General features: G+C 47.8%; 1 protein-coding gene across 1 annotated transcript; it reads left to right on the top strand.

Annotated features, from left to right (window-relative positions):
- The first annotated feature begins 40,941 nt into the window (after nt 1-40,941).
- On the top strand, nt 40,942-44,830 carry LOC147660958 (uncharacterized). Its single transcript, XM_086951409.1, has one exon. The coding sequence runs from the start codon at nt 41,654-41,656 to the stop codon at nt 42,317-42,319; it is 666 nt and encodes a 221-aa protein (XP_086807535.1). The 5' UTR covers nt 40,942-41,653; the 3' UTR covers nt 42,320-44,830.
- Nucleotides 44,831-72,089: the final 27,259 nt, after the last annotated feature.

Here is a 72,089-nt window from a genome sequence, read left to right on the forward strand (position 1 = left end):
GCAGCCCCCGGACCCAGCCAGAATCAAGCACCCAGATCCCAGAGTGCCTTCCCAATCTCCTAGTAAGTCGTGTTTTTAATTAAAAGAGGCTCTAACAGCTTCAGCGCAAAAGTGGCAAAATTTAGCAGCATTCAAAAACGGACCTCAAGAAATCACATAAAAGCTTAAAAACTCGAACACACAGGGTAATGCTGACACAATAATATGAAATCTAGAATAGTAGCAGCAGCGTTGATCTCCCGGCTCACGCCTAAGGAGCATATAGAGTGACACACCCACGCTAAACCTTCCAAATATAACGTCAGGGGCGAAAAAGACTAGCCCGCTGACCTTACTCCCCCCCCCCCAAAAATGGCGGCCCGCTTTGCCAAGTGCAGCCCCCGGTCCCAGCCAGAATCAAGCACCCAGATCCCAGAGTGCCTTCCCAATCTCCTAGTAAGTCGTGTTTTTAATTAAAAGAGGCTCTCTAATAGCTTCAGTGCAAAAGTGGCAAAATTTAGCAGCATTCAAAAACGGACCTCAAGAGATCACATAAAAGCTTAAAAACTCGAACACACAGGGTAATGCTGACACAATAATACGAAATCAGGAATAGTAGCAGCAGCGTATATCTCCCGGCTCACGCCTCAGGAGCATATAGAGTCTGTCTGTCCCTGTAGTCCTGTTCAGGCTTCCTGTCAGTCCTAGTGACAGCAAATAGAGTCAATCTGTTTACCTTAAACCAGGGCCGGGCACAGGCACAAAAATACTCTAATCTGTTCGTGTGACTACTGTAGGAGAGTAGGGTCTGCAATCCTATGATCACCCAGATTTTTTGCTTTTGTTTCACTGGTTTACGACTTTCTCTGGCTGTGGGCCTGCCAATCAGATCCACAGCCTGGCTGTTCTCTTTCTAAATTACAATATGTACCCTAGGTGCATTTACCAATTGGTACTGGGCCACCTTATCAGACCCCGTAACGCAGGGCATAGGTGTACCCAGGGCCGCCAGGGGCTGCAGCATGTATTATGCCACCCCTGGCTGGCCTCCTAAATTTGACACAACTGGCTGCATGACAGCTGGGGCAAAGTCGTGTAATCACCCTTTGCTTTAGGTATAGTAGCTCTATATCTAACCATACAATGGACACCCGAGTTCCTATCAGTCACTCCTATGGCAGGCCTTGACAATCCTGAAGGCAGAGTGCGTGGGCTCGTGTGAACTAGGTTCTGGCCCGAGCCGAGCCCGGTTGCAGCTTGCGGAATCAAGACCCAATGGCTGTTCCATGATAACGCGTACCACATCGGTAACTTCGGTGTCGCGTTATCAAGGCATGTCGAGTAAGGTGTCATACAAATCGGGATGCTGCCCCCTCACCAATTCTGGCGACGAGGTTAGCATTCCGCCCTTCTAGAGGGACACGACATGTACGTAACTGTGAACCCCGGTTAAAGTTAACTAAAGCCTCAGCTCCACAAAATGGATGCTGCCACCACAGACACGAGTCTGACCTCCTGCTGCTGGGAGTCCTTCCAGCGAGGAGAGCTTGGACAAAGGGTTTCCTGTCGAGGGCGGTGTTCGCACCGTCCCAGACAGGGTTTGTGTATTCTGGGTAGGTAGGGCTTTTGCGAGAAGGTGACTGCGGAGTGGCACCCCGGTGCTCACTACGCATCTGCCGGTCAGAACCAGTTCCAGGGGCGCCAGCCCTGGCCTGGGGAAAGTCCGGCAGGGGAGAGGGGTGTAACTACCCCCCTTCCTGGTCCCACCCTTAGGGCAGGACCTAGTCATGTACCCACCCCTTTCTTTAGGATAAAGACCGGAGCGGGGACCCTTCCAAATTAGATCATCTTTGAATCAAGAACTACTTTCTACGAAAGGACATTCGAGACTCTTCTCAAGATTTCTCCCTTGTGACTAAGGAGTAGTCACCCTGCATCAGCGGGCACCATCTAAGAACTCTGCGGTTTGCTGTAAGTCCTTCCTCAAGGAATCCGACGGCCCAGCTCGACGAGAACCGGCTTCCCTGGCACCTCTGACTTCTACCCACGTCATCAGCTCAGCTGTGATCTGTGGGTGCGACGAGACCTCGAGGGACCGGCCATCATCAAAACCTGCACGCTTTCTTAACCAGCACGACCATCGAAGTAATTCTCTGGTGAGTGCTCTGGGGTCCGAGAAGCCCCGACCCTGGGCCGCTCCAGCACCGAAGTGCAGTCTCCCAGCATCTCCACGATCTGCGTGGGGCCCTTCTGCTCGCTGCTCAGCACGTTGTCTGGTCACTAGCCGCTGGCTTGTGCCCTTCTGTGACGACATCCGACAATCAACACTGCTGGTCTGGTTGCTCCAGACTGGCCCTTGCTTCCATCTTTGCGAGAAGCACCCCGGGCCCTCCTGGTCCACTCAAGACGCCATCTTAGGCCCACCACGTGGCCCTGAGATCTGCCAAGGCTTGTTGCCCCATCCTGGGCCCAGCGACGCCGACAGCATCATCCTTCGTGGGACAGCTCGCACCTCCACCGTGGTCGCCGACAACGCCTCCTGGTCCGTGAGACTGCAGAGCCTAGCGTCGCCCACTCACCTGGTCGAGGTGAAGGCCAACCGGTGCCTTCCTGGTACCCTCTGACTACTCGCTAGTAGTACGAACTTGGTCCCCTCTGCTTTCAGGTATCATCAATCTCTGATCCAGGCTTGGATCTCTACGAACTATTCATCACTGGTCGCCGGCCAGCAACTCCTTTTCTTCCGGCTCCTGGCTCGTCAGCGAAGACCCCGACGCCTGTAAGACTTGTGCAGCCGCAGCCCTCGTGGCTAGGTAACTCGGCATTTCGGTGCCTGCATAGCCTCTTTACTCTAGGGTCCCGAGTCCCTCGCTTCCGACTTGCCTTATCGGGTCCGCCCGAGACCTTAAACTTTCCGTGTCCTCGGACACTTGTTTTAATTGTGCACTTGAAGTATTTTCCTAAGAGATTTGGTTTGTGCTTAGTACCCTGTCCTCATAAAGAGTGCAGGGCTGTTGTGATTCTTAATAAATATACTGTTTATTTTCATAACACTTGTGTGGTGTCCTTTCACTTGGTGTTCAAGGGGTATGTGATGGTATAACAGCTGGCTTAACACGCCCTCTCGAGTCTTTAGCCTTAGACTGCTCGTATCCACGCTACTAGGATAGCTGGTCTATAGGTTGACTTACAACCAAACACCATAAGGGTCGTTGGAACGATACATAGCGGTCGCTAGAATAGCGAACGTTGCATATCGGGCCAACTTCTCACATTGGTGAGCAGCGGGTGGGATTTGAGCTTGCTGTTGTTTTACCACACGTATCCTAAGAATATCTTGTTGAAAGATCACATAAGTACTGTTAGTACATATAACTAAAGCTTAGAATACTCTGAGTTCTACTGAACCAGCTGTTGCAGCTCCTCAAGGCTTAGCACACCTTGGCTGCAACTCTTAGCAAGGGAATAGTAGGTAAACACATAGTGTAGGTAGGTGCATCACTTACACCACACTAGAAACAGTATGTCGGACAAAGGAGGAAACTCTGAGTCTCCCCTTGTGTCAGTTGACCCTCCACAGGTCATCCCTTCAAGATATACTGTGCTGAGCTTCAAGGAGTTAAGACAGGTGTGTCACTCCAGGAAGATCAAGCAGGGGTCTAACCCCACAACGTCCTTTCTGATTGGTCTCTTGGAGACTTATGATGCCAGAAAAGCTGAGACCCGTCTTAGCTCTTCTAATCCAGAAGGAGACATGCCTCCCCTCGAGGGAACCAGAGACGATCCTGACCTCATCCACCTCGCAACTGAGAACGAAGATGTGGAGGATGATGAGGATGAGGATCCCTCTGGGGATGAGGCAGATAAGGGACAGGTAGAAGTCGTTAGACTAAGCAGGTCCAACTTAAGCAAACATGACAGTGGTACTGGGGGACCCCTGGGGCCGCTATCAGGTCAGCTTAACATTGGGAATGGACGAGCCCGATCTCTGTCGAGAGACTCTGGCAGATCCCTTCAAACCAATGGCTCTCACAACTCTTCTCAAAAAGGGATGACGTCCCCTCAGAGGAGAGTGTACGAAGCTAAGGAAAGGGCAGCTAATCTGAGGATTGAAAGGGAAGAACTTGCCCTGGCCAAAGAAAGGCTTGCCTTTGCTAGAGAGCAACAGTTAAGTGGGGTAGTCCCCACTGGTGGCAGCGATGTACCTAGCAATAGGGAAAGGAGTTTTGATACGAAACACCTTGGTAAGATAGTGCCCCCCTTTAAACAAGGGGACGACATCCACAAATGGATAACTGCTTTGGAGAGGGCCTGCACTGTGCAGGGTGTTCCCCAGAGTCAGTGGGCAGCTATCTTGTGGCTCTCCTTTGAAGGAAAAGGAAGAGACAAGCTCCTCACCACAAGGGTGGAGGATGCTAACAATTACCAAATCTTGAAAAATACACTCGTTGAAGGGTTCGGCCTAACCACTGAGCAGTACCGGGTGCTGTTCAGGGATACCCAGAAAACGCAGTCTCAAGATTGGTCTGACTTTGTCGATTGTGCCACTAAGGCTGGTTGCTGGGCAGTAAGGTTACTGATTACAAAGGATTGTATAATTTGATGATGAGAGAACAAATTTTAAACAATTGTCAGAACCAGTTGTTGCATCAGCATCTTGTCGACTCGGATCTGACCTCTCCCCAAGAATTGGGAAAGAAGGCAGACAGATGGGTTCGTACAAGAGTTAAACAGAACCAGGGCCAGAATCAAGGTGGTCAGAAGAAAGCAGACCAGAAGGGTAAAGATTCTAAGGGGGAACAAAATGACCAGAAGTCTTCGACAGGTCCCCAACAACCCAAAGAGGGTGGGGGTCAGGCTCCCCAAAAGAAGAAAGAAGGCCAATCCAAAAGATGGTGCCAGTACTGCAAAAGTAAATCTCACTGGTTTAGTGAGTGCACCAAGAAAGGAGGCGGGCAGGCTCCTGCCACTGCAGCCCCTAAGGCACCTGTGCCCCCTAGTACAGCCAGCAGTGGTAGTGCACCTCCCAAGGGTTTAGTAGGGTTAACCCTGGGTTCTGAGGGGCGTGACAACTTAGTTGGTACACTCACTCAGGCTGTCCTTGTCAGTACAGGGGACGCGGACGTGTCCCCCGACGTAAGTCCCAATACTTTGGGCAAATACCGACAGACACCTTTCATAAATGGAAAGATGGCTCAGGCCTATAGGGACACTTGTGCCAGCGTCACCATGGTGACGCCTAACTTTGTGGACCCTGGACAGATCATGCCAGGTACGGAATTCCTGGTGACCAATGCAAGCAATGTCACTACCAATCACAGTATGGCAATTGTAGCTTTCTCCTGGGGAGGGGTAACTGGCCAAAAGAAGGTTGTAGTTAGTTCAGACCTCCCAGTGGATTGTTTGTTGGGCAATGATTTGGAGTCATCACAATGGTCAGAAGTGGAGCACCGGACTCACGTGGAAATGTTAGGCTTGCCAGCACATGTGTTCGCCGTGACCAGGTCACAGGTCAGGAAATGCCCCACTGAACAGGTGCTGGATCCTGGAACAACGGACCAGACACCTCCCAAGAAAAAGAGCGGTAGGGTTAAGGCTGCGCCTTCCCCCTTGCCCCAGGTCGTGGATCAAGTCTCAGAGGAGGCTGACCTACAGGAATTGAGGGAAACTGAGCCTAGGGAGTTCGAACTTGATCAAGTTGAATTCTTGGGTTCAGGGGGACCCTCAAGGGAAGACCTGGGGAAGGACCAGTTAGACTGCCCTTCTCTTGAACCCCTCAGACAGCAGGCTGCTGCTGAGGCTGCTGGGAACGCCACAGGTACCCACAAGGTATACTGGGAAGATGGACTCCTGTACACTGAGTCAAGAGACCCCAAGCCTGGCATGACCAGGAGGCTGGTTGTACCCTTGTCTCAGCGTGGTTTCCTACTTACCTTGGCCCACGAGATTCCCTTAGCAGGTCACTTAGGCCAGACGAAGACGTGGGACAGGCTTGTCTCACACTTTCACTGGCCTCATATGAACGAAGATACCAAGGAGTTTTGCCGCTCCTGTGTCACTTGCCAAGCCAGTGGTAAGTCAGGTGGCACGACAAAGGCCCCCCTTATACCAATGCCTGTGGTGGGGGTGCCCTTTGAACGGGTGGGGATTGACATCGTCGGTCCCATGGAACCACCAACAGCATCAGGGCACAAGTTTATACTGGTGGTAGGGGATCATGCCACCAGGTATCCTGAAGCTATTCCCCTTAGGACCACTACAGCACCTGTTGTGGCAAGAGCCCTAGTTGGAGTATTCTCCAGAGTGGGCTTCCCTAAGGAGGTCGTCTCCGACAGAGGTGCAAACTTTATGTCGAGCTACTTAACTGCTATGTGGAAGGAATGTGGTGTCAACTACAAGTTCACTACACCCTATCATCCACAATGCAATGGGCTTGTTGAGAGATTCAACAGGACCCTGAAAGGGATGATTCATGGACTACCTGAAAAGCTTCGGCGTAGATGGGACGTCCTGATTCCCTGCCTTTTGTTCGCCTACAGAGAAGTCCCACAGAAGGGGGTTGGCTACAGCCCTTTTGAACTTTTGTACGGACATCCTGTAAGAGGACCCCTGTGTTTGGTGAAGGAAGGATGGGAGAGACCTCTCAAAAAGCCTGCAGCCAACATAGTGGACTATGTGCTTGGCCTCCGCTCGCGGATGGCTGAATACATGGAGAAGGCATCTGAAAACCTTAAGGCCAGCCAAGAACTCCAAAAAGCTTGGCATGACCAAAAGGCTGTCTTGACTGTTTACCAGCCCGGACAGAAGGTGTGGGTGTTGGAGCCAGTGGCCCCAGCAGCACTCAAGGACAAATGGTCCGGGCCCTACACCATCCTGGAGAAAAAGGGAGAGGTCACCTACCTGGTCGACCTGGGAACTCCCCGGAGCCCCCACAGGGTGCTTCATGTCAACAGGCTCAAGGCATATGTCGACAGGAAGGACATGAGTTTGCTCATGGCCCTAGATGAGGGACAGGAAGAGGAGAGTGACCCTCTCCCCGACCTTCTCACTCAGAATCCTGACGATGGATCGGTAGATGGTGTTGTCTTTTGTGGCAGCCTCTCCGAACATCAACAGAGCGACTGTAAACAAGTTCTTCAGTCGTTCAGACATATGTTCTCTCTAACACCCAGTCAGACCAATTGGTGTACCCATGAGGTTGACACTGGTGACAGCTTGCCCGTTAAGAGTAAAATCTACCGGCAGCCTGATCACGTTAGAGACTGCATCAAGAGTGAAGTGCAGAAAATGTTGGAGCTGGGAGTCATTGAACCCTCGGACAGCCCTTGGGCTAGTCCCGTAGTTCTAGTGCCGAAACCTCACACCCCGGGCGGTAAGAAAGAGATGAGGTTCTGCGTAGACTACAGGGGTCTCAATGCAGTCACTAAGACTGACGCCCACCCAATACCAAGGGCAGACGAGCTTATCGATAGATTGGCTTCGGCCAACTACTTAAGTACGTTTGACCTGACAGCTGGGTATTGGCAAATCAGGTTAGCTGAGGACGCCAAGCCTAAAACCGCATTTTCAACCCCTGGTGGGCATTATCAGTTCGTGGTGATGCCCTTTGGTCTGAAAAATGCACCTGCCACCTTCCAAAGGTTGGTGAATCAAGTCCTTACTGGGCTGGATGACTTCTGTGCGGCGTATCTTGACGATATTGCTGTCTTTAGCTCCACCTGGGAGGATCACCTGGTCCACCTGCGGAAAGCGTTAGAGGCTCTGCAAGCAGCAGGCCTCACTATCAAGGCCACCAAGTGCCAGATAGGGCAGACACAGGTTGTATACCTGGGCCACCTTGTAGGTGGAGGCCAGGTTCAGCCACTGGAGAGCAAGATACAGTCAATCAGGGACTGGGCTCCTCCAACCACCCAGACTCAGGTTCGAGCTTTCTTGGGCCTGACTGGTTACTATAGGAAGTTTGTCAGGAACTATGGTTCAATTGTGACACCATTAAATGAACTGACAAGTAAGAAAATGCCAAAAAAGGTTCAGTGGACAGCGAGCTGTCAAAAAGCATTCGATGACCTAAAGCAGGCCATGTGCACGGCGCCTATCCTCAAGAGTCCGGACTACTCCAAACCATTCATTGTCCAAACAGATGCTTCTGAGTTGGGTGTGGGAGCTGTTCTTTCTCAACTGAATTTTGATGGCCAAGACCAGCCCATTGCTTTTATAAGCAGAAGGCTGACCCCTAGAGAGAAGAATTGGTCAGCTATTGAGAGGGAGGCCTTTGCTGTGGTTTGGGCCCTGAAGAAGCTGAGGCCATACTTGTTTGGCACTCACTTCAAGATTCAGACCGACCATAAGCCCCTCTTATGGCTAAATCAGATGAAGGGTGAAAACCCCAAACTGCTTAGGTGGTCCATTTCCCTATAGGGGATGGACTTTACAGTGGAACATAGACCTGGTACTGATCATGGCAATGCCGATGGGCTCTCCAGATATTTCCACTTAGAACAAGAAGACTCACCTGGTCAAGGTTAGCTTATTGTTCCGACGTTTGGGGGGGGGTCATGTAGGAGAGTAGGGTCTGCAATCCTATGATCACCCAGATTTTTTGCTTTTGTTTCACTGGTTTACGACTTTCTCTGGCTGTGGGCCTGCCAATCAGACCCACAGCCTGGCTGTTCTCTTTCTAAATTACGATATGTACCCTAGGTGCATTTACCAATTGGTACTGGGCCACCTTATCAGACCCCGTAACGCAGGGCATAGGTGTACCCAGGGCCGCCAGGGGCTGCAGCATGTATTATGCCACCCCTGGCTGGCCTCCTAAATTTGACACAACTGGCTGCATGACAGCTGGGGCAAAGTCGTGTAATCACCCTTTGCTTTAGGTATAGTAGCTCTATATCTAACCATACAATGGACACCCGAGTTCCTATCAGTCACTCCTATGGCAGGCCTTGACAATCCTGAAGGCAGAGTGCGTGGGCTCGTGTGAACTAGGTTCTGGCCCGAGCCGAGCCCGGTTGCAGCTTGCGGAATCAAGACCCAATGGCTGTTCCATGATAACGCGTACCACATCGGTAACTTCGGTGTCGCGTTATCAAGGCATGTCGAGTAAGGTGTCATACGAATCGGGATGCTGCCCCCTCACCAATTCTGGCGACGAGGTTAGCATTCCGCCCTTCTAGAGGGACACGACATGTACGTAACTGTGAACCCCGGTTAAAGTTAACTAAAGCCTCAGCTCCACAAAATGGATGCTGCCACCACAGACACGAGTCTGACCTCCTGCTGCTGGGAGTCCTTCCAGCGAGGAGAGCTTGGACAAAGGGTTTCCTGTCGAGGGCGGTGTTCGCACCGTCCCAGACAGGGTTTGTGTATTCTGGGTAGGTAGGGCTTTTGCGAGAAGGTGACTGCGGAGTGGCACCCCGGTGCTCACTACGCATCTGCCGGTCAGAACCAGTTCCAGGGGCGCCAGCCCTGGCCTGGGGAAAGTCCGGCAGGGGAGAGGGGTGTAACTACCCCCCTTCCTGGTCCCACCCTTAGGGCAGGACCTAGTCATGTACCCACCCCTTTCTTTAGGATAAAGACCGGAGCGGGGACCCTTCCAAATTAGATCATCTTTGAATCAAGAACTACTTTCTACGAAAGGACATTCGAGACTCTTCTCAAGATTTCTCCCTTGTGACTAAGGAGTAGTCACCCTGCATCAGCGGGCACCATCTAAGAACTCTGCGGTTTGCTGTAAGTCCTTCCTCAAGGAATCCGACGGCCCAGCTCGACGAGAACCGGCTTCCCTGGCACCTCTGACCTCTACCCACGTCATCAGCTCAGCTGTGATCTGTGGGTGCGACGAGACCTCGAGGGACCGGCCATCATCAAAACCTGCACGCTTTCTTAACCAGCACGACCATCGAAGTAATTCTCTGGTGAGTGCTCTGGGGTCCGAGAAGCCCCGACCCTGGGCCGCTCCAGCACCGAAGTGCAGTCTCCCAGCATCTCCACGATCTGCGTGGGGCCCTTCTGCTCGCTGCTCAGCACGTTGTCTGGTCACTAGCCGCTGGCTTGTGCCCTTCTGTGACGACATCCGACAATCAACACTGCTGGTCTGGTTGCTCCAGACTGGCCCTTGCTTCCATCTTTGCGAGAAGCACCCCGGGCCCTCCTGGTCCACTCAAGACGCCATCTTAGGCCCACCACGTGGCCCTGAGATCTGCCAAGGCTTGTTGCCCCATCCTGGGCCCAGCGACGCCGACAGCATCATCCTTCGTGGGACAGCTCGCACCTCCACCGTGGTCACCGACAACGCCTCCTGGTCCGTGAGACTGCAGAGCCTAGCGTCGCCCACTCACCTGGTCGAGGTGAAGGCCAACCGGTGCCTTCCTGGTACCCTCTGACTACTCGCTAGTAGTACGAACTTGGTCCCCTCTGCTTTCAGGTATCATCAATCTCTGATCCAGGCTTGGATCTCTACGAACTATTCATCACTGGTCGCGGGCCAGCAACTCCTTTTCTTCCCGCTCCTGGCTCGTCAGCGAAGACCCCGACGCCTGTAAGACTTGTGCAGCCGCAGCCCTCGTGGCTAGGTAACTCGGCATTTCGGTGCCTGCATAGCCTCTTTACTCTAGGGTCCCGAGTCCCTCGCTTCCGACTTGCCTTATCGGGTCCGCCCGAGACCTTAAACTTTCCGTGTCCTCGGACACTTGTTTTAATTGTGCACTTGAAGTATTTTCCTAAGAGATTTGGTTTGTGCTTAGTACCCTGTCCTCATAAAGAGTGCAGGGCTGTTGTGATTCTTAATAAATATACTGTTTATTTTCATAACACTTGTGTGGTGTCCTTTCACTTGGTGTTCAAGGGGTATGTGATGGTATAACAGCTGGCTTAACACGCCTTCTCAAGTCTTTAGCCTTAGACTGCTCGTATCCACGCTACTAGGATAGCTGGTCTATAGGTTGACTTACAACCAAACACCATAAGGGTCGTTGGAACGATACATAGCGGTCGCTAGAATAGCGAACGTTGCATATCGGGCCAACTTCTCACAACTACCACACTATAAATTCAACCCCAGAGCTAGAATACCAATGCAGATGTACAATAGTCGAGGCAGCCTCAGTTCCCGACTGGTTGCCAACTGGTTGGCGCAGGGTGGCTTACGGGAGTGAAGATAGAATAATGTACCTGCAATCTGCTGTTTACTTCGCCAGGTGACTGCTTTATTTAGCTGCTTTGGAGTCCACCTCTTCAGAGCCCTCACTTACAACCAGTAACGACCTATTTCTATGATGTTTCTCTGGGCCCCTTTGTGAACAACCAAAGGGGGTGGCCCTGCCCTGCCTCCTTCAGTCGCTGACGGGCACAGATGGGCCTGCCCTTGGCTCGGGCACGCCAGACCACATCCGGCTCTGCGAGTGAACCGCCGTGCTTAAGTGCACCTCCTGGCGCGGTGATGTCGTCACCCAGGCTGCATTGCCTAGCGGGAGATGCAGTCCCCTGAGCTGCTCTCCTCCTCCAAAGTGCAAGAGGTGTGTCACACCAGCAGCCACAGTGCCTGACTCCGGACCACAGGGTTCTCGGTTCGTTTCCCGGCTCTGGCGACAGGTTCGCCCAGCACCATGTGACTCTGGGTAATAGCTTGCTTAATCTTCCAGACGGCCCCCAGCGCTGGGACACCACCCCGGAGGTAGCTGTGCGCTTTACAAATGCTGGCATTTTATTTCATTTCTCCTGGCGCGGTGATGTCATCACCCAGGCTGCGCTGCCTAGCGGGAGATGCACTCCCCCCAAGCTGCTCTGCTCCTCCAAAGTGCTGTGCAAATAGTTTTTGGGATCCACTCGAATGTATGACGTTACAACGAATTCCGTTGCAACGCATGCCTTTACCACGCATGCGTTACAACGGAATTCGTTTTCCACGCTTAACCTTTACTTCGAATATACCTTTACCACGCATACATTTACAACGTTTTTCGTTGTAAATGTATGCATGGTGAGGGCATACTCTTGATAAAGGTTATAACTCTCCCCTTAAATGCTCCCTGCCTCCACTCCTTATATTTACCCCTGCCCTTAACCCTTAATATATATATATTTATTTTACTAAAATGCCCCTTACCTTTTAACTCGCCTTCTCTCCTTCTTCTTTGGTTACGTCGGTCGTACGTCGTTGAGAGGAAGCGGAAGTTACTTTCCGTTTCCTCTCTAAGGACGTCGATTGCCTCAGCTTCGTCTTCACTTCGGCTTTTCAGGTAAGTTTTGTTTTTTTGGGGGGGTGACCCCCCCAGCCCCCCTTTTTATCCCAACGCTTTATTTTTTTATGGGGGAGACCCCCCAAACCCCCCTTTTTTTTCATTTACCACACATGCCTTTACTACGTATTTTGTAGTAAAGGTATGCGTGGTAAAGCCTCTCGTTGTAACCACGCATGCGTTGTAAAGCATGCGTGGTAAAGGATTTCGTGGAAACGGCTTCGTTGTAGAGGCCGTTTCCCATCCACTCACCAGGATCACCCACTGGACCTCCCTCCCACTGGGAAGGACACAAGTTATTTAAATAAGTACTTGTAAGTTTTACATGTCCTGATAGCGAAAAAATCTCTTAAATTAGTTTTTTACTATAGCAAGGCCAAACCCTCTCATAGGACAACACTGGAGTTAATTTTATTACATTAATTTGATATGGATATCTTCCAAATGGGAACAAGTAAACAGGTCCTGTTTGGTGTCTTTGGAATTGTAAGTTAAATTATCTTTGATGGTAAAGTCAGATTTTTTCATTACAATTTTGAAAATGCCACTTGTAGTTAGTCTGGGACCAGGGGAGGCAAGAAACCTGAGCACTTGAAGGGGAATCCTCTATTAGTGTATCCCACTTTAAAGAGGTCATCAGGTATAAATAGTGGACCTCAGACACCACCTCTTCTGTGCTGCTGAAAGCACTGCGTCTCTGCAGGACTGCTGTTGTGCTATGCTGACCTGCTGCCCTCTTGCCTGGGTGAGAAAGACTGGAGCTGGAAACTGTACCCAGGACCACCACCCCAGAGTGACTGCAAGGACTAGTCTCTTGTAACCAGCACATTGACTCTGCAACTGTTAGTCCTACTTTGCAAAGTGGTGTCACCCCAGTCTTGGACCTTCACAGTGAGCCTGAAGGTAACCTGCCAGCCCATCTGTGGATCTCTTGTGGAGTCCGATAAATGAACCACGGACTTGGAAACGCGTCGGCTTTGTGAAATTCACAAAAAACGAATGCTTTTTTCACAAAAGGCTTGGTTAAACACTTCCATGAGTCTAATGGCATAAAAATGGATATTAAGTTTAAAGCTTTTCTGTCACCAGGTTTATACTAAATACAAAAAGTTCTTCTTTTCAAACCTGGTAGAATTATTTAGTAGGGTACAACCTTGAAGTCAGAAATACTTGTTTGTGATAAATGTTTTGTATAAATTGTAAAAAAAAGTATTTATTTAAAAAAAATTCTTTGTGTCATTGTGAATAATGTTATAGTACATGCAAATATATGTTCTGTGCACGGCAACGAACAAACCTCAGACTTTGTTTCAACATTTTCTTAAACAAATGTGCTGAAATTTGTAATAAATTTGAAAAAATAAAGTTAAAACATCCAAGGATTAATTACCTTTGGGTGGGATTCTGCGTAAAATAAAGTACGGCAGAACAAAACAGTGACCGGGTCCTTCTTATCTTAAAGCATTATATTTTGTCCTACCCGGCCACATTATAGGACACAACACCAATTTTTGATACTCCCCGGAGACCAAATGCAGCAGCAAGCCAAAAGGCACAATCACATCTCCCCCTCCCTGAAAGATCTCAAGTGGCTCCCAATTGAAGCTCGCTGCCACTTCAAAACGGCCTGTTGCTCTCACAAAGTCATTCACACTAAACCAGTGTACCTGGCAGCCAAACTCACCAAAGCAGTCCAGGCAAGAAACCTGAGAAGCACCAACAACCTACTTCTCATACCCCAAAGAGACATTAACAAAAAGCCCTGTCTCACTCCTTCTCAAGCAACGCCGCCCAAATCTGGAACTCCCTACCAGCAGATCTCAGAACCAACCCCTCCTTCATGACTTTAATAAAAAACTAAAGTATCTCCTCCTCGCCCGACACCTTTAACCCTCTGGACAATATAGCTCTTTTTAGTAGCCTACAATCAAGTAACTTTCGACTCTATTATCAGCCTTAAGTACAGGTGTCAGTCTATTTTTGTCGTTTTTTTTTTTATTGACTGTCTACATGTTTTAAAGCGCTCTGATACCCATGGGTCCTGCCAGCACTATATAAAGCTCTCTAAATAAAATGGATGCATTTGGGACTTCTTAAAGAGCTACTTATTCCAAATGCATCAAGTGCTAAGAAGAGTGGGTAGGAGGTCCTTACTGAAATTGATGGAGCAATGGGGAGACCAAGGGCCACCAGAAGATTGGTGGGAACCGCTTTGATTGAATTATATATAGTGTTTTCCTTTAATTTATTTCCAATGTGGGTTATGTGTGCGAGTCTATTACATACATTTTGCTGAGAAATGTAGTGTTTATGTTTTATACAACATCCATAGAAAGGTTTCTTTTAGAGCATAACAGGACCTTAGATAAGAGAAATGGGAGGGGTCACAGATATTATTTACAAAATGTTAGTGAGCTGCTGGTATTTTACAATTTTGAAAACACACCTCACTGTCCCTGAATATTAGATGTCAACACATTCAGAATTTAGGCCAGGACGCCTGTGCGCTGTCAGTGACCTGGGAAAGAAGGCATGACAGAGCTGGAACCGGATCATACATGCAAGCTGTGCCAAACAGGGCCCCCGAAAATATGTTTGCTGCAGGGCTTCCAAAACGGTGAAGATGCCCCTGCAGCCTTGCCATAGTGGGTGCGAGGGATGCACACCTGTGCCCCAGCTGAAGAGGCGGTCTGCACGGGCATGGGATGTCTACCGAAACACTCAAATATGGGGGCTTGGACGCACTACTGCAGTGGACCGCATTACACGTCTGAGAGGAGTGTGGTGGGTGACGGATGATGGTTGTTTAAGAAATATGGTGGGAAGTATATCTGTATTGACCAGCACAGATCTTGTGAGGGGCCATGGGGTACAGAGATGCTCTGGCTGGAAGTAGACGGGGGTCTTTCTGAGATGGTTCCTGAGGCAGGAGGCCCCTGGGGTTGTGTGACCTCCTGTGTTGTTGCAGGGATGAGGCCAGCATCACTGGCATGGTTAGTCTACCCCAGAGGTGTGACCCTGGGCACCTGCCTTGTCCCTGAGCTCAGCTGCAGCCCATGGTGCTTGCATTCTTCAAGGAGCCGTGCAGGTTAGTCTACCCCAGAGGTGTGGCCCTGGGCAGCCGGCCTCGCCCCTGAGCCCAGCAGCGGCCCATGGTGCTTGCATTCTTCAAGTAGCCGCGCCAGGGGGGGTCTGGGGTGGATCTAGTTTTGTTATTATTATACTAATGGGGGCTTTAAAGCCCCTCTTTGCTGCAGGAAGGGATCCACAGACTGGGCAGTGACATTAGAGAGCTGGGCTCAGGCTTCAGGTGACAGGACAGGATGAGCCGATGCTGGGAGGAGGACCCTGACCCCCCCCCCCCCCCCCCCCGCAGCCCTGCCCCCGGGGGCCCTGGAGGGTGGGGGGGGGGGGGACTGGGGTGTCCGAGGTGTAGGAATGTACAGCTCTCCCCCCCCCTTCCCCCCGGGCCCTGGGGTCACAGGGGGGGGGGGCTGGTCTCGAGGCCTTCGGTTGAACGTGGACCCTTTTACCTCTTGCGTCACTTCCGGCCGCGGTTCATTCAAATGAAGCGCCTCCGTCTCGCGCCGGGGCTCCGGGGGCTCGCGGCGCTCCTGAAGCAAGGGCTAGAGTCCAAGGAAGGTGGTCACTTCCGGTTTAGTGGCGGCAGCGACAGCACCAGCGGCGTCTGCTAACCTGGCTCGGCCTCCGTCTTCCTGATGGTTTCCTTTTCCGGTTCAGCGGCGGCAGCGACAGCACCAGCAACGAATGTGCGCAGCCCTCGCGCCTACAGCAGCGGAAGCGGGGCCCTGCTCTGTCTGTCCAGAGGAGGGGGAGCGCCTGTCTGTCCGTCCAGAGGAGGAGGAGCGTCTGTCTGTGCAGTGTGACACTCACAGACCCGCCCCCACCCTCAGGCTCCACATCTGCCCCCAGCCCCAGGAGGAGAGGGAGGCTGGACACGCCCACACAGGTCCCTGCTCAGGTAGGGAGGATCAGCACCTTCGGGGTGTTTGTGAAGTCATGTGTGTTAAAGGCAGATCTGTGCACTGCATCATACTGCACTGTGAGGAGTCTATGCACACGTGTGGAGACGCCTCCCGCCCGTAAAGGATACTGCAGGAGAAAAGGAAAGGGGTAATGGTATATCCTCAGTATTACATTTATACATAAGCAGCCTAGGTCCTTGTGATGCATACCTATCTGTATTATCTGTACTAGTACATACTTACCCTGGTTAGAGTCTCCCACACCTCTCACCTTGTTGAGGTTTCCGTGCCCTTCGTGTTCTCAATGCTCGTGCCTAGAATGTAAGGTAGACGGCACTCCGCAGCTGACAGTTGCAGCTGGATTGTGGAGGTAGTCAGATGCTAGGTTGTGCTGCGAGTAAACTTTTCTTCACTTAACATATCCTTCTCATTATTTGGGGAATCAATCTCAACATATTTGGGGTCGATCCTGGTTTACTTTGGTTCCCTTCAGCACAACCTAGTACCATTTTGGCGTAATTCCTTCTCCTCCGTTCGTCTTGGCTTCTACTTTCGTGAGGATTTGGAAGCGGTGTCTTACTCACACTGTATCTCCTTCGTGGTCTTGCTACATTTTAAGGTACTTTTGCCCATTTTTAGGTTTTGCCTCGCGAAAAGATGCGCTCTGCGCATCTTTTTTGCGCAGGCAAAAACCTCTTGAGATCTATACGGGAGACAGGAACGGCCCTCGTCATTCATTGGCTGGCTCCATAAATGGAGCCTAGCCATTGGACGAGGGGCCTGTCCGTCAATGCCGGAGTAGACACGGGGGCGTTCCCGAGAATCTTTGGCTTTTGCCGACGTCATGCGACGTCAGCCGAAAGCCGGGAACGCCCCCGAATCTGGTCCGGCATTGCCTGTGTTCCTGCCTTCCTGCTTCTTCTCCGTGGTGACTTGCCGGGTCTCCTTCTCCGTGGGTCTCCTTCTCCGTGGCTAAAGACTTTCAGGTAAGCGGTTCCGTGTGTGTCTGTTCCCGCCCCCCTCCCGCTCTCCGTGCCTTTCCGCCCCCCCTTTGGTCCTTGGGGCAGCAGGAGTGCATGAACTCAGCGAGGTCTTCCAGTCAGCCCATCACCAGCTGACATCTCTCGCTGTCTCTTTTCCTGACACACAGATGAGGGCTGCACATAGATCCTCTTAAAGAGGTCGGCTCGCCCGGGGGAGAGCTCCACATTTTCCTTGTAAACAACTCAAGCCGCTCCAAGGAGCAGAGAGAGGTCTGGCTGGCCGCCGCCAGTAAAACGCGAATTATTCCGACGTGCTGCTTCACTTTAGTGTTATGTAGTCATCCAAAAACAATGTTCCTAAAATACCCCGCACTTTTCCCACGTTAGGTTCGGCATCCTTCCCCCTGCGAGCCAAGTTCTATCCGTATCAGATAGCGATCTGTCCGCAGGTCTGGCTCTGACCGAGGGGGACCCCTCTATGACCCAGAGACCACTGGCTGCGCCTCTCTGCCGTATTGTGCAATCCACGACCAGCCGGGCCTGGCGCCAAGGGTAGCTTCAAGCAACGATTGTCCCAGCTCCAAGGGTGTGGTTTAAGTGCGAGGTCAGGGCTATCAGAGCCTCAACGGTGTAGCTTCAGTGCAAGGATTTTCAGAGGTCCAAGCAAAATAGTATTTTGTCCTTTGAGTGCTCCCCGCCCCTGCAACAAGGCTGTCTTTGAGAGCTTTTTTTTACGATCTGGGGAACTCTTTGAATCTCTTGTGCTGGTGCAATGGGCCATCTCCCTACAGACGCCTTATTAAAGTGCCAGCCCTGATGATGTATTTATAGTTCAGCTTTCCCCGAAAGGTAGGGGTGTAGCTGTCATGTGCACATGCAGGACGTGCTGCACGCGCTGCTCGGCTCTGAGACACCAAAGCAATGAACCCAAACTTGGTCAGGCAGTTGCATGCGCCCTAAAGCGTTGCAATAACCAGGCGAGGGGTGCGTGAGTCTCCGTCAAAATACAGACCACCGCAAGGTCACGTGGTGTGAGTTGCGCGTGTGTGTGTGTGGGGGGGGGGGGGGCTACACTTCCTCCTTTAGGTGAGCTCGTCACATGTAAAATTAATCTAGCCAGGTCTGTCAAAACCCATGACAATGCAAGAACCCCCTCTTTCAATGCAACGGGGGGGGGGGGGGGGGGGGGGGGGCTCCTGTCAGCGTCTCATCGCCTCGACCAGTAGTCTGTCTGAAGCAGCAGTGCGCCACAAATAGGACATTATGATTTTGACAGCTTTACATCACCTGGTTCTCCCGCACAGATGTTTAATAACACCCCACCTCTCTAATATACCAGTTTAAATGTGCAGCGGGGCATTACAGTGTTTGTACAAATGTGAAACGCGATAACAGCGCGGCCTGATTTCCACTTTACCTACTTCACGAAAGAGTCACTCGCCAGTCCACAGCATGTTGTACCTTTGCACTCACTGAGGTGCGCTTGTAAGAGGGTCTTCGCCTCACTGCTGTTCTTATATGACACACATTCCTGCAGTCCTGCCAGCATTGCTATCTCTTCGGTATAATCTGGTCACGGGGAGAGAGGGGAAGCCCTGCTAGGGTGCCAGACAATGGGCTGCTTGTGAAACTGGAAGGGCCGGGGCAGCCTCCGCCCTCCCAGCCCCAATAGCTGCCATGACGGATCAGCGTAACATTTTCTAATAGGCACGCGCGTGATTTGTGCTGCTGCGGAGAAAAGGATGCCCGCTGGCGCGCGGCCGGGCCCTGAAGCGCCGGGCATTATTATCACCACTTCCCCCCTGTGGCCGCGAGGACGGGGCGGTCTGAGGAACCTGCGATGCCGGAGTTATTGCACCTTCGCCTGAGCCTGGGGGATTTGTTTTCAATTTTCCACCCCTGTCCCTTTTCAGCATCTCTCTGGTCATAATATGATTGAGAATCTTCTTGGAAGAAGGGGCAAGACGGAAAAATGTCACAAAGTGGAAGGCAGAAGTACAGAACGACGCACACACAACTTCAAAAAAATAATAGGGGTAATGTCAACCTGCACCCCCAGATTATACAAGATACAAGAAGCCCGTGGGTCTTAGATAGTTTAATACAAAGTGTGTAGTAAACGGCAGCTCCCCCCCCCCCCCACCCCCCCCCCTCAAAATAATCCCAGCGGTGGAGAGAGGGACCTCCACTGAAGCTCCTTGAAGGAAGTCAGACTTTCGCTCGCGCGCTCAGCACTATTTAGAGCAGCAGTGAAGGCCTTACTGCTTCTAAATCGCAGCCCCCCCCATCTCATGCCAACCAGGTAACACATGATAATTTGCCCCCCCCCCCATACACCTCGTGTTTTTTATTCCATTTAAAACCCTGTGAAGTAGAAGGGATAGCGAGAGAGGGAAAACAAGCGAGATTGGGGACAGGTAGAGTGGTGGATGGAAAATATGGAATGCAATGAGTGAAAGAATGGGTGGTGAAGGAAAGAGACTGGAAGAAAGCGAGAACGAGAGCGGATTAAGTGGCGGCATTAAAGAAGAGCCGCGTGGAAAGTGACAAGGCATGTTTACCGGGAATTTGTAAACTACAATTTGCGCTTTAAAAGGCAGTATTTAATATTGAGATACAAAAAATGGCTTGGGGAAGGACTCGAGTGGTTTTCATTAGTTTCTGAAAAAATATTGCTGGTCAAATGTATCTCCTAGAAACCTAGATCTACTGGGACAATTTGTTTTTCTACATCTTCGAAACACTCACTTTACATGAGCCCCAGGCACATTGCACAAGGTCACATTCATCGTTTTCGGCACGGGAGATTAAGTGTTATTCGCTCAGAATGACCATTTTTGGCATTTTTTTAATATTAGAAAAAACGCGTTCTCATTTCCGAAAAAGTGGAAAGATAAAAGATTAGGTTCTCAGATGTAAGAAGATTTGGTTTCTCTTTGTGCATTTTTTGGGGGGGGGAGTTAGGGAACTGAAGAAGGATGCCTTAATTCTTTGTAACTGTTTCATTCTGAGGTAACTGGAAGTGAATTGAATTTCCTCCTTCGCTTTTCAGTCGGCTCCTTTGTTGTCTTTTCCTGCTTGAACATGCCCCCATTTAAATAATTTCCTTTTCACGAGGAACTTAATAAAGTAAGGAAATGTTTGGGCCTAGTCAACCATGTTTTGACGCAACATTTATGAGAAGTTGATTCACTGCTATTGCTGCTATTTAATAGACATCCGTGAGGCTCGGAATTGCTGGAAATACATCATGGGGCTTATTTACTAACCCCTTGCGCCGCCGGTGCGTTACTTTTTCCCATTTTAAAAGTGACGCAGCGACGGCGCAAGAGGCTTGTAAATAAGCCCTTGTGTATTTATCAAACTGTTCTTAGCTAAGTCAATAGTGCAAACTCTTTGCTGGTGTTTGTGACGCGCCCAAAGCAAGCAGGCCTATGTCTATCAGACAAACAGACACACAGGAGAAGCTATGATGCCCGTATTTCCCATGCGTCCATCTTCATCGCCCCAGACCTTACAAACTGAGAGAAACCTAAGTGAAGTACAGACGAAGTACGAGTCTGAGCATTCGAGCCCTTCCAGCTCCACTTTCCATATACCCGAAGTACAGACGAAGTACGAGTCTGATCATTCGAGCCCTTCCAGCTCCACTTTCCATATACCCGAAGTACAGACGAAGTACGAGTCTGAGCATTAGAGCCCTTTCAGCTCCACTTTCCATATACCCGAAGTACAGACGAAGTACGAGTCTGAGCATTCGAGCCCTTCCAGCTCCACTTTCCATATACCCGAAGTACAGACGAAGTACGAGTCTGAGCATTCGAGCCCTTCCAGCTCCACTTTCCATATACCCGAAGTACAGACGAAGTACGAGTCTGAGCATTAGAGCCCTTTCAGCTCCACTTTCCATATACCCGAAGTACAGACGAAGTACGAGTCTGAGCATTAGAGCCCTTCCAGCTCCACTTTCCATATACCCGATTTTGCGACTGAAAGGCGTGATAGAGGCCCAGGTTGCAGCCCCGCATGCACAGTAGAGGACGCCCGAACCTCTGTCCAAACAGCAGTCAATCCCATGGTGCATTGCGCCTGCTCTGCAGGTTGGAGTTGCATTCCAACCCACACTGGTGTGGCGGGCTGTTGTCTCAGGACCTCAACCCCCACCCGCAGGATGGAGTGGGAAATGGGATCCTGCCATCAGCACAGGTGTAGCTACTAAGTGCAGGTACTCTGTTGCGGTCAACTACCGTGACCTTTTATTGTTGTGAAACGACGGTCAAGAAACCGTGACCTTTCATTGTGGTGAGACGAAGGTCAACCACCGTGACCTTTTCTTGTTGTGAAACGACAGTCACCTACCGTGACCTTCGATTGTTGTGAAACAGGACAGCTTGCTGTGGACGTTCAGTCCTCAAACGTACTAGCCCCATTTGATGTATTGTTTTTAATAATTCAATAGCAGGTAATTAAATATAAGATTTAGCAGTTATGGATAGTTCTTAAAAGAACAGGTGCTGTAAACATTTGACACAGCAGGAATACTGTCCATACTGCTGTTCTCCCGGTCACCAAGTTACTGTTCACAGTAAACCCTTCCTTTTCGTGGTTAAGCGAATGATGATAATGGACACTTTGTGTGCATCTCATATTTCAAATATGAAGAGGTAGCGCTGAGGTCCCGTCCAGATTCTGCCAGATACGACTCAGGGTATTCGTTTCAGGTGCTATTGTAAAACCAAACAGAAATGGAAGTGCGTGGGGTGACCAGGTACTCCGTGTTATATCAATTGAGCAAATTGGGGAAAACGTATTGATAACAATGATATGTAAAAGCAAAGACAGGAACAGAGTGGTGGTGTCCCGGTGACATGGAGCCATCCAGTCACCCACACTGTCCCTCCATTGATTTGTGACGTTCTTTGTGTGTGGAGATTTGAGGGTGACCAGATTTTGGAAACTCCAAACCGGGACATGTCACAAAAATAAAAGAAACGACTAAAAGGTTACACCAGTCGAGGGACAGAGACCGATTGCGCTCATAGAAGAAACAAACAGAGCACCAAGGGAATACACGAATTGCAAGTTTTAACCCTAGAACCATATCTGGTAATTACATTGCTTTGGGATACGCTGCTAGCTAGTCCTTCTTGGCACACATAATAAACCTTCTTACTGTTTTCAGTCAACCCTTGCCAAAAACCCGGGATATTAGTGCAATTTGCCTAACTTTGCCGGGACAGCTGCTGGATAACTGGAACTGCCCCTAAAGAGTGGGTGTGTGCAAGAAAGAGTAAATAGGTCCCTAAACAGAGGCCTCACAGTACACTCGAAGGGCAGAGGGCACGCCCGATAAATGGCCGAGCGTCTACACTCGCCAGTTAATGAAGAGGCGCTTTTAGTTATGGACCAGATCTATTTGTTTTGTGAATGCTTGTTCAATGAGCTAATTCGATTCAGCTTTGTGGGAAAATACGTCAAAGCTGACCTATGTTGTTGTTGGCTTTTACTGTCAGATGCTTTATGATTCACGTTTGTTGGGAAGGCCCTGGGTTGGGTCATCGTGTTAGCTGGCGTCACTAGCTGCTGCACGTAGGCGAAGGCCGCACCGGTGAGTCACGTGACCTCCTCGGCTGGTCGAGTCCATCAGGGACAGTCCGTCAGCCCCGTCTAAATTACAATTCATGCTTGTGCCCCTGTTGCCTGCTTGTACCTCCGTGTGCCCCTGTTGCCTGCTTGTGCCTCCGTGTGCCCCTGTTGCCTGCTTGTGCCTCCGTGTGCCCCTGTTGCCTGCTTGTGCCTCCGTTTTCGTGCCCCTGTTGCCTGCTTGTGCCTCCGTGTGCCCCTGTTGCCTACTTGTGCCCCTGTTGCCTGCTTGTGCTGTGTGGGTGTGTGTGGAGGGCTCTGTGTAGCTGTGTGTGGGAAGCTTTGTGTGGCTGTGTGTGTGGGGGCTGTGTGGGTGTGTGTGTGGGGGGGGCTCTGTGTGGGTGTGTGTGTGGGGGGGCTCTGTGTGTGTTTGTGTGTGTCATTTGCGAGAGATAAAGCTAGTGGCATTGTAAATGGCAATGCCATTTATTTATGTTAAAAAAACATAAATAAAAATAATGTCAAGAGCAATGCCAATAGCTCTAACTTTAACAAAGGCAAAACCATTGCATTGTAAATGCTTGTTAGATTTTGTCCTGTGCAGCCGTTTAGAGCGCGCGCCTTGCTCTGATCATCTGACGTCGCTCTCTACATCACTGGAACGCACGCCTCACTTCCAGACGCTACTGCGTGTCTCCCTCAACGCAAGTAACGTAGCGCCATCTTGTCTGTTTCTGTTTACGGAATATCGTTTGCTTCTCACGGAGTCCATCATCGGCCTCCTGTCATTTTTTTTGCTGCATGACATACATCGTCAGGTGAGAAGTTTACAGTTATCTATATTATTATTATTATTATTATTATTATTATTATTATTATTATTATGTTTCTTATATAGCGCCTGAATCGACCCCCGAAGGGGTATCTCCGCGCTTGCCTTGGGAACCCGTCCTGGCTTTTCCCTGTGAGATAACCCCTACAGGGCATCCCCAAGGTGAAAGCCAGGCATCCCGCCGCGGGGGGCCGTTGTGGAGATTAAGCAAGCTTAATGCCCAGAGTTGCAGAGTGTGAACCCATGATTAGGTCAGGCACCGAAGCGAGAATTATCGAGTCCATGGACATTTGAGCTCAAGACCCTGCCGCGTCGGGAATTGAACCCTGGTCCCGGGTCTGACCTCTGCTTCAGGGTCTGCCTGCTCTAACCAGTGAGCCACACTTCTCCACATATACTATACTCAATCAATCAATCAATCAGTCCATTTATAGAGCACGCTACTCACCCGTGAGGTTCTCAAGGCGCTGAAGGGAGAGGGGGGGTGGCCCGCTACTGCTCGAATAGCCAGATCTTGAGGTGTTTCCTGAAGGTGAGATGGTCCTGGGTTAGTCGTAGGTGTGCGGGGAGGGAGTTCCATGTCTTAGCAGACAGGTAGGAGAACGATCTTCCTCTGGTGGTGGCTCGGCGGATCCGTGGGACGGTTGCGAGGGCGAGGCTGGCGGAGTGGAGCTGGCGGGTAGGAGAACGAGAGGCGGTTGTTGAGGTATTCGGGGCCCATGTCGTGGAGCGCTTTGTGTGCGTGGGTGAGGAGCCTGAACGTGATCCTCTTCATGACGGGGAGCCAGTGCAGGTTTCTCAGGTGGGCCGATATGTGGCTGTGGCGAGGGATGTCGAGGATGAGTCGTGCGGAGGCGTTCTGTATGCGCTGAAGTTGTTTCTCAAGTTTGGCTGTGGTTCCTGCGTAGACGGCGTTCCCGTAGTCCAGTCGGCTGGTGACGAGGGCCTGCGTGACCGTCTTTCTGGTTTCTGTGGGGATCCACCAGAAGATCTTTCGGAGTATGCGCAGGGTGTTTAAGCAGGAGGATGAGATGGCATTGACTTGTTTGGTCATCGTGAGCGAGGAGTCCAGGATGAATCCCAGGTTGCGTGCGTGGTCCGTGGGTGACGATGCGGTGCCCAGCGCTGTGGGCCACCAGGAGTCGTCCCAGGCGAATGGGGATTGTCCGAGGATGAGGACCTCCGTTTTGTCTGAGTTCAGTTTCAGCCGACTGAGCTTCATCCATTCCGCTACGTCTTTCGTTCCTTCCTGGAGGTTGGTTTTGGCGGTGGTTGGGTCTTTGGTGAGGGGGAGTATTGTTGTAATCAATGGGAAGATGGATACTTCAAGTAGGATTGATCAAGTTACTTTATTAAGTTAATTAGTTAAGATAGAAAGGAAACCCCATCAGGAGCAGCTGTCCTGCTGCTCAGCCCTCACTCAACTGACATTCATAAGCTACTCACATTCCAATCATCCAACATTCCATATGACATGCATACCAGCTGAGCAGCAGGGAAACTCAAGATATACCATATCTCCCTTCGTTATGGGTACAATTGCATAGAGCAATAAAATAGTTGTCAATAAAATGCACTCTAGTACACAAAGTCAAAGATATTAAAACAATGCACCAAAGTACAAATGGACAACGCAGACATAAATATTTTAACACATCCCGCACACTACAGTCCAAAAAGGATTCGATATAACAAGTATCAGCTGGGTGTCGGCGGCGTAGGAGATGATGTTGAGGTTGTATTTGCGTGCGATGGCGGCGAGGGGGCTCATGTAGATATTGAAGAGGGTTGGGCTGAGCGAGGAGCCTTGGGGTACGCCGCAGATGATCTTGGTGGCCTCGGAGCCAAAGGGAGGGAGACGGACACTCGGGGTTCTGTTGGAGAGGAACGAGGTGATCCAGTCCTGCGCTTTTCCTTGGATCCCAGTGTTGTAGAGGCAGGTTATTAGGGTGCGGTGGCAGACGGTATCAAAGGCGGCTGAGAGGTCTAGGAGGATGAGGGCGGTTGTCTCCCCGTTGTCCATCAGGGTCCTGATGTCATCGGTGGCTGCGATGAGGGCTGTCTTGGTGCTGTGGTTGGCTCTAAATCCATATTGGGATGGGTCGAGGGAGTTGTTTGCCTCGAGGAATGCATTCAGCTGTTTATTGACGGTCTTCTCTATGACTTTGGCCGGGAAGGGAAGAAGAGAGATGGGGCGGAAGTTCTTGAGGTCTCAGCTGTGGGTTTTTTCAGAAGGGCGTTGATCTCTGCGTGCTTCCAGCTCTCTGGGAAGTTGGCTGATGCGAAGGAGTTGTTTATGACGTTCCGGAGGTAGGGTGCGATGATGGCGTCTGCTTTGTTGAGCCAATTTCCCCAACGAACAGAGCACACAGCTCTGAGAGTCACCTGTATCTTTAAGAAAACTCTCGGCACAGTGTGTGCAAATTGTTTAAAGTTATCGGCAGCATTTCAGTGACATTTACGCCAGCGCAAGAGATATTTGTGTAGCAACATTCATTATTAATAGAACTTTGATGACATCTAGTGGACTATTTTAGTACAGCCATACCAGATTTTACAGCATTTATTAGGGTTTATATTTAGCACTTTCACCACTTGATCCTTTATTGCTGTTATTTTCTGTTTGTACTACTCTATTTAAATATGGCTACTAATTCAAACGTGATTGTTCCACCAATGTTTCTCTCTAATCCAGGTCCTCCACCTATCATATGAGAAGACTGGATTGAAATGTTGCATAATTATATTGTAGCGCTGGTTGGGGTTAATTTTTCCCCTGACAGGAAAAAAGCATTGTTATTGAGCACATTAGGTACTGAAGGTCAACGAGTATTTAAGTACTTACCAGTAGCCATGGGACCTAATGGACAACCCATGGATGATCCTTTTAAAGAAGCTATTAAGAGACTTGAAATAAGATTTTCAAATGAAATTAACTGGTTTTAGTTAGATATAAGTTCTTTACTCCGCTGCAACTGGAGAGTGAAAGCATCGACGATTTTGTTTCTAGGTTACGAGAACTTTCAGTCAAGTGTCGTTTTAGAACTATGGCTGATGCACTGATTCGTGATCAGTTGATTGTTCAATGTTGTGACAGGAAAATTCAAGAGAGGCTTTGGGCTGCTAAAGACCGTTCTTTGAAAGAGGCAATTGATTTAGCTAAAGTTATTGAAGAATCTCGGAGATGCATCAAAGAATAAAGCAAAAAAGATAAGCCACCGCAAGAAATAGGAAATGTTGAACCTAGTGACGAGTATGTTGATGTTAATGCTGTAACAAGGAAATGTGTTAAACCTACTAATGTATATGGGGCCACTTCTAAATCCAAGCCGAGAGAGTGTTTATGTTACGGTAGTCAGTATCATTTGCTGACTTAAAAAAATGTTTTGCTATTGATCAGATTTGTCGACAGTGTGGGCGGAAAGGGCGCTATGCTAGAATGTGCGGTTAGTCCAATTCTGTCGATAGGTCTAAACCCAAAGTAAATGTAGTACATGAGAGTAATGATTATAACACTTTTCCTAAAAAGGTCTTAGTAGTGGTAGAGGAGCATGATCCAAGCATGGTTGGTGCAACTGAAGATTCTCCTAGGTTAAACAGACCTACAGTTGTATTTCATGTTTGTGATAAAGATGTCACTTTAATGGTTGATTCTGGTTCCATGTACACGATTATTCCTGAATCTCTTTTTTGAACCACATTGAAAGGAGTGTCTCTATTTGAAAAGGGTATCAACCCAGTAGGTTATCAGGGGCAACCCATAGATGTGTTGGGGTACATGTCTGGTCAGATTACTTTCAAATCACGTACCACTCATGGCAAGATTTATGTTGCCAGGGATGATCCGCCCAATTCTGGGGTGTATGCACCAATATGACTTACATATTGTCATCAATCCTAGAGCTACTAATCAAATTATGGTAGTGGAAGATGACATACAAGTGGAAGATATTCTTCGAGATGCTCATAAGGTGTTCGAGGACAGGCTTGGTTGTGTCAAAGGGTATCAGCATGAGATCATCCTCAAGTCCAATGCATGACCAATACGACACAAGCTTAGAAGAGTTCCCCTTTCTGTCAGACAGGGCCTTAAAGATTTGCTGGATGACTTATTGAAGTCTGGGGTTATTGAACCAGTGGAGGTTTCCCCTTGGATTTCTCCTGGAGTTTTGACGCTTAAGTCAGACAGTCGACTTTGTTTTTGCATTGACCTCAGGCCCCTAAATAGAGATATCATTACTGATACCTTTCCACTTCCTAATATCAATGAGTTGTTGCAGTCTGTGGAAGGTGGTAGGTATTTTTCTAAAATTGATTTGAGAAGTGCCTACCCCCAGATTAGATTACATCCTGATTCAAAGTCTCTCACAGCATTTATCAGAGTGGAAGGTATTTGTTTCAATTTACTCGCATGCCCTTTGGGCTAGCTTCCACTGCGAGCGTTTTTTAAAGAATGATGTCTGATATGCTCAAAGGTTTATCTGGAGTAGTGTACTTCCAGGACGACATATTGGTTTCAGGAAAGACTATTCAGGAACATAATGCTACTTTGAGGCAAGTTTTGTGGAAGCAGGAACAACAGGGTCTTACAGTCAACAAACATAAATGCAGCTTTCTTACGGAGCAGGTTGACTATTTGGGGTATTCAATTTCAAGTGGCGGCATTTCTCCAAAGAAAAATCTTTTGGATGCCATCAAAAATGCTCCTGCCCGCAGGACAAGGACCAACTCGGGTCTTTTCTGGGTCTAGTCGAGTACTATTCCAAATTTGTCTGTGGTTTTGCGGATATTGCTGAATCTCTCAGGAAACTTCTTCGCAAGGGTTGCAAATTTGTGTGGGCTAGTGAGCAGTCGGATGGTTTTGCCAAGATTAAGGTGCAGATCTGTAATGCAGGAATTCTTTCACCTTTCAATACCTCATGTAAATCGTTTCTGACTGTTGACGCCAGTCTTCCTGATATTGGTGTGGTACTTTCTCAGTTTCAGAGAGGTAGTGAGAGGACCATTGCATTCGCCTCAAGAACACTCACCCAAGCTGAAAGAAATTATTCGGTGATAGAGCGTGAAGCTCTTGCTGCAGCTTGGGGAGTAGAATACTTCAGAGTATATTTGTGGGGATCACAGTTTGTGTTAAGAACCAATCACAAACCCTTAATTAAAATGTTGTCTGCAGGAGGTGCTGGAAAGGGATCAGCATGTCTAGCTGGGTTTGCAGCTAGATTACAGGAATATTTGTATGATGTTGAGTTTATTCAAGGCTGAAGAAATTTACAAGCTGACTGCTTATCACGTTTGTCTCTGGATTGGGAAACAGTAGACAAAGAGATTGTTAAAAAGCTGGAAAGTGAAGAGGCAATTGCTTTTGTTTTTGATGTTTGTGAATGCAATTTAGGATCTTTTTCGAAAGTACAGTGGCCTCGAGCAATGATTGAAGATTCTGTTTTGCAGGAGGTTTTAATTCTCATGAAGAAAGGTTTACCTTGTGAGAGTATGGTTTCAGCACCACTTAGGCCCTATTGGAAGTTGTTAGATGAACTTTCTCTCAGTGGGATTGATGTTATCATGAGAGGCGAGAGATTTTTTCCCCCAAAAGCCATTAGACTACACATTTTCAAGCTTGCCCACGAGGGTCACCTAAGCCAAGGCATGACCATTAGACACATCAAACAAGAATTTTGGTGGCCTGCTAGGGATGATCAGATCAGAGAATGGGTGGTTAATTGTACTCTTTGTAAAGAAAGTGAGAAGAGATTCAAAGTTGATCCTCAGAGTTGTATGGGTCACATCGACGATCCTGGTAAACCTTGGCATACTATTTGTCTTGATTTTGTTGGTCCTCTTTCAGAATTGTCCTTGGAAATGCGTTTTGCTGTTGTAGTTGTAGATGTACACTCATGTTGGTTGCATCTTGAGTTTTTGAAGGATGTCACAACTAAATCTACCATTACTGTCTTGGAGTCTTTATTTTTACGGGAAGGTATTCTGTGAGAAGTTGGCTTGATATATGATGTTCACTAGTTCTAGTGACCACCTTGTATCAGTCCAAACAACCCTTATGGTGATTGGTTGTAAGTTAACCTTATAGACCAGCTATCCTATTGGTAGCATGGACAAAGCAGTCTTAGGCTAAACTCTTTTGGCATGTGAAGCCAGCTGTTTTACCATATGTAACCCCTTGAACACCAAGTGAAAGGACACCACACAGGATATATATTCAAAATATATATATATATTTATTACTACAAATAGTCCCCTGAACTCTTTATGAGCACAGAAGCAAACACGTTCAATTGATAAGTATACAAAAGTTGGGGGCGTGGCTAGCGCCCGCAGGAGATGGCGGCGTCTTTGTAACTCTCCCGGGAAGCGGCGGTGAAGGAGGGCATGGCGTGACTCTTTACTGCTATCTGAGATGCCATAATACGAGAACAGTTGTGGAAAGGAATGTAGCGTTGGAGCAGCCCCTTTGTTGTATCCTAGGAGGTCAGGAAGGTCTGCTTTCACACTTCGTCATTCAGCGGAGCCTGATGAGGTTGCATCCATTTCCCGGACCCCGCTGACGAAGCCTCGCTCCTAGCGGTAATCCGGTTCGCATACGCTTGCTGCGAGAAGCCTCTCAGGTGATACCTTCCTCCTGCCAAAGTGCTTTATAAACTTCATTTTTGTGAAAAGATTAATGTATGCACAGCGTTTATTCTGTCACACCACGCATTCAGTTTGCTTCTGAGGTGACGAAGCCGCCATTTTACGAGCCCAGCTGACGGAGCTTAGCTCCTAGCTGTCGCTCGGTTTCCTTGTTGGGAACTGCGCGCTCTACTAAATTCACCTCATTTTTATTGCTGCTTCCTAAACGTAATGGTCCCTTCTGCCATCTGCTGCCATACGATAAATACCTATCACTGTGCATCGTTGAAATGAACAAATGAGGTAATTCCTTATCTCTTCACTACGATAGCCTGCTCTACAGCACAGCTTCTGATTTATGCATGAGGAGAATGTTTCTTTATTATCTATAAGTTCCTTGGCACTGCTTCAGGCCTCAGCTGGTTCTATGCTAACGTTCAACATTCCTGCTACAGCCTTGATGATTAACTGTACATTAGCCTACGTTTACTTCTTCACCTTATTCCTCATATTCATTCAAGATGGCGCTATGTTATCTCTACATGTTTCATTGACTTTTATTACATTGAACTTTTTGTAATGTTCCTCACAGGCTCTTTATGCATTATTTACTACACTGAGGCTTTTGTACAATGTTTCTATGACCATATGCGTACATGTTTTTCCTCGCATCCTTTTCTATTTTGACATGCTTGGTTTCTGCAGTAAATGTTTGCAATGTGCCTTATTATTATATTTTGCTGTGTTTTAGCATATTAGTACCATGTGTATAGTAGGATTTTGAATTCACTATCCCTGTACTAGTGGCATTTGCACCCTTACTCTAACTTACAGTTTTATTATTACATTCCCCACATCTCTCTTTAACCATAAATTCTGATGTTACATCTATGTTTCTTCCATTTTTTTTATTTATATACAGTGTCATATTAGGAGTATCATTCTGCTTTCCTTCGCTTTCAACTTGTGCTTTTATTGAACTCGTTCTTTCCTTGATGGGTAGGTTATCTAAGGATTTGCATAAACCCTCATCTTCCTCACGCAAATTTCTAATTCATACGAGCTCCAGATATCAGTGCCTTTCAAAGGAGGATTCGCTGGAGTCATCTTCTAAACATACATCACCATCATCGAATCCGAACTGTTGATGGACGTGTTACTCAATTGGAGCAGGATGTTACTTCCTTGAATTCGTCTGTCTCTAAGGTTGACCCGCTGTGCGCACAGGTTTCAGCCATGCATAAACAACTCGAAAATTTAGAAAATCAAAATAGAAGGAACAACCTGCGAATTTATGGTCTCCCGAAGGGGATAGAGGGGTCAGACCCCCTGGTGTTTTTTAAGACTTTCCTACCAAAAGTTCTTTCATTACCTGATAGCACCACTCTCAATATACAGAGGGCACACCGTCTGGGCCCCCCCGTCCTAGTGCAATATCCCCCTCGGCTGCCAGAAAACCAAGGGGCGTTATCATCTACTTCCTTGAATATACTGATTTGCTCAAAATTATATCAGCTGCAAGAGCCATGAAACGAATTATATGGTCGGGCAATCCTCTTTTCTTCTCTCAGGATAATGCCAAAGCTACTGCTGACAGACGCAAGGAATTCTTATCCCTACGTCCTCAACTGCGTTCGCTTGGAGCTCGTTTTGGCTTATTTCATCCCTGTCTCTTCAGGGTGACTCTCAACAACAAAACCTCCACTTATGAGGACCCATTTAAGTTGAAGAGTTTTCTCTATTCCCATAGTTCTACTGCGATGGATGTTGCATCTCCGTTTCATTTTACTTGATGTTTAGTATTGTTGACTTAAGGTGATGTCCACATGCATTTATTGCTTTTTATTGTTAGCTTATAGGCAATGCTTCATCTTGGTTATCATTTCTATTCTCCAGTTGTTAATGTTTTTCATATGTTCCTTTGTCTCCATTCTTATAGGTGTTTTTTCTCATTCCATTCCTGGAGTCTGCAGAGTCGTCTCTCCTTCCCGCCTTCCCTTATGAGTCACGAACCCGTCATTGTCCTATGTGGCCTCCATCCTCCCTACCCTTACATGTCCTGGATATTCTGTAAGTCATATTTCTTCCTTCATATTTTTCTTATATGTCTTCTTCTTTTATTACTCTTTTCTTTTTCTCGTCCCTTGCATCCTAGTCTTTTTTCAACTTTTTCCTCTTCTCTTATTTCCTCATGGATGATTTCCTGTTCTCTTTCTTTCTATCAATCAATCAGTGACATTTGTAAAGCGCGCTACATACCCGTAGGGTCTCAAGGCTTGTTTTCTTCAATCTCTTGTATCTTCCACCACTCGTTCTTTTATTTGTTCTAATTGTTATTGAATACAGGTTTTTTTCCACAGATTACTATATTGAATGCTATTTTTTGTTTATTCCTACTTTTATCTGCATACAAGAATGTTGTATTCTGTATTTTTCATATATTCTCACTTTAAGAGTTTTTTGCCGTTTATTCTCAATGCCTTGTATTGATTGTTATGCATTCATTTTTGATTCTCTTATATTGTTGCTTTGCCTTAACCAGCCTAGTATGTACTATTTGTGTCTTGTTAAATGCCTTTAAAAGTTGTTTCCTGGAACGTTAGAGGTTTGCACTCCCCCATAAAGAGGCAGAGAGTCTTAACACACCTAGCCAAGCTTAAAACAGACATTGCCTGTCTACAAGAATCTCACCTATCACCCGAAGAATCTGTCAAACTCAAAAGAGGTTGGGTTGGGGAGGTCTTCTTTTCCCCAGGTGATGGAAAGCGTAATGGAGTTCTTATTTTATTTCATAAATCCCTCGCAGTCAAGATAGTTGCTGACTCAGCAGATCAGCTTGGTAGATGGGTTTTAGTCAAATTCGTTGTGGATAACACTACAGTTTCCCTTCTAAACATCTATGCTCCAACTACAGGGGACGCTTCTTTCTGGTCTTCTTTATCTCCTCACATTACCCAACATTATGAGGACAATTTCATTCTAGCAGGAGATTGTAATGAAGTGTTTGACCCCTTTCTAGACAGGCACTCTACCAGCATATACTCTCCCCATAAGTCACATAAATCTTTCAAACAACTCATTCACCAGTTTAAACTTATTGATGTTTGGAGATTATGCAACCCCACACTACAAGAGTACTCTTTTTTTCTCCGCCTCACCAGACTCAATCTCGATTAGATTACTTTTTTATCTCACATCATCTTTCTCAATCCTTGTATGCCTCTGACATTGGTTCTATTTTGATCTCGGATCACACATCAGTTTCCATTTAACTTGATATTTTGCAGAAATCACCCCTCACTAGGAAATGGCGCTTCAACAACTCCCTGCTTCTTGATTCTGAATTTGTTTCATTCTTCACTGCCTTTTTTCATGACTTTTTCTTACGCAATGAATCCACCGAGGTACCCTTTCCTGTTGTATGGGATGCTTTTGAGGCATCCGCTAGAGATTTTATTATTCAGTATGTCTCCCGTAAACGTAAGAAAGCAGAGCATATTACTAATGACCTTCTGTCCAAGATTAAGAAATTGGAACATTCTTATTTTGCTTCTAAATCTATAGAATGTTTACACAAGCTCAAAGCTATTAAATTACAATTTAACAAAGATACCACAAATAATGCTTCCAATTATTTATTGCGCTCCAGTGCTAAATTTTACAGGGGTCAAAACAAGGCCGGCAAACTTTTGGCAAACTATTTGAAAGTCAAGAAGAATAGGACTAATATAGATAATATATACGGTCAAGATTCTGTTTTGAGACATAAGGATGAAGACATCCTAACGGAATTTCTTCAATTTTACAAAACATTATATTCTTCTGAAGCTACTTCTACGACCCAGGATATATGTAAGTACTTTTCTGATATTGAGTCTCCTTTCGCTACCCCCCTGATCTCTCTCCATTAGAATCAGATATAACTCAGAAAGAACTTCTTGTTGCTTTGGAATCTCTCAAAAAAGATAAGGCCCCGGGTCCAGATGGTTTTACAGTGGAATTTTTTCTTCATTTCTCGGCATTACTTATTCCAAATTTACGTAGTCTTATCTCCACTTTTCTTGATTCTGGTTCTTCCTCAGGTTCCTTTTCCGACGCTCTCATTGCATCCTTCCCAAACCAGGTAAAGACCCACAGCACTGTAAAAATTATAGACCTATTTCCCTAGTAAATATTGACTACAAGATTTTTTCTAAAACTTTGGCTCTCCGTTTAGAATCCTTTTTACCAGATTTATTGGGGAAAGAACAGTCTGGTTTCGTCAATGGTAGACTGCTTTCAGATAACACTAGATTATTTTTCGATATTCTCTCTAATTTGTATTTATTTATTTATTTTTCTCATTTTTAGAACGCACTGTTACCCGGAGGTGTCCTGGCGCTAGCGTGATTGATCCAGTGTGTGTGGGCAGGGAGCTTAGTGAGTAAAGAGCCAGGTCTTAAGCGCTCTTCTGAAAGATGGCAGGTCCGACGACTGTCTGAGATTGAGTGGTAATCTGTTCCAAGCTACTGCCGCGCCCAGGGAGAAGCTCCTGCCCCCCCATCGCGCTTTCTTGACTCTAGGGACTGATACCAGCGCCTGCTCTCCGGATCTTAAGGTTCTTGCCGGGTTATGCCAGTGGAAAAGCAGCTTCATACACCGGAGGCCAAGGTCATACAGTGCCTTGAAAACCACACAGAGTGCTTTGAAGATTATTCTTTTTCGGACTGGCAACCAGTGAAGCTTTACCAGATCCTGAGCTACCGAGGCAAACTTAGGGGTGTCGGTGATCAGGCGAGCGGCTGCATTCTGCGGGATCTGGAGCTTGTTTAGTAGGGCCTGTTGGGCGTTCAGCATAAGGCTGTTACAACAAGACTTCACGCTCTTCTCATTCTCTTGCTGCAATTGCCTTAGACGCGGAAAAGGCTTTCGATAGAGTCGAGTGGTCGTATCTATTCCAAGCGTTGAAGTGGTTTGGTTTTGGGCCAAAAATTTCTACTCTCATTTCTCTCTTATACTCACACCCCAGAGCTGCTATTGCGGCGAATGGAGGTGTTTCTTCCTATTTCTCCCTTGGTAGAGGGGTCCGTCAGGGTTGTCCTCTTTCACCTTTCTTATTTAGTCCTACTGCGCATTCGCCAAAATATTGTCATAAAGGGTTTCACGTTCCAGAAGTCCACAATTAAAATGGCGGCGTACGCTGATGACGTTTTATTATTTTTGTCTGAGCCCACGACTTCGTTGCCTGCCTTTTTGACTGAAGTTAATTCATTTGCCTCTGTCTCTGGCTACAAATTAAACAAAGATAAGTGCGAGATTTTACCCTTGACTAAATTCACTTATAAATCGGATTTCACTACTTCGGGTTTCACATGGAATCCTAATTGTATCAAATATTTGGGTCTTCACTTTACTCCTACTCTCTCAGGTACGGTTTCGCGTTGCATGGAGGAATGCTTTAAAAAATTGACGGACCTTACTACAAAATGGCATCCTTTATATTTATCTTGGTGGGGTAGATTGGACACTATCAAAATGATGCTTTCCCCCTGATTTTGTTCATAATTTCCAATATTCTATTCTCTATCCCTTTATTTAATTTCAAGAAAATTAATTCCATCTTATCTTCGTTCCTTTGGGGGCACAAAAAGGCTCACATGTCTATATCTAAATTAACTCGCCCGAAAGCAGAGGGAGGGGTAAACTTTCCGAATTTTTCTCTGTATCACAAATCCTTTCTATTACACCAAGCTTCTAGATGGATTGAAGATCATCCCACTTTTTCTCCCTTGCGGACATCGCTAGAACTGGCATATATTTCTCCCTACTCTTTTCTGGAATACCTCTCTTTTTCTCGTCAACCGCAGTCTATTTCTACTCCGATTCTCAAATATACTTCTAAAATCCTACCATCCCCTTTAATATCCTCCTTTTTTTAACAATCTATTTGGCATAACTCATCGATTTTAATAAATAATAAACCATTTTTTTGGAAGGCTTGGAGAAGTTGTGGTATTATATGGGTACATCAATTATTCCAGCATTCTCGTATTATTCCTTTTTCAGTAGCTGCAGCATCTTTTCATCTCCCTTCCTCTGGAGGCTGGGTCATTTCTGTTGGCTTACTGGAGGGACAGGTCAGGTTTGGGGCCCTTAGGTCCCAGGTTTGGCTGTGCCCAACAGTGTCCATCTGGGGGAGGTTCCTAACTGTGTGTAAGGGAGATCCCTCAGGAGTCTGTGGAATAATCACCTTTCTAGGGCTGCTAGCTTTGGTGCCCCTAATCTGCTGATGGGGTGGGGGGAGGGTTCCTGTGGACAGGGGGCCCTTTGGGGCCCACTGGCCTCCCTGACCTCTACAGCCCTGGGCTGACTGAGGCGGGGTAGAGAGGGGCAGGTTACCTGCTCCAGACTGGGTCCCACTTTGGAAGGGTCCACTGACATCAAAGTCTCTGCCAGGCTAGGCCTGACTACCTCTGGGGCAGTTCCTTCACAAGGGGTCAGATCAGTTCCCTGAGGAGGCTGACTCCCACCTAATGTCTGATGGGAGGGAGACTTTTCTTCCTCCCCAATGCTTTCTGTCTGAGTGGAGTGATCCATAGTTTCAGGCTTCACAACACAAAAATCAGTCTGAGTTTGAACTGTGACCATCACAGCCCTACCAACCTTTTCAGGAAGGAACTCAGTTTGAGTGTGGGCTGTGACCATCACAGCCCTGCCAACCTTGTCAGGAAGGAATTCTGCTTGGGCTGGGGCTGTGGCTACCACTGCCCCAATAACCTCTTTGGGAAGGCTTATCATTTTAGAATGGGTTTATTGTTCTACCTCAGCCCAGGCTGAGATCTCTAGATCATTCCCCAGTAGGCACTCTACAGGCAAGTTTGTCGACACTGCCACTCTCTTGGGGCCAGTGACACCTCCCCAGCTGAGATTGACCACTGCCATGGGATGATCTACCTTCACTCCTTCAATGTTGATCACCTGATAGGTGAACCCAGGTTAAAGTTGTTCTGAGGGGACTAGACTGTTAGTCACCATAGTGATGCTAGCCCCTGTGTCTCTCTAGGGTTCAACTTTCTGGCCATTGATAAAGGGCTCCTGTCTGTACTTTCCCAAAGTGTTGGGACAAGTGCTGAAGTTGGAAAACCCCATGCCATTTTCACAGACAAGAGTAGCTAAGTTAGGGGACCTGGTTAGGCCAAAGTCCCCGCGAACTCCCAAAGTAAACCTAGCCAAATTCTTGGGGGCACTCCCACCACCTGGTGATTACTACTAATAGTAACAGGAGGTTTGGGAGTATTACTTGGGGGTATGTTCTCCTTATTGCTGGCCTTTGGGCAACTGCTGTTAGTTTTCCAATGGCCTACCTGTTTGCAGGCATGGCAATAAGGTTTCTTTTGGTTAGAGGAAGTGTTTTGGGACTACCCCCCTCATTGGAGTTTTGGGGCCCTGGGGAAGTCTTCTCTTTAGATTTATCTCCATCTTTCTCTTGAGGCTTGGTAGAATCTTTCTTCTGGTCACCACCCTGATTTTTAGGTCTAATCCTGGTCCTGACCCATTTGTCTGCCCTCTTACCCAATTCTTGTGGAGAGGTCAGATCTGAGTCCACCAGGTGCTGGTGTAGAAGCTGGTTTTGACAGTTATTAAGGATTTGCTCTCTCATCATCAAATTATACAATCCTGTATAGTCCTTAACTTTACTGCCCAACAACCAGCCCCCCAGAGCCTTAGTAGCACAATTTACAAAATCAGTCCAGTCCTGAGTATGTGTCTTCTGGGTATCCCTGAACATCAACCTGTACTGTTCAGTGGTTAGGCTAAACCCATCAATCAGAGCACTCTTCAAGACTGTGTAGTTGTTAGCATCCTCATCACTGACTGTGAGGAGCTTATCTCTGCCTTTTTCTGAAAAGGAGAGCCATAAGATTGCTGCCCACTGACTTTGGGGTACCTGCTGTACTTTGCAGGCCCTCTCCAAAGCAAGCAGGTATCCACTTGTGGATGTCATCCCCTATCTTGTAGGGGGGCACAATCTTACTCAGGTGTCTAGTATCATAGGCCCTGTCTATATCCTTGGGGATATTGCTGCCACCAGTGGAATCTAATCCACTCTCTCTATGCTCTCTAGCACGAGCAAGCTTCTCCTTAGCCAAGGCAACTTCTAGTTCTTGCCTCTCAATCCTAAGTTGAGCCTCTCTCATCTTGGCCTCATGCACTTTCCTCTGAGGGGAAGTCATCCTCCTCTAAGTAGGCACATGAGGGTCATTAGAGGTATTGGATTGATGGGATTCACCTGAATGATTCCTATTCCTCCTGTACCCCTGTTTAAGTCCACTTGGGGGCCTGAATGGGGTTGTCCCATTCTCAGCTCCAAGGTGACTTAGGTTAGCCTGGCTAAGCCTCCTGACTTGGACCTGGCTATGCCCTTCTCCTTCAGAATCATCCTTCCCCTCATCTGAATCTTCATCATCATCATCATCATCAATAATAACTGGGGGATCCCTGGCATCATCTGTAGGACATTCTGACTTTACTTTTGGGTTTTACAGCTATTTCTGTATTATTTATTTGTAAAGTCCAACATTCATACCTAAGCATCTTGGTGCTAGAGCATATATAAGATGGCATGTCATCACTTGTAAGGCACCGTACTCCACAGTGGGCCTCCAATACCTTACATAAACTCGCTTTCCCAGCCTTGAGATTCCCTAGTTGAGGAACCATTCACCCTCAAGCTCTCACGCTCACGTGACACCCCAAGGCTCTGCTTTACTGCCTCTTTAACTGAATTCACCCAGGACCACAAAGATCTCCTGCTGAATGCCACGGACCACACAGAACTGAGGGAAACTGATGATATTGTGTTATCTCCGCCCCACATCATAAATGTATATGTAAGCATCAATCCCTATGACATCAAAGTGCACCTGGCGCAATGAAGGAAAATTTGCTGTATTATGATGAATGCTGTGCCATCAGGGCAGCCACTAACCCGCGCTGCCCTGGGGCAACGCATTCATGTGAAATACGGAGCTGCTGCTTAGAGATCCCCTTAACAGGGGGTGCAGTCAGTTACTGCACTCGCCTGCAAGTGGATGTCTGGGGGTTATATTTCAAAAGAAGGGAGGCTAGCGGACACTATTTACCACTCAGGATGGTGGAAGGTCCAGTAGCAGCAGGGTGTCCGTACACAGTACTGGAGTTGCAAAAAAAGGGGGGGGTTGCTGCACTGTTCCTATTGAGAGATAAGGTAGGGGGGAAGGATTTATCTGGCGTGACCAAGGGTGTTCCAATGATACCCTGGGGCATCCATTATGTTGGACGTAATTGCCTCACACACCCAGAAGGGTGTCATGCTTCATCATTGGCGGTTGCTCCTCGTCGGGGAGGCGGTGCAATCCCCGACGGGCTCACCTCAAAGAGGGGCTCTTTAGCGGAGATCTTTTTTCCAACAGCCTTGTGGTGAGGTGGGGGTGTGTGGGCAGATAGTATACTCCTGTGATGGGATGATTAAAATGTAGCAAAGGGTACCGGAATTGACTTTATTCTGGGGGTCCCTTGGCTGCAATTAAAAAGTGGGGCTAGCTCGCTAGGTATCAACTATTTAAGGTTGTGTGACCCTAGAGGAGACTAGTAGTGAGTGTGGTCGACATGTTTCTCGCTATGGGTGGATTACCCGCGATTCTTCAGGACCTATATACAAAAAGTGAAGTGAAAAGACAACAACGACATGCTAGTATCATATGTGTTGTGTTACCTCAGTGGATTCTCCTATGCCTAATGGTCATAAACTAATAGCCACATGAGGGTTCGGCGGGGCAGTACATCAGAGCTGAGCCCAAAGGTTTAGTAGCTCCAGTCCTCCGTGTCTGTGCCCAGTGACCTACCCATTCCCGCCGAGCTCGAGGAATGGGTGTCTGGGGGTTCACAGGCATCCCTTTTCCCCCCCTCCAGAGGGCTGCTCTCAGTGGGCGCGCTGACCGTGCTCCCCCTGAGAGCTTCTTTGCCTCTGCGCCCGCGTCAGTAATACGGCGCGGGTGCAGAGACAAAGGGATATCCTCATTTGCTTGGGGCACATCCCCCATGCAAATGAGGGAGCGCCCTTTGAAGATAGCGCTGGTGCTTTATGTGCGCCAGCACTATCAGTATTACATATGGGGCCGCACAAGCGTCTGCGGCCCATTCTATAATACCAGAGTGCACCGGGGGGGTGTGTAATACGGCCCCTGATGGATGACTGTCTGATTTCAGCGTTTGTATGACTGTAGTTGGCTGTTTTATCTCTCTGTTATTTCAGCATATGTATGTTATCTGTTATTTTCTCCATATTAATGTTCTTCTGTCACTTAACTATGGATCTTGTTCACACTCTGAAAAAAACTAAACATAAATAAACCAAAACTTACTTTATTTTTCTTAGAAAGCTGTTTCTCAATTAAAAAAAACAAGATTTTAAGGGCGAGCTTATTTTGTTTATTTTCATTAGGGACCTCCTTTACATTTTAACAGGATAGGTTGTTATGAGGTATTCGACATATTCATTCAGTGATGCTTTCTTTTTTAAACCCACAGAGAACAGTTCCATGAACATATCAAATAAGGACAAATAATGAAGAAAACATTGTGATCCGTGAACTCTACTAGATCAGCCCACGAAGGTCCAGAATTGACAGCTTCCATCGCTCAGAACTGGACATCGCTCCAAGCGCCCAAGGAACCTGCGCAGGAGACGACATGTCTTGAAAGAAGTAGGAAAGAGCAATCCCTTGGGTGTTGGGTGCAAGAGTGTCACAAGACCCAAACAAAAGCATACATTGAATCAGACCTTGTCTTGGGTGTTTGAAGGATTGTGAACTTAGTTCATCTCCAAAGATAGCAGAGTGCTTCTCAAAAAGCATTTTATCTCAACTATTGCTTCTAAATTATGAGGTGGTGTACTAAAAACTGCGTAGGTTGCACACGTTACTTTTAGTAATAATGTAACCTCAACTGTGCCGGCCCTCAGGCAACACAGAAAGAAATTGGAGGTGCATCGCTTCAAAGTGCACTATGAGCCCTCGTGACACGCATCTTCTTGGAACTATTGCACTGTAATTGATAGTGAGTCCTACGTCTATGGCTCTTGCCCACTGTTGTGCACTCTGTTGCTTCCCAGCTGTGTTGAACTTATATTAAGCCAGGCCAGCGCCTGGATACCCTGACGGGTGATTAGCAGCGCTTTATAAATCCGGTTTGATTGACTGAGAAATATCATTACATACAAGTCTGCTTATAACTTGAAAAACATACACCAGAAATTCCTCCCATATGCAGTAAATGTGAGAATGTCTGAAGTGTTTCATTAACCATGTTGTTCCATCAGCAAACGCAGGACGTATGAAAAAACATAGCCAATCCAGTGTGTAAACGCTTGGAGAAAGACAATACACACACACTGAGTATCTCAAGATGTTTAGTTTCCCCTCAAATGTAAAGGGCCAACAGCAAACTCATAGAGGAGATAAACCATACAGGTGCAGTGAATGTGGGAAGAGCTATAGACGGTCATCAGACCTGTGCATTCATCAGCACACACACACGGGAGAAAAACCATACCACTGCAGTGAATGTGGGAAGAATTTTAATCAGTCATCAGCACTGAGGCGCCATCAGCAATCACACACAGGAGAGAGACCATTCAAGTGCAGTGAGTGTGGTAAGACATTTATTCAATCATCACACCTACTGGTCCATCAGCGAATACACACAGGGGACAAACCATTCAAGTGCAGTGAGTGCAATAAGAAGTTTATTCAGTCATCACATCTACTGGTCCATCAGCGAATCCACACAGGAGAAAAACCACACACATGCAGTACATGTGGAAAGAATTTTAATGAACTGTCAACACTAAGGTGCCATCAGCGAGCACACCGAGGAGACAAAACACACAAATGCAATGAGTGTGGGATGACTTTTATTAGAAAATCGCACTTAGTAGTTCATCAACGAATACACTCAGGTGAAAAGCCATACACGTGCGGTGAATGTGCAAAGCATTTTAGTGTCTCTTCAAACCTAAAACGTCATCAGCAAACACACAGAAGAGAAAACGTTCAGTTGCAGGTGACGTGAACTTGGGAAGATATTGAATCTATCATCAGAACTAAGGTGTCATTGCAATCATACAAGGGAAAAACCGTAAAGGACAATCAGTGTAGAAAGAGCTTCATTCACTGATGACCCCAATGGTCAGGGAGCACATCCCAAAGTCAAACCAAGAACGTGCAATGAACGTGGGAAGAACTTTGATGAACCATCAATACTAAGGTATCACCAGTGATCACACAAAGTAGAAAAACACAGTTTGTATCATAAAAACACTATTCACTTACCAACCACAGGACCAACACGCCATAGGGGAACAAGTACAGGTGCAATGAATATGTAAAGAGCTTTAGTGAGTTATGACACTTAAGGGCCGATCAGTGAACACACACCGGGTTCAAACCTAAATACATGCACTGAATGTGGGATGGGTTTTAGTCACCAAACCTTAGGCGCCTTCAGCAAAAACACACCATTGAAAAACCACAGGCGTGAAGTGTCAGTGGTGCCAGTCTTACGTGTTGGAACACCAGAGCCTGGGGCTCCAACTGAAGAGGACGGTTGAGATGAGGAAATGATTAACCAAATGCCAGATGGAAGAGAGAGTGTAAGTTTCAGGATCTTCTGAAGTTGAGGAAGTCAGTTTCCGGTCATGATTGAGGAGGTAGTGAGTTCCACATGGAAGAGCCCTGTACCTGGGGCGGTCGGCTGCCATATTTCTTTTTATATCTGAGGTGGCCTGTCAACTAAGGGCACTGGAGGCAGACCTGAGGTTCTGGTCGCTTGGTAAGTGAAAACAGTTTTCACTATGTTTCTCTCATCCTTTCGATGAGGCAGAGTGTTTTCAAGAGCCATATTTTACCAGCAGCCAATTCAGGGATTATGTGGGGGTCATGTGAGCACTGAATGCCATTGGTGACAGGATTAAATCCTGAGGTACTCTGCATTTGAAGACTATTCTGGAGAGGAAAAGGCATATTTGACTTCATGGATTGATTCCTGTTGGAAAAAGGTGAACCCTTTGAATACTGTGGCACTGATGCCAGCTGATGGGGATAGCCTTTTTGATTAGCACCTGATGGTCTGTGATGTCAAAGTTGGCCATGTGGCCTACAAGGAGAAAAGTGCAGCCCTGGCCTTGGAGTTCAGTCAATCTTCCCTGGTCTGTGTTGTCCTGATGGATTCCGAGGCCGGACTGAAACTCAGTTATATGGGAAGACAGGTGGCAGGAAAAGACAGTTTCCGTTGTCCTTACAACAGAAGGGAAGGCCAGAGATGAGTCTGTAATTAGATGAATAATCAGGTCTCTAATACATTTATTTTGAATATTTGCGATGATTGCACGTGTAAGTGCCTGAGGGATGACTTCGTAGCAGAGGACGTATTAGATAGTCGGTCGTGATCCTTGTAAGTGTTCTTTATGTCTTTGATATTACAGATGTGCCACGGAGGAAACCTTTGTAACCTTGTTATCTACATTGAGGGGAGAAGAAACTTCTGGTGCTTGCACCAGAGGATTTTAATGTAATAAAATAAATCTGAAAATGATTTTTCTTGCCATTGGGTGCCAAGTGCAGACTGCTTCTGGTTTGATCTGAGCTCTGTAGGCATGACTGAGCCCCTGCAAGCACCAACGAAAGAGAGGTACCATTGGAAGGGGTCAATATCTCCTTCCCTTTCCACCGGTGCTGCTGGAGGAATGCACCTACCAGGCACCAGGGCATGGGGATGGACAAATTAAAAAGTCTTTCTGCCCCAGGTGGGCACTTGGTGGGGTTAACCCCAATCTGCTTCCTCCTGGAGCAGGAAAGCCCACGATCAGGCCTGGGATAATGGCCCATAATTCAGGCCCGACACCAACCTCTAAAGGGCACCCCAATCTTTCTCCCGGCAATGGAGGGCAGAAAGATTGCTGCAAAGTTGGTTTATCCCCAGTTTGTTCCCTGGAATGGTGGGGGGCGGGGAGGGGGCCTTAAATCCACTATAATGCCACGGATAACTACGGCCTGACCCGCACCTCTTAAGAGCGCAAGTCTTTCTTTCTGTCCTGTTATTTATCTTCGGTGACACTGAGCTCTAGAAATTATGTTGTCACAAGATTCTCCGAGTGTTGTGCTTTGGCTAGGTCGTGTATTCTGTGCCGGGAGTTGGTGGTTTGGACTGAGTGCATCCCTGCAGGCCGCCGCACCATTAATGCTCAATACACCTCTTATGCAGACAACTTCCCGTTCCTGAGTAGTGATTCCTGAATCTTCTTACAGGAAACTCACTCCTAATACAAACACCCTCTGGCGTGAGCTCCAGGGCAATGCCAGTCCTTGGTACTGGGGCATGCTGGACATGTCCAGAGCGCACACTGGAGGTAGAGCTGGGGATGTGTCCAAGCGGTTGAGCAAACCTTACACCTAATGAACCATCAGCAAACAGTCACAGGAGGATAAACACCCATTCTGTGAGAGTGGCCTGAGTTCTATGCGTCATCATGTCTGCAGTGCCACCAGCAAATAAGGAGGAAACTGTTGTAGAAACCATACACAGAGGCAGAAAGGTACCGTCGGTAAAGTGCTATGTAGGAGAAAGCTTCACACCACTATATTCAAAATCTCATTTCACAAATGACATATGTTCAGCACCATTGAGTTGGGTAACAATGCACATCTATTCTTTCAGGGTTAAGATGCTCCTCAGGGTGAATGTTTGCTTCACAGGTGCACATGTGCTCTTACGTTATGTTGTAGATTGTAGAAAGAGGATGTTCATGTTGCGTCAATTTAGGGCTGGCACCAATAGTGATTGCCCAGAATCAAAACAATTTAAGATATAATACTTGATTTAAATCACTAATATAGATGTTGTAATAACAAATGGCCTGCCCTGTTGTTTTATGTTTGTCATGGTGATTACACTAAAGTATTTTGTATCAGTAATTCAGAATGAATGCATTTAAACTAATTGATTATATAAAGAGTCGCTGTGTTCTTGATTGATTTATAAAGAGTCGCTGTGTTCTTGATTGATTTATAAAGAGTCGCTGTGTTCTTGATTGATTTATAAAGAGTCGCTGTGTTCTTGATTGATTTATAAAGAGTCGCCGTGTTCTTGATTGATTTATAAAGAGTCGCTGTTCTTGATTGATTTATAAAGAGTCGCTGTGTTCTTGATTGATTTATAAAGAGTCGCTGTGTTCTTGATTGATTTATAAAGAGTCGCTGTGTTCTTGATTGATTTATAAAGAGTCGCTGTGTTCTTGATTGATTTATAAAGAGTCGCTGTGTTCTTGATTGATTTATAAAGAGTCGCTGTGTTCTTGATTGATTTATAAAGAGTCGCTGTGTTCTTGATTGATTTATGAAGAGTCGCTGTGTTCTTGATTGATTTATAAAGAGTCGCTGTTCTTGATTGATTTATAAAGAGTCGCTGTTCTTGATTGATTTATAAAGAGTCGCTGTGTTCTTGATTGATTTATAAAGAGTCGCTGTTCTTGATTGATTTATAAAGAGTCGCTGTGTTCTTGATTGATTTATAAAGAGTCGCTGTGTTCTTGATTGATTTATAAAGAGTCGCTGTGTTCTTGATTGATTTATAAAGAGTCGCTGTGTTCTTGATTGATTTATAAAGAGTCGCTGTGTTCTTGATTGATTTATAAAGAGTCGCTGTTCTTGATTGATTTATAAAGAGTCGCTGTGTTCTTGATTGATTTATAAAGAGTCGCTGTGTTCTTGATTGATTTATAAAGAGTCGCTGTGTTCTTGATTGATTTATAAAGAGTCGCTGTGTTCTTGATTGATTTATAAAGAGTCGCTGTGTTCTTGATTGATTTATAAAGAGTCGCTGTGTTCTTGATTGATTTATAAAGCCATCACGACCAGCGTCCCCAACATATCTTGAAGACAAGTTCACCCTCTTGCCGACAGTGATTGCTTTTTGACACTTCTGCAGCCAGGACACCATCAGACTGAAGACCTAGAAGCTTAAACAAGCATTTGCAATGCAATAGGTCTCGCATTAGGAAAGTTTGAGCTATTGGTATTGTAAATGACAACTTTTTTATTTATGTTTTGTTTTTGAAAATAGAAAAATTAATAGCTTTGTCATTTACAATGCCAATAGTTGTAACTTTCGCAAATGTGACACCTATAGCATTTTTAATGCAATATGTCTTGTATTTACGTGACTTACATGTATTGATATTACAAATAACAATGGCTTTTCATTTTTTTTCAATAAGTAATACTTAAAGAAACGTTATAGTAATTTCTAATGGCAATAGCTTAAAGTTTTGTAAATAACTTTTGTGAAGATTATGTTCAGTGTATTTTATTGTGACGAAAATCCAATAACAGAAGTGAAATATTAACATAGTTTTGTTACATTTGTAATAAAGCTTGAAACATTGAGAGAACATATTTGAACCAGGTGTTGTTGAATGGTTGCACAGATTGATGCTGTGGGAGCGCTGATTGATGTGATGGCGAACGACTGATGCTGTGGCGTTCAGTGATGCTGTGGTGACGCATAGTGATGTTGTGGTGCCCCTGAGTGATGCTGTGGTGGTACGGAGAGATGCTGTATGCTATGCTATGCTATGTTTTGTTTTGCTATCCTATGTTTTGTTTTGTTATGCTATGCTATGTTTTGCTATCCTATGCGTTGATTTGTTATGCTATGATATGCTGTGTTTTGTTATGCTATGCTTTGTTCTGTTATGCTATGTTTTGCTTTGCTATGCTTTGTTATGCTATGTTATGTTTTGTTATGCTATGCTATGTTTTGTTGTGTTTTATTATACTATGCTTTGTTTTGCTATGCTATGTTTTGTTATGCTATGCTATCTTTTGTTGTGTTTTGGTATGCTATGCGTTGTTGTGTTTTGCTATGTTTTGTTTTGTTATGCTATGTTTTGCTATCCTATGCTTTGTTTTGTTATGCTATGCTATCTTTTGTTATGCTATGCTGGTGAGGATGTGTGAGTGAGAGTGAGGGTGAGGGGGTGTGAGGGTGAGTGAGGGCGAGGGTGTGTGAGGGTGAGAGGGGTGTGAGTGTGTGTGAGGGTGAGGGGCGTGAAGGGGTGTGTGGGTTTGTGAGGGTGTGTGGGTGTGTGTGAGGGTGAGGGGGTGTGAGGGGGGGTGAGGGTAATGAGGTGTGAGGGTGGGTGAGGGGGTGTGTGGGTGGGTGAGGGTGTGTGTGGGTGAGGGTGTGTGAGGGTGAGGGAGGGTGAGGGGGTGTGAGGGTGAGTGTATGGGGTTGTGAGGGTGAGGGTGTGGGGTTGTGATGGGGTGTGAGAGGGTGTGAGGGAGGGTGAGGGTGACGGGGTGAGGGTGACAGGGTGAGGGTGTTTGAGGGGGTGTGATGGTGAGAGGGTGTGAGGGTGAGGAGGTGTGAGGGAGAGCGGGTGTGTGAGGGGGTGGGTGAGGGTGTGAGATTGAGGGGGTGTGAGGGGGTGTGAGGGTGAGGGACTGCGTGCCTGCGTGTGCGAGAGCGAGAGTGCGGTGTCAGAGCTGTGTGTGTGTGTTTGTGTGAGAGAGTGCCCTTTTTGAGCTCCTCTTCACTTCCCTTACCATGAATATGACTAAGATTGAGAGACCTTTCACCTGTAAACGCTGCAAGTGGACTTCCCTCGAGCCCCCTGTTGAGATCACAGTCCCGCCTACCACTATCCATACCGACATTCTAACTTTTAAAGGTGGACTGATAAATGCACGTTCCATGGGTGCCCATAGTCAGGACATTAATGACCTCATTCTGGAGCAAGATCTAGACTGCCTTCTCATAACTGAGACATGGCTTACGAACAGCAGTAACCCAGACTTAGCAATGGCCTTACCTGACGGCTATACTATCGTTAGGCAAGACAGAACGAAGGGAAGAGGAGGAGGTCTTGCTCTGTGTGAGAAGTTGGCCCGATATGCAACGTTCGCTGTTCTAGCGACCGCTATGTATCGTACCAACGACCCTTATGGTGTTTGGTTGTAAGTCAACCTATAGACCAGCTATCCTAGTAGCGTGGATACGAGCAGTCTAAGGCTAAAGACTCGAGAGGGCGTGTTAAGCCAGCTGTTTACCACACATGTACCCCTTGAACACCCAGTGAAAGGACACCACACAAGTGTTATGAAAATAAACAGGATATTTATTAAGAATCACAACAGCCCTGTACTCTTTATGAGGACAGGGTACTAAGCACAAACCAAATCTCTTTAGCAAATACTTCAAGTGCACAATTTAAAAACAAGTGTCCGAGGACACGGGAAGGTTAAGGTTTCGGGCGGACCCGATAAGGCAAGTCGGAAGCGAGGGACTCGGGACCCTAGAGTAAGGAGGCTATGCAGGCACCGAAATGCCGAGTTACCTAGCCACGAGGGCTGCGGCTGCACAAGTCTTACAGGCGTCGGGGTTTTCGCTGACGAGCCAGGAGCCGGAAGAAAAGGAGTTGCTGGCCGGCGACCAGTGCTGAATAGTTCGTAGAGATCCAAGCCTGGATCGGAGATTGAAGAAACCTGAAAGCAGAGGGGACCAAGTTCGTACTACTAGCCAGTAGTCAGAGGGTACCAGGAAGGCACCGGTTGGCCGTCACCTCGACCAGGTGAGTGGGCGACGCTAGGCTCTGCAGTCTCACGGACCAGGAGGCGTTGTCGGCGACCACGGTGGAGGTGCGAGCTGTCCCACGAAGGATGATGCTGTCGGCGTCGCTGGGCCCAGGATGGGGCAACAAGCCTTGGCAGTTCTCAGGGCCACGTGGTGGGCCTAAGATGGCGTCTTGAGTGGACCAGGAGGGTCCGGGGTGCTTCTCGCAAAGATGGAAGCAAGGGCCGGTCTGGAGCAACCAGACCAGCAGTGATGATTCTCGGATGTCGTCACAGAAGGGCACGAGCCAGCGGCTAGTGACCAGACAACGTGCTGAGCAGCGAGCAGAAGGGCCCCACGCAGATCGTGGAGATGCTGGGAGGCTGCACTTCGGTGCTGGAGCGGCTCAGGGTCGGGGGCTTCTCGGACCCCAGAGCACTCACCAGAGAGTTACCTCGATGGTCGTGCTGGTTTTAAGAGCGTGCAGGTTCTGATGATGGCCGGTCCCTCGAGGTCTCGTCGCACCCACAGATCACAGCTGAGCTGATGACGTGGGTAGAGGTCAGAGGTGCCAGGGAAGCCGGTTCTCGTCGAGCTGGGCCGTCGGATTCCTTGAGGAAGGACTTACAGCAAACCGCAGAGTTCTTAGATGGTGCCTGCTGATGCAGGGTGACTACTCCTTAGCCACAAGGGAGAAATCTTGAGAAGAGTCTTGAAGTCCTTTCGTAGAAAGTATTCTTGATTCAAAGATGATCTAATTTGGAAGGGTCCCCGCTCCGGCCTTTATTCTAAAGAAAGGGGTGGGTACATGACTGGGTCCTGCCCTAAGGGTGGGACCAGGAAGGGGGGTAGTTACACCCCTCTCCCCTGCCGGACTTTCCCCAGGCCAGGGCTGTCGCCCCTGGAACTGGTTCTAACCGGCAGATGCGTAGTGAGCACCGGGGTGCCACTCCGCAGTCACCTTCTCGCAAAAGCCCTACCTACCCAGGATACACAAACCCTGTCTGGGACGGTGCGAACACCGCCCTCGACAGGAAACCCTTTGTCCAAGTGCTCCTCGCTGGAAGGACTCCCAGCAGCAGGAGGTCAGACTCGTGTCTGTGGTGGCAGCCTCCATTTTGTGGAGCTGAGGCTTTCGTTAACTTTAACCGGGGTTCACAGTTACGTACATGTCGTGTCCCTCTAGAAGGGCGGAATGCTAACCTCGTCGCCAGGGTTGGTGAGAGGGCAGCACCCCGATTCGTATGACACCTTACTCGACATGTCTTGATAACGCGACACCGAAGTTACCGATGTGGTACGCGTTATCATGGAACAGCCATTGGGTCTTTTCTCCGCAAGCTGCAACCGGCTCGGCTCGGGCCAGAACACAGTTCACACGAGCCCATGCACTCTGCCTTCAGGATTGTCAAGGCCTGCCATAGGAGTGACTGATAGGAACTCGGGTGTCCATTGTATGGTTAGATATAGGCTACTATATCCAAAGCAAAGGGTGATTACACGACTTCGCCCCAGCTGTCATGCAGCCAGTTGTGTCAAATTTAGGAGGCCAGCCAGGGGTGGCATAATACATGCTGCAGCCCCTGGCGGCCCTGGGTACACCTATGCCCTGAGTTACAGGGTCTGATAAGGTGGCCCAGTACCAATTGGTAAATGCACCTAGGGTACATATCGTAATTTAGAAAGAGAACAGCCAGGCTGTGGGTCTGATTGGCAGGCCCACAGCCAGAGAAAGTCGTAAACCAGTGAAACAAAAGCAAAAAATCTGGGTGATCATAGGATTGCAGACCCTACTCTCCTACATGACCCCCCCCCGAACGTCGGAACAACTAACTAACCTTGACCAGGTGAGTCTTCTTGTTCTAAGTGGAAGTATCTGGAGAGCCCATCGGCATTGCCATGATCAGTACCAGGTCTATGTTCCACTGTGAAGTCCATCCCCTGTAGGGAAATGGACCACCTAAGCAGTTTGGGGTTTTCACCCTTCATCTGATTTAGCCACAAGAGGGGCTTATGGTCGGTCTGAATCTTGAAGTGAGTGCCAAACAAGTATGGCCTCAGCTTCTTCAGGGCCCAAACCACAGCAAAGGCCTCCCTCTCAATAGCTGACCAATTCTTCTCTCTAGGGGTCAGCCTTCTGCTTATAAAAGCAATGGGCTGGTCTTGACCATCAAAATTCAGTTGAGAAAGAACAGCTCCCACACCCAACTCAGAAGCATCTGTTTGGACAATGAATGGTTTGGAGTAGTCCGGACTCTTGAGGATAGGCGCCGTGCACATGGCCTGCTTTAGGTCATCGAATGCTTTTTGACAGCTCGCTGTCCACTGAACCTTTTTTGGCATTTTCTTACTCGTCAGTTCGTTTAATGGTGTCACAATTGAACCATAGTTCCTGACAAACTTCCTATAGTAACCAGTCAGGCCCAAGAAAGCTCGAACCTGAGTCTGGGTGGTTGTAGGAGCCCAGTCCCTGATTGACTGTATCTTGCTCTCCAGTGGCTGAACCTGACCCCCACCTACAAGGTGGCCCAGGTATACAACCTGTGTCTGCCCTATCTGGCACTTGGTGGCCTTGATAGTGAGACCTGCTGCTTGCAGTGCCTCTAACGTCTTCCGCAGGTGGACCAGGTGATCCTCCCAGGTGGAGCTAAAGACAGCAATATCGTCAAGATACGCCGCACAGAAGTCATCCAGCCCAGTAAGGACTTGATTCACCAACCGTTGGAAGGTGGCAGGTGCATTTTTCAGACCAAAGGGCATCACCACGAACTGATAATGCCCACCAGGGGTTGAAAATGCGGTTTTAGGCTTGGCGTCCTCAGCTAACCTGATTTGCCAGTACCCAGCTGTCAGGTCAAACGTACTTAAGTAGTTGGCCGAAGCCAATCTATCGATAAGCTCGTCTGCCCTTGGTATTGGGTGGGCGTCAGTCTTAGTGACTGCATTGAGACCCCTGTAGTCTACGCAAAACCTCATCTCTCTCTTACCACCCTGGGTGTGAGGTTTCGGCACTAGAACTACGGGACTAGCCCAAGGGCTATCCGAGGGTTCAATGACTCCCAGCTCCAACATTTTCTGCACTTCACTTTTGATGCAGTCTCTAACGTGATCAGGCTGCCTGTAGATTTTACTCTTTACGGGCAAGCTGTCGCCAGTGTCGACCTCATGGGTGCACCAATCGGTCTGACTGGGTGTTAGAGAAAACATATGTCGGAACGACTGAAGAACCTGTTTACAGTCGCTCTGTTGATGTTCGGAGAGGCTGCCACAAAAGACAACACCATCTACCGAGCCATCGTCAGGATTCTGAGTGAGCAGGTCGGGGAGAGGGTCACTCTCCTCTTCCTGTCCTTCATCTAGGGCCATGAGCAAACTCATGTCCTTCCTGTCGACATATGCTTTTATCCTGTTGACATGAAGCACCCGGTGGGGGCTCCGGGGAGTTCCCAGGTCGAGCAGGTAGGTGACCTCTCCCTTTTTCTCCAGGATGGTGTGGGGCCCGAACCATTTGTCCTTGAGTGCTGCTGGGGCCACTGGCTCCAACACCCACACCTTCTGCCCGGGCTGGTAAACAGTCAAGACAGCCTTTTGGTCATGCCAAGCTTTTTGGAGTTCTTGGCTGGCCTTAAGGTTTTCCGATGCCTTTTCCATGTACTCAGCCATCCGCGAGCGGAGGCCAAGCACATAGTCCACTATGTTGGCTGCAGGCTTTTTGAGAGGTCTCTCCCATCCTTCCTTCACCAAACACAGGGGTCCCCTTACAGGATGCCCGTACAGAAGTTCAAAAGGGCTGTAGCCAACCCCCTTCTGTGGGACTTCTCTGTAGGCGAACAAGAGGCAGGGGATCAGGACGTCCCATCTACGCCGAAGCTTTTCCGGTAGTCCATGAATCATCCCTTTTAGGGTCCTGTTGAATCTCTCAACAAGCCCATTGCATTGTGGATGATAGGGTGTAGTGAACTTGTAGTTGACACCACATTCCTTCCACATAGCAGTTAAGTAGCTCGACATAAAGTTTGCACCTCTGTCAGAGACGACCTCCTTAGGGAAGCCCACTCTGGAGAATACTCCAACTAGGGCTCTTGCCACAACAGGTGCTGTAGTGGTCCTAAGGGGAATAGCTTCAGGATACCTGGTGGCATGATCCACTACCACCAGTATAAACTTGTGCCCTGATGCTGTGGGTGGTTCCATGGGACCGACGATGTCGATCCCCACCCGTTCAAAGGGCACCCCCACCACAGGCATTGGTATAAGGGGGGCCTTTGTCGTGCCACCTGACTTACCACTGGCTTGGCAAGTGACACAGGAGCGGCAAAACTCCTTGGTATCTTCGTTCATGTGAGGCCAGTGAAAGTGCGAGACAAGCCTGTCCCACGTTTTCATCTGACCTAAGTGACCTGCTAAGGGAATCTCGTGGGCCAAGGTAAGTAGGAAACCACGCTGAGACAAGGGTACGACCAGCCTCCTGGTCATGCCAGGCTTGGGGTCTCTCGACTCAGTGTACAGGAGTCCATCTTCCCAGTATACCTTGTGGGTACCTGTGGCGTTCCCAGCAGCCTCAGCAGCAGCCTGCTGTCTGAGGGGTTCAAGAGAAGGGCAGCTTAACTGGTCCTTCCCCAGGTCTTCCCTTGAGGGTCCCCCTGAACCCAAGAATTCAACTTGATCAAGTTCGAACTCCCTAGGCTCAGTTTCCCTCAATTCTTGTAGGTCAGCCTCCTCTGAGACTTGATCCACGACCTGGGGCAAGGGGGAAGGCGCAGCCTTAACCCTACTGCTCTTTTTCTTGGGAGGTGTCTGGTCCGTTGTTCCAGGATCCAGCACCTGTTCAGTGGGGCATTTCCTGACCTGTGACCTAGTCACAGCGAACACATGTGCTGGCAAACCTAACATTTCCATGTGAGTCCGGTGCTCCACTTCTGACCATTGTGACGACTCCAAATCATTGCCCAACAAACAATCCACTGGGAGGTCTGGACTAACTACAACCTTCTTTTGGCCAGTTACCCCTCCCCAGGAGAAAGCTACAATTGCCATACTGTGATTGGTAGTGACATTGCTTGCATTGGTCACCAGGAATTCTGTACCTGGCATGATCTGTCCAGGGTCCACAAAGTTAGGCGTCACCATGGTGACGCTGGCACAAGTGTCCCTATAGGCCTGAGCCATCTTTCCATTTATGAAAGGCGTCTGTCGGTATTTGCCCAAAGTATTGGGGCTTACGTCAGGGGATACGTCTGCGTCCCCCGTACTGACAAGGACAGCCTGAGTGAGTGTGCCAACTAAGTTGTCACGCCCCTCAGAACCCAGGGTTAACCCTACTAAACCCTCGGGAGGCGCACTACCACTGCTGACTGTACTAGGGGGCACAGGTGCCTTAGGGGCTGCAGTGGCAGGAGTCTGCCCTCCTCCTTTCTTGGTGCACTCACTAAACCAGTGAGATTTACTTTTACAGTACTGGCACCACCTTTTGGATTGGCCTTCTTTCTTCTTTTGGGGAGCCTGACCCCCACCCTCTTTGGGTTGTTGGGGACCTGTCGAAGACTTCTGGTCATTTTGTTCCCCTTTAGAATCTTTACCCTTCTGGTCTGCTTTCTTCTGACCACCTTGATTCTGGCCCTGGTTCTGCTTAACTCTTGTACGAACCCATCTGTCTGCCTTCTTTCCCAATTCTTGGGGAGAGGTCAGATCCGAGTCGACAAGGTGCTGATGCAACAACTGGTTCTGACAATTGTTTAAAATTTGTTCTCTCATCATCAAATTATACAATCCTTGATAATCAGTAACCTTACTGCCCAGCAACCAGCCCTCAAAAGCCTTAGTGGCACAATCGACGAAATCAGACCAATCTTGAGACTGCGTTTTCTGGGTATCCCTGAACAGCACCCTGTACTGCTCAGTGGTTAGGCCGAACCCTTCAACGAGTGTATTCTTCAAGACTTGGTAATTGTTAGCATCCTCCACCCTTGTGGTGAGGAGCTTGTCTCTTCCTTTTCCTTCAAAGGAGAGCCACAAGATAGCTGCCCACTGACTCTGGGGAACACCCTGCACAGTGCAGGCCCTCTCCAAAGCGGTAATCCATTTGTGGATGTCGTCCCCTTGTTTAAAGGGGGGCACTATCTTCCCAAGGTGTTTCGTATCGAAACTCTTTTCCCTATTACTAGGTACATTGCTGCCACCAGTGGGGACTACCCCACTTAACTGTTGCTCTCTAGCAAAGGCAAGCCTTTCTTTGGCCAGGGCAAGTTCTTCCCTTTCGATCCTCAGATTGGCTGCCCTTTCCTTAGCTTCGTACACTCTCCTCTGAGGGGATGTCATCCCTCTTTGAGAAGAGTTGTGAGAGCCATTGGTTCGAAGGGATCCGCCAGAGTCTCTTGACAGAGATCGGGCTCGTCCATTCCCAATGTTAAGCTGACCTGATAGTGGCCCCAGGGGTTCCCCAGTACCGCTATCATGTTTGCTTAAGTTGGACCTGCTTAGTCTGACGACTTCTACCTGTCCCTTATCTGCCTCATCCCCAGAGAGATCCTCATCCTCATCCTCCTCGCCATCTTCGTTCTCAGTTGCGAGGTGTATGAGGTCAGGATCGTCCCGGGTTCCCTCGAGGGGAGGCATGTCTCCTTCTGGATTAGAAGAGCTACGAAGTTTCTCAGCTCTCCTGGCATCATAAGTCTCCAAGAGACCAATCAGAAAGGACGTTGTGGGGTTAGACCCCTGCTGAATCTTCCGGGAGTGACACAGTCGTCTTAACTCCTTGAAGCTCAGCACAGTATATCCTGAAGGGATGACCTGTGGAGGGTCAACTGACACAAGGGGAGACTCAGAGTTTCCTCCCTGGCCCGACATACTGTTTCTAGTGTGGTGTAAGTGATGCACCTACCTACACTATGTGTTTTCCTACTGTTCCCTTGCTAAGAGTTGTAGCCAAGGTGTGCTAAGCCTTGAGGAGCTACAACAGCTGGTTCAGTAGAACTCAGAGTATTCTAAGCTTTTAGTTATATGTACTAACAGTACTTGTGCGATCTTCCAACAAGATATTCTTAGGATACGTGTGGTAAAACAACAGCAAGCTCAAATCCCAACCGCTGCTCACCAATGTGAGAAGTTGGCCCGATATGCAACGTTCGCTGTTCTAGCGACCGCTATGTATCGTACCAACGACCCTTATGGTGTTTGGTTGTAAGTCAACCTATAGACCAGCTATCCTAGTAGCGTGGATACGAGCAGTCTAAGGCTAAAGACTCGAGAGGGCGTGTTAAGCCAGCTGTTTACCACACATGTACCCCTTGAACACCCAGTGAAAGGACACCACACAAGTGTTATGAAAATAAACAGGATATTTATTAAGAATCACAACAGCCCTGTACTCTTTATGAGGACAGGGTACTAAGCACAAACCAAATCTCTTTAGCAAATACTTCAAGTGCACAATTTAAAAACAAGTGTCCGAGGACACGGGAAGGTTAAGGTTTCGGGCGGACCCGATAAGGCAAGTCGGAAGCGAGGGACTCGGGACCCTAGAGTAAGGAGGCTATGCAGGCACCGAAATGCCGAGTTACCTAGCCACGAGGGCTGCGGCTGCACAAGTCTTACAGGCGTCGGGGTTTTCGCTGACGAGCCAGGAGCCGGAAGAAAAGGAGTTGCTGGCCGGCGTCCAGTGCTGAATAGTTCGTAGAGATCCAAGCCTGGATCGGAGATTGAAGAAACCTGAAAGCAGAGGGGACCAAGTTCGTACTACTAGCCAGTAGTCAGAGGGTACCAGGAAGGCACCGGTTGGCCGTCACCTCGACCAGGTGAGTGGGCGACGCTAGGCTCTGCAGTCTCACGGACCAGGAGGCGTTGTCGGCGACCACGGTGGAGGTGCGAGCTGTCCCACGAAGGATGATGCTGTCGGCGTCGCTGGGCCCAGGATGGGGCAACAAGCCTTGGCAGTTCTCAGGGCCACGTGGTGGGCCTAAGATGGCATCTTGAGTGGACCAGGAGGGTCCGGGGTGCTTCTCGCAAAGATGGAAGCAAGGGCCGGTCTGGAGCAACCAGACCAGCAGTGATGATTCTCGGATGTCGTCACAGAAGGGCACGAGCCAGCGGCTAGTGACCAGACAACGTGCTGAGCAGCGAGCAGAAGGGCCCCACGCAGATCGTGGAGATGCTGGGAGGCTGCACTTCGGTGCTGGAGCGGCTCAGGGTCGGGGGCTTCTCGGACCCCAGAGCACTCACCAGAGAGTTACCTCGATGGTCGTGCTGGTTTTAAGAGCGTGCAGGTTCTGATGATGGCCGGTCCCTCGAGGTCTCGTCGCACCCACAGATCACAGCTGAGCTGATGACGTGGGTAGAGGTCAGAGGTGCCAGGGAAGCCGGTTCTCGTCGAGCTGGGCCGTCGGATTCCTTGAGGAAGGACTTACAGCAAACCGCAGAGTTCTTAGATGGTGCCTGCTGATGCAGGGTGACTACTCCTTAGCCACAAGGGAGAAATCTTGAGAAGAGTCTTGAAGTCCTTTCGTAGAAAGTATTCTTGATTCAAAGATGATCTAATTTGGAAGGGTCCCCGCTCCGGCCTTTATTCTAAAGAAAGGGGTGGGTACATGACTGGGTCCTGCCCTAAGGGTGGGACCAGGAAGGGGGGTAGTTACACCCCTCTCCCCTGCCGGACTTTCCCCAGGCCAGGGCTGTCGCCCCTGGAACTGGTTCTAACCGGCAGATGCGTAGTGAGCACCGGGGTGCCACTCCGCAGTCACCTTCTCGCAAAAGTCCTACCTACCCAGGATACACAAACCCTGTCTGGGACGGTGCGAACACCGCCCTCGACAGGAAACCCTTTGTCCAAGTGCTCCTCGCTGGAAGGACTCCCAGCAGCAGGAGGTCAGAGACGTGTCGCGTCTTTTCTCCGCAAGCTGCAACCGGCTCGGCTCGGGCCAGAACACAGTTCACACGAGCCCATGCACTCTGCCTTCAGGATTGTCAAGGCCTGCCATAGGAGTGACTGATAGGAACTCGGGTGTCCATTGTATGGTTAGATATAGGCTACTATATCCAAAGCAAAGGGTGATTACACAACTTCGCCCCAGCTGTCATGCAGCCAGTTGTGTCAAATTTAGGAGGCCAGCCAGGGGTGGCATAATACATGCTGCAGCCCCTGGCGGCCCTGGGTACACCTATGCCCTGAGTTACAGGGTCTGATAAGGTGGCCCAGTACCAATTGGTAAATGCACCTAGGGTACATATCGTAATTTAGAAAGAGAACAGCCAGGCTGTGGGTCTGATTGGCAGGCCCACAGCCAGAGAAAGTCGTAAACCAGTGAAACAAAAGCAAAAAATCTGGGTGATCATAGGATTGCAGACCCTACTCTCCTACACTCTGGTATTGAGAAACCATATAAAATGTCACACCTTTAACTTAGACCCCCTGCAGGGTTCTGAGGGGATTGGGTTCTCCATCAAATTAAATGACACCACCTCCTTTTCAGGAGGGCTAATTTACCGCCCACCAGGATCCACAACTAAGTTTTTAGAATCACTGAGCGACTCCTTAGGGCAGCTCCTTCTCCGTTACCCTCACTTCACACTACTGGGAGATTTCAATTTACATCTGGAATCCAAAATAGACACCCAGGTGCTTACTTTCCACCAAATTCTGGAGATCTTCAATCTACAGCAAAAGATAACTAAACAAACACATCAAGCAGGTCATATCCTGGATGGGATATGTTCGAACTTTCCCCTTTTGAACGTCCACACTCCCATTTCACAAATTTGGACAGATCATAGCCTGATACCCTTTAACATCCAAATAACACGTCCCCCTAATTCATCAAAATTGAATCAACAGGCAGTAAATAGTATAAACTGGACTAAGGTCGAAGATAGTTTTAAACTCCGACCCGCAATTCAGACTCAGACTCCCAACTTGACCGGCAATGTAGAACTAGATTCAATACATTTCCATAACTGGATGCAGCAAGAGATCACACAACGTGTTCCACCTAAACATCCCCGTAAAATGGAAAAAAGAGGAAAGACGAACGCCCCCTGGTTTACACCAGAACTAGCAGAGCTCCACTTATCATGCAAGAAAGGTGAACGCAACTGGCGTAAAACCTTTGACCCTGCCCACAGAATCCTTTATGTACAACAGAGGAAAATATACCTAACCTCTATCAAAATTGCTAAGAAGGATTACTACACTAAAGCTATAAGGGAAGCAAAACAAAAACAAAAACCATTATTTTCCATCGTAAAGACCTTTACGCACCCAAAATCCTTACAGCCGGAAATTCCACCCTCATTAGAGCTTTGCAACCAAATTGCAGACTTCTTTGTGGAAAAGATTGACCTTATACAAAAAGACTTCCCAATTCCTAAAGTCGACCAGCCCTCAACCCCCCTTCACCAAGGAGCAAATGCAACTAACAATCTTAACACCTTCACACCAGTATCGCTTGACCTCATCAGGGAAGTAATTCTTGCCTGCAAATCAGGTGCCCCTTCTGACTCGTGCCCCCCAAGAATTCTCCACCAGGCAATCGAAATGGTCAATCTTTTGATAAACAAGATTGTTAATACCTCTCTTAATACAGGCATAGTCCCTCGTCAATGGAAACAAGCAGTCGTAAAACCACTGATGAAGAAATCCAACAAACCCTCCACAGAGCTGGCCAACTTACGCCCAATATCACTTCTCCCAGTTCTGGGCAAGATTACAGAACATATGGTGCACAAAGAACTAAATAGGTACGCGGAGACCAACAATATCTTACATCCTCAACAATCGGGTTTTAGATCTAGCCATTCCACAGAAACAGCCTTGATCGAGCTCTCCGACTCCATGAAAATCTTGCAGGACCAAGGAAAGAACACCGTTCTAATCCTATTAGACCTCACAGCGGCGTTCGACACCATCTCCCATATAATACTGATAGGGAGACTTAGAGATATCGGAATCTCAGGGGTAGTATTGTCCTGAATTATTTCTTTTCTGACGGAGAGATCACAAACTATCGCTTTAGGCCCTTTCCTATCCAAGGAAAAAAAGATCTCGTCAGGAGTTCCTCAGTGCTCTATTCGGAGCCCGCTCCTGTTCAATATTTACATGATCCCTCTCATCTCCCTCATTGAATCATACGGCATACTCGTAACATCGTATGCCGATGATACTCAGCTCATTGTTCCTCTGGAGAAGAACTCCACCACTGCTGAGTAAAACCTTAAGAATTGTTTGAAGGATGTGTTTCTCTGGATGGACAAAAACCATCTTAAATGCAATATCAGTAAAACAGAGATTCTTCCTATGGGAAAATCACAACATTTCTGTCCCAGTAAATGGTGGCCTGAAGACTCTCCCGCTCCCCCACAAACTGTGACATCAGCAAGAAACTTAGGGGTCTTATTTGACACCGAACTTTCATTTGACCAACACGTGAGGAATGTCGCAGGAAGCTGCTTTAGCATCATCAAATCCTTAAAGAAATTCTTTGACTTCCTGCCCATCGACTCACGAAAAGCCGTCACTGTAGCCCTAATTCTCGCACGCTTGGACTACTGCAATGGCCTGATGGCTGGTGTTAAGAAAACAACTCTAAAAAAACTCCAAAGTGTACAACATGCGGCAGCCAGACTGGTCCTTAAATTGGCAAGAAAATCCTCAGCGTCAGCTGCCCTAAAAACTTTACATTGGCTACCCCTCCACAAGAGGATTTTATTTAAAATCCTGATTGTTGCCTTTCGAGCTTTTCACGGTACCAGCCCGAAGTATCTTATTAAGCGTTTCCCCCATTACATTCCAACCAGGACATTACGATCAGCAGGAGAAAACCTCATTAAACTGACCAAATTCAACCTCAAAACCAAGGGGGGTAAAACCCTAACCTTTTTATCCTCCAAGGCCTGGAATGCAATGCCCAAACATCTTAGACGGCTCACTCAGGAAAAACAGTTCAGGAAACATCTGAAAACCTGGATCTTCAATCTCCCAGACGAGTACGTAATGACAGCCATTTAACTCAAAACCCGCAATTGTTTGCACTCTGTTCTATTAGCGCCAGGATCCTCCTTCCGGAGCGATAGTTGCGCTCTACAAATATCCAATACAAATACAAATACAATGCCTGAATTGATCAGCAGCTACTTTGAATTGTCTTCACTTCTAAATGAACATCTTTAGCCATTTCTCTTTGGCCACCTCTGATGTCAGTGCAGCTTCCTGCACAGTGACGTAGCTCTGTGCTAATGTAGGTCAGCCTCCTTGGACAGAGCGGCGCCCCTACATCTGAAAGGGGCCCGTGTGGCTTCAACTGCAGCTCCCTTTCGTTTACAGGGAAGCAGGCTGGACCGGGGAAGAAGGGGGCAAGGGGGTGACATTCACTCCACAGAGCTCAGCGAGGCATGCCGTTCAGTGCAGCGCACAGGCACGGGTGGCACCTGCATTTCTGGAAGAAAGTGCCCTTTCTACAACACTTACATGATCTGGGAGAGTCTCAGTTAGTGCGTAAGCTGCAGTCTGCTCAGCTCGGGCAGCACAGAGCGGTGATTACCTCTCAGTATTCCACCGTTGTTCAGTCTTCAGCTCATGCAGGTACTTGGGCCTGTTCTGAGTTAATGTACGTGCTGTAGCCAGGGTCATTTCGTGAAAACAAATGCACAGACACATGCCGACGTATTCGCACCACCGGGTTAGAGTATTTAAAGCAGTGCTCTTACATGACTTTGTGAATAGCCTGCAAAACACATGAATGGGAATGAAACTAAGTATTCAAGGATTATACATATGCAACTAGCACAAGTATAAAGGACCGTCACTGGGCCCTCTTTTCACTTTTACTGATATATAGGAGAGAGTTGGATGTTTCCGGGCACGTACACACACATAAATGCTTTTGTGGCTCGGCCCCAATGAGTTGGGATGGTCTGCCGCGAGGAGAGTATGTCTGCCGCGTGAGCCCCGCCCATTTCCTCTCAACACGCCCCCCCGCCATATTTCTCCAAGGTCGATTTATTGAGCATAGCATGGCAGCAAAAGCCTCAGCTTTCTCAGCACTCGTACATTTGGAGTACCACGGTGTTATTAGGCGGCCGCGCCAGGATTCAGACCCGTGACCCTCTGCAGCAGACACATTAACACAGTGCGCTTTCTCACCTCTGATACGTAGAATACGGCAGATAAAGTGTTGCACAATATCATATGGCAACAAACATTAGACTTTCCGTCTCGTGACCCGAAGCAGGTGAGTTCCTTGCTATACCTAGTGACCTGCGCATTACCTATACAGCCTCCTAGTTCCCCAGTATGGCCTTTACAGCGCGCCAGATATCTAACCAGCGCTGAGGGGCGCTCAGCCAATGGCGCGCTAGCAAGGCGGAGTCCCGGAAGCGGCCGAAGGGCAGGGGCTATGAATCCTGCGCAGCCGCCGTTCCCGCAGCAAACCGCAGGTCCCACCGGAGCAGCAGAAAGTTAGCAGGCTGGAAGTTGTCAGCCTGTCCCTGCTCGGGAGCCCCTGGCCACGTCGCCCCTGCCCGCCCATCCATCGGGTGCCGAGGACCCTGCACTCCATGAATGATTGTCCCCAACAGCTGCGGTGAGGAGCGTGTGTGTGTGCCTGCGCGTGTGTGTGTGTGTGCATGCATGCGTGAGTGTGGCTGTTGCGTGCGTGTGTGCATGCATGAGTGTGGCTGTGTGTATGTGTTAGTCACTTGCTGAGAATGTGGAACAGGAGATGTGCACGGTGCCGGGCTGGGCGTGCTCTCCCACGAGGTGAAATCGCAGAGGGCTTGCGCGTGCACATCCCCTGTCTCAGATTCCCAGGAAGTGGCCAACAATAGATACTTCGCTGGACGAAATTCTTCGCATTGCTACACCAGCTCGACTTAAAAAGGAAGAAAAAAACATAGCAGGGGACCTTTTCCATTCATGCACCCAGGATCTAGATTAACAATATTCTGTATCAGGACCGTCCCAATGTCGCTCCAGTGTAGGAAAGAGTTGCAGACGCCGCTCTCCAAAGAACTCTGCCTCACTATGCAATACTCGCCCACAACCAGTTACCTCTCTTATCACTCATTGAATGTATATGTATCTTTGACCCCGTACAGTGCTCCCCTGATTCCACCTAGGTTTGTACTAAAAAAACACATATAAATACATCTATTCTGACATGTACAATACAATGTCTGAATCTACAGATATATTTGCTATAATGTCTATTCTCTAGCGAGAAATCCCTAGTAATAAAGGATCTCCTTCCCTTTACCTGGACGGACCATTCTGCTATTCTTTTTGATTTTACACTACAACCTACTCCCCCACGACTCCACACTTCCCCACCCTTAAATAAATTCAGAGCCTGGAAAAGCATCGACATTCCTGCTTCCCAATCCTCACTATTGACCTCCCTACCACCCACTGAGGCTGACCCTGAACTAGCTGCCACTTGGATCCGAAACACTGTCGATCAAACAGTCCCACTTAAGAAACAATCCTCCAACAGAAACATCAAGTCCTCACCCTGGTTCAATGATACTCTTAGACTGGAAAGACAACACTGTAGGCGCCAAGAACGCAAATGGAGACGTGACTACGACCCAGAGCAAAAAGCCCTCTATAAAATCATGCTGCTTAACTACAAACAACTAATCATCAAGGAGAAAAGTAAGTACTATAGCAGTCAAATTAATCTCGCTCAAGACTCAACCAAACAACTCTTCCAGGTAGTGACGCGTCTCTCTGGACAAACAGCATCCACCCCTATTACATATACCCAAGAATTATGTAACTCTCTGGCAAACCATTTCCAAAAAAAAGTCACGGACATCTTCTCCCAATTTAAAGCGCATGCCAATGGTACTGGACACCCTCACTCCGCCTCTAATGACCAAACTCCGTCGGACATGAACTCTACCAACCCCCTCGAACAAACCCTCCCAGTTCCTTCCAGGAATTTTCTCAGATCTCCTCTGAATTGGTGTCTCATCTCTTACGCACCACGAATTCCGGATCTCCGGAAGACCCATGTCCCCCCGCCATTCTCAAAAACTTCCCCGAAATTATAAGCCCTAAACTCACCGATATTTTTAATACAATGTTCCTGTCCACTACTTTTCCTTCCATCTGGAAAAAAGCCATTGTCAAACCTCTTATCAAAAAAAGCTCACTTGATCCGACGATAGTTGCCAATTATCGTCCTATCGCCTGCCTCCCACTCCCTGCCAAAATTGTGGAAAAAATAATGAATACACAAATTTCAGATTTTATAGATCAAAACTGCCTGGACAAAACACAATTTGGCTTCCGGAAGGGACACGGGACGGAAACTGCGCTTATTAAAGCCACAGAGGAAATAAGGAAGTCTCTGGATAGTGGAGGATCAGCAGTGCTCATTCTGCTGGACCTGTCTGCGGCCTTCGACACGGTCGATCACTCCACTTTGATCGACCGTGTCGAAACGGCAGGCATCACGGGTGCAGCGAAAGAACTCATTGCCTCATTCCTCACCGATCGAGTTCAATCCGTTGCCTTCGGCAACTTCAACTCACCTCCCTTCACTCTTCCTTGTGGTGTTCCCCAGGGGTCCTCGCTAAGTCCCACATTATTCAACATCTATGTGTCAGACTTAGCGAGGACCATAAAAATCCATCACCTGGCAGTTACATCCTACGCCGACGACACCCAGATTGTCCTAGCCATAAACAAAAACGGAGATGAAGTGGCCGCCAACTTTAATCTGGGAATGCTGGCAATAAGTAATTGGATGGCAAGAAACTGCCTGAAATTAAACTCCGATAAAACGGAGGTGATGCTGTTTGGCAATCTCTCCCCTGCTTGGTCTCCCACATGGTGGCCTGATGCCCTGGGACCCCCCCCCTTCCCCTGTGACCAAGGCAAGAAATCTCGGAGTTATACTGGACACCAAACTCACCTTCATGCACCACGTCAACGCGGTAGTATCCTCCTCATTCTATACCTTGAGAATGATAAAAAAACTCCTACCTTATCTTCCCATGAATATGACAAAAACGTTGATTAGCGCACTCATCATGGCCCGCATTGACTATTGTAATGGTCTGCTAGTCAATGCTCAAGAAGGTGTTCTAAAGAAATTACAACTGGTGCAAAATGCGGCGGCCAGATTGATTACGGGATGTCCTAAGTATGCCTCCATTTCTGGGACACTCCGAGAGCTTCACTGGCTGCCTGTAAAGAAGAGAACTAAGTTCAAGGCCCTCTGTATTGCCTATAAAGCAATTCATGGTCAAGGTCCAGCGTATTTGAAAGATTCCTTCTGTCCTTACAAACCTGCCAGATCCCTAAGATCCTCAACCGCTGGACTCATGCAGGTTCCCAGGACTAAGAAAGTCTCCTGGGGAGACAGATCCTTCATAGTTACCACTTCTAAACTATGGAACAGTCTTCCACATTACATCAAAGCCTCCACATCTCTTATCTCTTTCCGCAAGCAGATAAAATCCTGGCTGTTCACGCAATAACTCCTCATGGACCAGTTCTCTCTCTCAGCGCCGAGACACCCACGGGTAATTGAGCGCTTAACAAATCGCCTAAATAAATAAATAAAAAATATAAGCAATAACAGTTTAAAATGAATAGCTTAAGATTCAATATTATAAGTGTTTATTTTGTGGCAATAATTAAGTAATATAGGGCCAGACGTAGGTAAATCCAATTTAGCGAGTCCTTAATAGCGATTTTTACCGAATCGCTATTAAGGACTCGCTAAATTGAATGTAGGTAGGAATCGTTAAAATATTAGGGATTCCTTAATATTCCTTAATAACGAATCGCTAATTGAGATTCGTTAATAAGGAAAACCTAGCCATTCATTCCTATGGGCGAGGAGGCCTTAATGAATGAATGGGAAGATATTCACTATTTGCGATTTGGTATTACAGAATCGCAAATAGCGGAAGCACTTTTAAAAAAGCAAAAAAGTGCTTTTTTTAAAGGTAATCGCTACTTACCACCAACTTGAAGTTGGTGGTAACAGGGGGCAAGATATTCGTACCTTGTCTATGGCTGCAAAAGATGACATATTTTCTCAGATCTTTGACAAACTTGTCACAGAACAGCATACCGTTGGCCAACGTGCCCCCCTCGTTGGAGGCCAAATCCACTAGTTGTGGATCTATGCGCATCAAGACAGAATTTCGGAGTTCGGTGGATTGAGCGCAAGTAGTGTTGCCTAGGAGGCATAAGGCTCTCTGCGCCCACTCCAGGATCTCATTTGGATCCAGTTGGGTTTGGTTGTTTTTAGCTTGTACCGCCAAATCAAGAATTTTTGTGCTGAGAGCGGGAATCTCGAATACCTTGTCTTGAAACCCTTGCCAGGTCCTGTCTAAACCCTTCTTGGGGTCTTTGAAGAACTTCTTCAGAAACGTTGTCATGTTAGGATGAAGCTCTGGGGTGTCCGCCACCTTCCCTAGTAAAGAAGGGCGTGGGCATTCAGAGCGCAGTATGTTGCGCACTTCCTTCTTGAACCTTTGGCGCAGATTAGATTGTACGGAGGGTGCCACCTCCATACATGGAACCCATTCTGTAGATCTAGGGTGGATGATTTGCTTAGGCTCAAATAAATGATTTTTATTGGGTGGTAAGTCTAGTTATATATGCTGCACCTTGTATTTACACTTGGCAGCCAGTTCTGAACTTTCTGGAATCATCTTGTGGTCTGAGGGAGACTCTGACAAGGATGTGGCGGGGTCCGCTGTGGCAGTGGAGCTTCTAGGAAAACCAATGGTCCAGAGTCTTCAGTACTTCCATATTCATGTTCCTGTACACAACAGCTTCAGCACCCAACCAACGCACACCACGACCGAACCACCGCCCCCCACCACCACCCTCCGCGCCTGGACTCCGATCAGCACCGAAGACACCGTCCGCATGATGAACTCCGTCCACTCCGGATATCCGACCGACCCCTGACCTCACCACGTCTTCAACAAGGCCGAAGCTGTCATCGCACCCCACCTGCGGGACATTATCAACACCTCCTTCGACACCGCCACCTTCCCTGAGAGCTGGAAGCACGCCAAACTCAGCGCTCTACTCAAGAAACCCACAGCGGACCCCACCGAACTCAAGAACTACCGCCCCATCTCGCTCCTCCCGTTTCCAGCCAAAGTCATCGAGAAGACCGTCAACAAGCAGCTGGCCGCCTTCCTTGAGACGAATGGATCCCTCGACCCCTCACAGTCTGGCTTCCGAGCCAACCACAGCACCGAGACCGCCCTCATCGCTGCCACCGACGACATCCGAGCCCTGATGGACAACGGAGACACAGCGGCCCTCATCCTCCTAGACCTCTCTGCGGCATTCGACACTGTCTGCCACCGCACCCTAGTACAGCGCCTCAGCTACGTCGGAATCCAGGAGAAGGCACTGGAATGGATCATCTCCTTCCTCGACGGAAGAACACAGAGAGTCCGCCTACCACCGTACAAGTCAAAAGCCACCGAAGTCATCTGCGGCGTCCCTCAAGGATCCTCCCTGAGCCCCACCCTCTTCAACGTCTACATGAGCCCCCTCACGGCCATCGCACGCAAACACAACCTCAACATAATCTCCTACGCCGACGACACCCAGCTGATCCTCTCCCTGACCAACGACCCCGCCGCCGCCAGAGCCAATCTGCACGAAGGGATGAAAGATGTAGCCGAGTGGATGACGACCAGCCGCCTGAAACTGAACTCAGACAAGACGGAGGTCCTCATCCTGGGCTCTTCGCCCTCCGCCTGGGACGACTCCTGGTGGCCTCCCGCCCTGGGCTCCGCACCCAAACCGACAGACCACGCACGCAACCTGGGCTTCATCCTGGACTCCTCCCTCTCCATGACCAGGCAAGTCAACGCCGTCTCCTCGGCGTGCTTCAACATCCTACGCATGCTACGGAAGATCTTCTGGTGGATCCCCACCGAGACCAGGAAGACCATCACCCAGGCCCTCGTCACCAGTCGACTGGACTACGGCAACGCCCTCTACGCCGGTACCACCGCCAAGCTCCAGAAGAGACTCCAGCGGATCCCGCACGCCTCAGCCAGACTCATCCTCGACATCCCACGAACCAGCCACATCTCCGGACATCTGAGAGACCTGCATTGGCTCCCCGTCAACAAAAGGATCACCTTCCGCCTCCTCACCCACGCACACAAAGCCCTACACGACCAAGGCCCGAGCTACCTCAACAACCGAATCAACTTCTACGCTCCCAAACGCCACCTCCGATCAGCCAACCACGCCCTCCCCGCCGTCCCCCGCATCCGAAGAGCAACAACAGGAGGAAGGTCCTTCTCCTACCTGGCCGCCAAGACCTGGAACTCCCTCCCGACCGACCTGCGCCTGACCCAAGACCACCTCTCCTTCAGGAAGAAGCTTAAGACCTGGCTGTTCGAGCAGTAACGGCACCCCCCTCCCCCCAGCGCCTTGAGACCCTACGGGTAAGTAGTGCGCTCTATAAATGTCTTTGATTGATTGATTGATTGTAGGACCCACTGTGCCAGATGCTAGAGAATCTCTGCTGGGGACTCTCTAGAAGTACTGCAGGCAAAGTCCGCCTCATGACAAGCCAAATTAAGTTTAGACGTGCCCCCTGCCATGCCCAACGATTCACGACAAACATATCTTTGGATGGGTTGGGTAAAGGGGCGTAAGGCTTTAATCAATGCTGATTCACCTGTGGCATCCTGGTTATGCAGCCTGTTGCCAGGTTGCCACATGCATTGGAATGCTCTGTACAGATTCTGTAGTTGTGATCTTTAGAGTTTCCAGGCAGTTGAGCTTGGACCTTACTACTGGTGACTGCTTATCCTGTGGATGGGATCCTATTCTATAATAAATACTTATTTTACTCAAAATCCACATTTGGACTTCTTTACATTGGCGACGGGACGGGATTTGTGAAGAATAGAAGAAAGGATCTCAACAAGGATACAAGGATTTCCTTTTACTTCATTTTCAAACTCATGAAAGGTACTGGTATTTTAAAATGTTCAACTCTTCATGGATTAAGGAGTGTTTATTTCCTTTAATCTGTACTGTGTCCAACTTCCAGAACACACTTTTGTATGGAAAGCTGCTTTGGACTGTTTGTATACATTGGAAGGGCACTTTGCTTCTTATAACAGTTTGATTAATTGTTATTTAGCAGTCTGCTTAGCGCATTTTAATGATTTTTGTCCTGAAAGCGCTCTTTTGCTACTTCTCTTTATCGTGCTACTGCTCTACTTCGTGCACACCCTTCTCTGCTGATTTTTATTTTGGAAGCGCTCCTTTCTTTTCATCCTGCATTGCGAGCGCAGCGCATTTCTCACGTTTCAACTCGCCGGCGCTTTCCCTCTGCATTCAGGCGCTCCCAACCTGCCTGCCTACCATTTTCAAACAACATCGGCTCAGCATCGGCAGCCGCATCTTTTAAAAGGGCTTACCGCGCTTGCTGCTCGAGCGTAACGTTCGCTGACTCACGGACGCCCCAGTTCCACTGCAGCATTACGGACATCTTGCCTCAACGATTATTGTCACAAAGGAGCGTCATAAAAAAAGTAGCGTCATGACGTGTTTGCCATGACGCGGCAGCCATTTTCTTCTTTGAAACTACGGATTCGTCGTAAACAACACTAGCTTGTTTCACAAAGCAGCAGATTTGTCACAAATTTAATTTATCTCGTTTTTCAAGCGTATTGAACTGGATGTTTTATTTTATTTTCAAAAGACAAGGAAAAAGAGACACTGAGACTGTAATTATTATTTTTTTTTAAAAAGAAAGGGAAGAGAGACATATTGTTTTTCAATTTTGTTTATAACCCAAATGTGATTATATTATTTTAAATGCACTCTTAATCTTAAATTTTATTTACAGGTTTAAAATTGCTGTATAGCAATTCATTGTTTTTAGTCTGGGTAAACGTTTCTTAATGCTGACATAACCTTTACTTTCACTTTCTTGTACATTTCCCTGTATTATTGATTCTGTACACATAATGCAGAACGTCACAGCTCCACCGTTCTTTTTACAAAATCCAGGAGATCCTCCCATTAGGTGGAAAAAGTGGTGCGAAGTATTTGAAAGATATGCAAAGGTTTGTGGGGCCAACTTAAGTGCAGAAAGGAAAACAGCTTTGTTATTACACTGTTTAGGGACAGAGGGCCATGAGTTATTTGATCACCTGCCAGAAATACAAGATAGGAATCTTAATGAATATGAAATTTGTATAGCTATGTTAGATAAACATTATCTTCCAAAAGTTTCTACTATCTTAGAAAGGTATCATTTTGGTCGCAGATTACAACTTGAAGAAGAAAGCATTGAGAATTATATAACTGCGCTAAGAAAATTAGCATCATCCTGCAAGTTTGCTGCTTCTACTGATGAAAGAATAAGGGATCAGTTCATGCTAGGTTGTAGCATTGAACGTGTTAGAGAGGAATTATGGCAAAAAGATGAATCTGATTTAGATGATGTGATTACCCTAGCCAAGAGGATTGAACATTCTATTAAATGTGTAGAAGTCATAAAAAAGAATGGTGAAAGTAAGAACAGTAGTACTGTTAATCTTGTCAAGACTCCAAATACAACTAAAGAAAATACTAGCCGGAGAGGTAGTATGAGAGATGTAACCACTAGCAAACCTCTTAATGTAAATGTGGGATATGTGGGATATTTGTAAAGCGCACTGTTACTCTAACCGAGTGTCCTGGCGCTGTAGACCGCTGGGGAACCCGTCCTGGTTTTCCCTGTGAGATGGTCCCTTACTGGGTATCTCCAGGGTGAAACCAGGCATCCCTGGCGTCTGTGGGGGGCCGTTGTAGAGATTAGGCAAGCTTAATGCCCAGAGTTACCGAGTGTGTTCCCAGGTTAGAGTAGGCACTGAGGCGAGAATTATCGAGTCCGTTGACCCCTGGTCCACGACCCTGCCGCGTCGGGAATTGAACCCTGGTCCCGGGCCGTACTCTGCTTACAGGTCTGCCGCCTCTAACCAGTGAGCCACACCTCTCTACTTAATGCGAAACCAGATAAGAAATTTGATTTTACGCAAGTGAAATGCTTTAGATGTGGCAAAATGGGGCATTTTGCAAATTATAGACAATGCCCTGGATGGAAAGCTACCTGTGGCAAGTGCAAAAGAAAGGGACATTTTACTATTGTCTGCAAAGGGAGGGAGTACAAAGGCAAGGTTAATGAGATTTATTATGATTTTGACGACACAAATGATTTTGATGAGAATGTTGATTGTGGCCAAGTTTTGGTTCAAGTAGTTTTTGGTCCTCAACCAAAGAATTGTCCTATTGATGAGATTTTGGTCAATGGTCATCCTGTTAAAGTTTTATTTGATTCAGGTGCCAAAATCACCATTGTTGCAAAAGAATTTTATCTCAAGTATTTACAAGGTAAAATTAAGATGTTTCGTCCAGATATAAAACCACTTGCATATGGTAGGAAACCTATAGAAATTTTAGGATACTTCTGGGGAAACATGAATTACAAAGAGAGACTCACTGACTCAAAGATCTATATCTCATAAAAGGGGGACAATATTTTGAGTTGGTTTGTTCAAAATGATTTGGGAGTGATGTTAGATCCAAATTCCTCTCCCCCCATCATCTTAAAAGACTTACCCTTTGTAAACACTAATTCTGTCAATATAAACCAGGATTGTGGTGAGTCCATCTCAGACAACTTAAAAAAAAATGTCCTACTGTCTTTACTGAAAAATTGGGTTGTTTGAAGAACTATGATCATCACATTAAGTTGAAGAAAGATGCTGTACCGGTTTGTTGTAAAGTACGTAATGTCCCCATTACTGTTAGAGATCAAGTTAAAGCGGAATTAGAAAAATTGGTCAAGGAGGGTATTATAGAAGAGGTTGAAGCAACCCAATGGGTCGCTCCGATTGTAGCCGCCAAGAAATCGGATGGTTCTCTTCGTCTATGCATAGACCTTAGAGAATTGAATAAGAGTGTGGTTGTAGATCATTACCCATTACCTAAAATTACAGACATGTTAATGTTGTTAAAAGGGGCGAAGGTCTTTAGCACGGTGGATTTAAGATCCGCCTATCATCAGATAAGACTTGACGAAGACTCCAAAGATCTGACTGCTTTTGTAACACCATTTGGCACTTTTCGCTTTGTGAGGCTTCCATTTGGGCTGGTCTCAGCTGCCTCAGTTTTTCAAAGAGCCTTGGTAGGTGTCTTAAAAGGTTTGGAAGGTGTGAGAGTGTACCAAGATGATATCCTGAT

This window comes from Lissotriton vulgaris, unplaced genomic scaffold (assembly GCF_964263255.1).
Source record: "Lissotriton vulgaris unplaced genomic scaffold, aLisVul1.2 SCAFFOLD_2882, whole genome shotgun sequence".
Classification (NCBI taxonomy): domain Eukaryota; kingdom Metazoa; phylum Chordata; class Amphibia; order Caudata; family Salamandridae; genus Lissotriton; species Lissotriton vulgaris.

Coding starts and splice junctions, on each gene's coding strand:
- LOC147660958 (XM_086951409.1), top strand. CDS start 41,654: ATGTTTAGTTTCCCCTCAAATGTAAAGGGCCAACAGCAAACTCATAGA.